The sequence below is a fragment of the Eretmochelys imbricata genome, chromosome 7 (genome assembly GCF_965152235.1).
Source record: "Eretmochelys imbricata isolate rEreImb1 chromosome 7, rEreImb1.hap1, whole genome shotgun sequence".
Lineage (NCBI taxonomy): Eukaryota > Metazoa > Chordata > Testudines > Cheloniidae > Eretmochelys > Eretmochelys imbricata.
Window position 1 is genome coordinate 110,021,597 of NC_135578.1, and position 72,089 is coordinate 110,093,685.

Below are 72,089 nucleotides of genomic sequence, written 5' to 3' on the forward strand. Positions count from 1 at the left end.
GTTTTTTTCTGCAGATGTCATGCAGGCTTCTCATCTAAATCTATAGCTGCTTGGCTCTACTGTAGAAAGGTTTAACTATTAGCAGACACTGTGCTAAGCTAATTGATGGCTATAAGTGTAGTCAGTAGTGGAGCCCATGTATGTACATCAAGTTGGGTGCTGAATGAATTACTACCAGCTGATAACAATGAGACAGCTGTCTGTCCTGAGCTTCCCAGCAATGGGTAAAAGGATATGGCCTCCCACTGTTAAACCAACTCTAAACTGGAGGAGCTTTCAAAAATAAAAAATAGCTTTTGCAGCTGTACAAGGCAAATTCTTGGCTTGAATAAGAGTCACTAATAACAGGCCATAGTGAAAGGACTGATTATAATGAAGCTCTTTCCCTCCACTCTTTCTGGCTTTGAATGTCAATAAACCAAACCAAGACACGGTCTTGTTGAAATTCAAGTGAATTGCTTAGCAAAGCATGGCTAGTTGTTGGCAGGATTTGGATGGGGGCTACTACTGATGGGTTTTCTACACTTAAAAGGTTTGCGACTGTACCCAGCCTAACTAAAGCGGCAAAACACTCCTAGCATGAATGCAGTTATACTCGAATAAACATGCTTATGCCAGTATCACTCATTCCAGTTCAGGAACTAACATAAACTATACTGGTATAAGGTACCTTTATACTGATAAATATAACTATGTCTACTCTGAGGCTTTTACTGGCATAACGATGTCAGTAAAAAATCATACTCCTAATCAACCTAGTTAGTTGGTTTTGTAGTGTAGACAAGACCGTAGGGCCAAACCTTCTAAATGGCCTCCAAAGTTGCTTGGAACACTTCAACAAAGTCCACTTCTCATTAGCATGACTTTAGTTAAGAGTTAAGTTATTTTTCCCCAGAATTCCAGGATAATAGTTCATTAGCCTTAAACGTTTCACAATCCTTTTCCTTTCTGTGGGATGCATGCTGAATTTGATGAATACCTGTGATTTCAGCTGGAAGCTGTTTTCATACGTATGTTGTAAATAGGTGACTTCTGGGGTGACTTTCTATCCATCTATCACATGTGCTCATATGTTCTGTCAGGTCTGGGCAAGATAATCTTTTTTTTTTGCCTTGGTCTACTGTATTGCACTGTGAGTATATTTACCACCAGTAATGGTGATTATTACAGGTAAGTGCTTCTGTGTGTAGCTCAGAGGAGGCACTGTTATTACCTATTAGATATAAGCTCTGTGTCGCTAATGGCTTTCTGCCATGCTCCACTCATGCAGAGACTGGCCATGGATCTCCTATGGGGGATTTCCTTGCTTGAGAGGGGATAAGGCCAACACAGCCAACTCCTATACCACCCTCCCTGAGGCCCCAGTACAGGAAGGGTGAGTTGGAATGCAGCTGAGGAGTGGCTGAAGTCTGATGCACTGTGGCAATCCTCAGTTTGCAGGTGGTCTCTTGGGAACCGTGTGCAGAGTGCAAGGCAGAAGGCAGAAGATCAGGCCTCCTTTGCAGCCAGTATAAACTGGACACAGCAGAGAACCTGGCCTTTTTTATGGACATGGAGATTCCTCAAAAACCTTATATAATTAAATACAGATCAAGGATTAATGGCAATCCTAAATGTTTTTTTTTTTTTCTCTTTCCCCAGTGCCTTTTTTAATTCTACACTTAAAATAAAACATCAGGCTGCAAAGAGCTAAATTTCTGGTGATAAATACTGATGTTCTCACACTATTTTATATAATCCATACTCAATATGGATTATATATGGGAGTTTGTGTGACTTCAGCAGATGCAGAGTGGGGCCCCTAACATTTAGGTAGAGAACTCAGAGACACTTTGAGGAGGTCAGTTCACAAGAGTGCTTCAGCTTCCTATTACAAGGCAGGTAAAACAATTACTGTGCAAATAAAATTAATGTGTATCCAACCCTTTCATTAAATAAAAAGTTACAAATACAGATAGATAGATAGATGTTAAGGGCAGACTTGCTGGCCCTGGCCAATTCTTGTTTACTTTCCATATTTGCTTTGTATAATATTGTATCAGCACAAATAGATAAAACTTCATTTCAGAAGCTAAATGAGGTTCTTCATTATAACAGCTTGGTTCTAAAACATACCAATGTGTTAAGTTTCTGGCTGCCATACCTTTTTATATGGTTAAAATGTGCTGAATGCCTTATGCCATATTATATAGCTTTTAGTCTTGAGATTTCCTGTCTATAGGAATATTTCAATGGCATCTACAGTAGTACTTAAGTGAGAGTGTAAAGAAATAAAGGTTTCAGAGTAGCAGCCGTGTTAGTCTGTATTCACAAAAAGAAAAGGAGTACTTGTGGCACCTTAGAGACTAACCAATTTATTTGAGCATAAGCTTTCGTGAGCTACAGCAGTGAGCTGTAGCTCACGAAAGCTTACGCTCAAATAAATTGGTTAGTCTCTAAGGTGCCACAAGACTCCTTTTCTTTTTAAAGAAATAAAGTGTATGGATTTCAGATGCTTCTGAGCTTAAGCGCTGCCCATTTGATAATGAGATTCAATTTTGTGCATTTGGGGGGTTTAAAACATGTTTAAATGACCAAGAGCTCTCCATGCCTCTAGACACATTTAAAATCTCTATCATAAAGAGTCTTTCTACATACTGATACTGTACATTGGGGGTGGGGGCCTGAACCAAAACCCAGATTCAGACACTCTGAATTGGATCTGCAGATCTGGATCAGTATCAGAATTTTGCAGCTGAGGTTCATGTACTATGTACAGGGTTGCCAACTTTTTCAGTATTTGGGTGATTATTGTGATTTTGCAGCATTAAAATGGGCCTCTCATGAGAAGTTTCTGACAGCTCAAGATTTGAGCTGTAACTGATGCTGTTACTTCCGACTGCAGCCACCAGAGGTTGCTGCTGAGAGACTGAACTGCAGGCTTTGGGCTGCACTTCCAGCTGCCACCAGCAGAACTGCTGTAGAGTTTGCTGTGTCCTGCAGAGTGAATCTTTGCTTCCCTGTTTGAGGTGCACATGATGAACATGTGAACACAGCAATCCTCTGGGCAAATGGAGAAGCAAGGGGGCAGCAGAAACAGCTGTCACTTATTTCCTTCTGTCCAGCATTAAACAGGGGTGTGAGGAAATCAAAGTTGGGTGGAAAAGGGATTCCAGGAGTGTGTGCCCCCAGAACCAATCTTCAGGAGTCAAACCCATCCCTGCTAGAAGAATCAGGGATGAGGGAAAGAAGTATTTTTGGGGAAGGGAAAGGCAGTTGGCAGGGTTATCCAGGGGATGAGGGCAACAGAACTGGGCAGCAGCAGTGAGTTGAATTTTACACAAAACTTGTGTGCCTCTTCCATCTTTCCCAGGCCCTTGGTTTACTAAACACTTTACCAGGTGCAGTATTGTCTCATATTACGAATATTTCTAATGTAATTTTTAACAGCCCATATTAAGTGCAGAGGGCAACTTCTCTCATTCCTCAGTTTTTTTGTCTGCTTGCTCCCAGCCCAGAGGGACTCAGGAATAAGGCAGTATATGCTAATTAAGTTCTGTCTCTCACATTTAAAGAGACAAGCACATTCTTGTGCTTATATATTTGTTGAAAGTTCAAGATGATAGGGTCAACATTCAAAATTATTTTTTATACTCAAAAACAAATAGGTAAAATTCTATACAAAACTATTTTAAACCACTCATAAAGAGTTTATCTTAAAATTGACTAACCAAGTCTAGTTCAGATTTGAAGCTGAAACTCCATCTTTAACCCTGCCATGCTGTACATAGATGTAGCTTCTCATAAGGCTCCATTTCAGCCCCCAGCGCACCAGGACTAAGGGAGTGAAAATATGGATTAAAATCACCTTTTTCCCTCCCCTTCCCAGGTGCTGTGCTGATCTCAGCTCAGCCAGACCTGGACATCTGGTTCTTTTTTATTTATACAAAGTTATAGCAAAAATATATGAGTTTGCGCTCTATTTTTGACTGAAGTAATGTACATGAAGATTTCTAACATTTACACAGATTTTGCTTTTTGCTGTTGTTAGGGCAACCTAGTACCTTGTAAAAAAATGTAACTACACATGTTCCATAAAACATGAACAAAATAACATTTTGATACTTACATCTTTCTGGCACAATTAAACTCTGAAACAGCCATCTCTGGTTCTTCACTCCTGCAAATGGATCAAATTACATTTTACTGGGTAATGAAGTGCTGTATAATACCCTGCCCTTTCTGTTCTCAGTCTTGTCTTTTGCAAAGTATCAGATTTATGTATTTGCTATTCAGTCAAAGGTACCTGTATTTGACATGTACGATATGCTATCCCCCTTTGGAGGCTGCACAGGTTAAATAAAATTAAATTGTCTTTTTCCATTCCTGGTGGCCCATTTTCATTACCAAAACAACAATAATAAATAAATAAATAACATGCAATTTATTTAAAAAAACAGAAAAATATAATTTTTTACATATTTTATAAATGTATAAGCAACTTGAAAATCTACAGAAGAGAGTTGTTTCAGTTGCAGTTATGCACAAAAATGAACAAAATGTCGATACAGTTGTGATGTTTTCTTGACTTTCGCTTCACTCTAGTATTCTATTAGTCAGTGCACTGAAAGTAGACACATCACATTTTGATGTGGTTAGACTCGTTTCAAGGTGTGAAATTGGAACGAGCCAACAACAAAGGGAAATATTTCTTTTAATATTGTGTTTTCATGCCACTTGAAACAATATTACTCTTTGGCTAATGGCCAAAACAAAACCTAGTGAGAAATATTTTATGGTGCATGACTATAATAATAATAATTAATAAATAATCCTGGACTAACAATGGATTAAACTAATAGGACATCATTTATATTAGATCACGAGGAGGAATATCAAAAATAGAGGCAATACAGTATTTTTGAAACAACAACCAGCAGTGAAATGTTTATTTCTAATATAAACCAGACAGTCCAAAATAATTTGTGGTTTATTTAATTCTTACTGTTCATTTTGTGTTCTTTTGAGTAAGCTAAAGTAAGACACCCACATAACAACACCAGCTGTTTTCAGTTTTGATTTTGGATCTCTAGTGAGCTGAAAACTGTAGACTGCATATTTGGGGGGCGAGGGGGAGAATAATCTTTGTAACCAGAAACAAAGTTTTTATGAGGAGGTGAATGGGGGGGGGAGGGAACAACCCCCGAAATATATTATAATAAATTACTTTTTTGCCATTATCTCATTATATTTGTACAAACATCAATTGCTTGTGAGCCCTGAAAAAGAATGTCTCGTTGCCTTTAATATGCTCTGCAATGTGCACCCATACAAAATCATTACTGTTACAAAACCAGCTGCGTGTAATAGAAAGCAAATGATTTACAATGTTACTATAAGAAACTACTTTATTTCACATTATCATAAAAAGAACAGAACTGAAAATTTGCATGACAAACACAAGAATCCAGGAAATTCCAAATCTAATTCATTTTGGGGTTTTAATAGGTATTAACTTAAGAAGGTGAATTGTTAAGTACTAAAGAATATTTCCAGAGAGTTTAGCGGCAATATTGGAAATCCTATTTGGTGAAATGCTTACTAGTCCAGTAGACGAAGGAAATGTCTAAGCCTTAAATAGTTTGGAATCACTGACGAATCTCCAGAGGAGTATTTATTTTTAATTCACATGGACATATCCTAGGTCATCCATAGGCCAGATCCTGCAGTCCAGCTGAAGTCAGTGGGAGATTTGCCTGCATAAAGGCTGCTGGATTAGACCCTATGTGAAATGTAAGAGTCTATAATCAACTTGCACAGCTAACATATTAAACTATTGGGGAGGGAGGGGAAGAGACATAACCACTTTTAAACATATAATCTATGACTAGTCATGCTAAATAGGAGTATTCCTCGTGAATTATCTAATTGAATATAATGGAACTACTCATGTAAGTAAGGATACAGGATCAGGTTTCAGACAAGTTTTCCAAAACCTGAAACACAACTTTAACTCATGTTTTTGGTGGCTCCGGGAATGAAAATTGTTTTCTATAACAACTGAATGAGATAATGACTAGCTGTTAAAAAAATGTGGCAAGCATGATATGTAAAGCAAAATATATTTGAACAAGTGAGGCTGAATAAGACCCAGACAGAACTCAAAAGAATGTGAAATGAAAGTCACTTTTACAGCTTTACTTTTGTTTATCAAAAGGCAGCAATAAATGTGTCTTATTAAAAAACAGTAAAAGAAAAGCACCGCCACCACCGATTATTGTAAGTGCAGTTACAGCGAATCTGGAATAAAGACCCTCATTTCCTAGTATTTTATGTTTCCCCAACCCCACAAACTAGCTTTCAGTGGAGTTTTAGATCCTAATCAATGCTAAAGGCTGCAGGTGGTGTTGGGAAAGTGGCATTTATGGAGCTCTGTTTCTTTCTTGATGGTGAATGAAGATGGAGGTTGTGTGAAAACATAGCTCTTGCTGGCTAGTCCAAAGAGCCAAACCACAATCCACCTAGAGGAAGGCCAGGCACTTGCCTATTCCGGCCAGAATAAAAGTGTTGCCTTAGCATTCTCCAGGTGAGAGGGCTTAAAGAGCCAAATTCACCCCTGGTGTAGCTCCACTGAGGTCAATGGTGTTCTGTCCAGGCCTGAATTTCTGTGAGGGAAATGGTAGTTCCTGGAACGAAACCACAGGTAATTTTTCAAACCTCTTTGCACTCATCAAGAAATGGAGAGAAGGGGGTAGATATGATAAGGGAGAACTCACATGCAGAGGCTGGAGTTTAGGGTGGGAGCCACCACATAAAAAGTTATTCTTGGTCTACTTGTTAGAACGTTTTATTGCACAGAATTTACATACATGCTTATTAAGTGGTTGAAAAAAAGGCCTGACAGATATTAAATGGCATGCCATTCTCTTTATGCTGCTGCCATACAGATGTGACTTGACCATAAGCAGACTTAGATTCAGGATATAACTGGAGCATAGCTTTTGAAAACCTCTCAGAACTTTTCCATGCAGCTTCATGAACACTTCATGAACATGAACATTGGAAACTGAATGTATGTATTTTATGAGTTTTGGGGATTTTTATCTATGCAACCATAATGATGCTTTAATGTAGAATTTTTGCATTTATTTTTAACTAATGACATCTTTCAAAACATTTTAATTATACTGAAAAAGAAAGAACAGGTTTCCAATACCCAATATTACATTTCTTAAATATAAAGCAAAGATATAATTACCGGACTTCAAATTCTGGCACACCAGCCACAGCTGTATACAGGTTGGCAAGTCCATTACTGGAATACTGTGACCAGTCCTCGTGTCCAGACTCAGGAAGGGATGTAGAAAAAAACTGGAAAGGGATAAAAAAGAGCTACAACACTAATTTCTGCTCTAGAAATCCTGTCTGACAGTGAGAGATTTAAGTGTTCAATATATTGGTTGTTACAAGGAGGAGGGAGCTCAAAAGGTTGTTACGAGGAGGAGGGAGAAAAATTATTCTCCTTAATCTCTGAGGATAGGAAAAGAAGCAATGGACTTAAACTGCAGCAAAGGCGGTTTAGGCTGGACATTAGGAAAAACTTTCTAACTGTCAGGGTGGTTAAGCACTGGAATAAATTGACTAGGGAGGTTGTGGAATCTCCACCAATGGAGATTTTTAAGAGCAAGTTAGACAAACACCTGTTAGGGATGGTCTAGATAATACTTAGTCCTGCCATGAGTGCAGGAGACTGGACTAGTTGACCTCTTGAGGTCCCTTTCAGTTCTATAATTCTATTTAGTATATCAAATAAAAGTTAATAAGTGACTTGATCATGATCTATTAGATCTACATGATGAGATTTCTGATAGTAGGGGGCTCTTTAATCCAGCATACAAAGGCATCAAAACATCCAATGGCAGGAATCTGAAGCTCAACAAATTCAGATTGCAGAATAAGTGCAAATTTTAAACAGTGAGGTTTATCGCTGGAAAGTTTACCAAAGGATGTGGTGGATTCTCCATCACTAGAAGTCTTTAAATTCTTTCTAAAAGATATGCTCTAGTTTAACCAAGAAGTCATAGGCTTGATACGCAAAAAGAAAAGGAGTACTAGTGGCACCTTAGAGACTAACCAATTTATTTGAGCATAAGCTTTCGTGAGCTACAGCTCACTTCATCGGATGCAAAGCTTATGCTCAAATAAATTGGTTAGTCTCTAAGGTGCCACTAGTACTCCTTTTCTTTTTGCGAATACAGACTAAAATGGCTGCTACTCTGAGGCTTGATACGGGAATTATTGGGTGAAATTCTTCAGCCTGTTTTATTCAGGAGGTCAGACTAGATGATGTAATGTGCCCTTCTGGCCTTAAAATATACAAACTGCCACTTTATTTTTAACTTTTACAAGGATCAATCTTTAAAGATCCTGAAGAAATATATTATACTCAGAATAAGCAATTTGCAGTAAATTGGTCTATGCTCTCACTATGCCTAAAGGAATCATATTTTCAAAGTCAAAACCTGGGACACTTTTCTAGCAATATTTTTAGGTCATAAAATAGTCATACAAAAGGTAAAAGTATAGTTTTTTTACAAAAAGTGCTGGTATCATTACTGCCAGTTTCTGACTCAACACTGATATGTGCATATTTCTTGGAGTGGAGAGTTTTTTCAGTAATTTAGTGTCACTTTAATTATGACATGCAACTGGGCTATTTAGTATCTTCTCATATATATAAATGCAACATTGCCAACCTAATTTAAGACTCACCGTGAAATAATAATCATCAGACTTCATAACTATATCATAAACTTAAGTAATGATCAGACCTCAGTGTAATTAAGTGGAAAGAACTAATAATAACCCATAACTAAATATTCATTTCTATCTCTCGTTCTTTGACAAGACAGTGTCAATCGTAGTTTTACAAGTTAACTTCTCCTGAGTAACTCATTCTTTCAGAAAGTCCATGCTATCTTTGATTATCCGCTCCATTATCATCCTTCAGATTAACTAGATCAGTCCTACCAATCTTGTGTAGAAATTATTTCAGAGAATCTCACCAACCTTGGTTGTCCACTAATGATGTCAGGCCAGATTTGCACAGGTGTTTAGGTGCCTAAAGATGCAGATAAGCACCTAGTGGGATTTATAAAAGCACCTAAGTGAGTTAGGAATCTAACTCCCGTTGACTTTCAATTGGAGTGAGGTTAGGCAGCAAACCTTCTTAGTCACTTTTGAAAATCCCATTAGACACCTGTGAAGGGACTTGCCCTCACTCTGGTGGAGAAGAGACTAGTCAGCTCTTCTGGGCCTGTTCAGCTCTAACAAGGCACACTTGCAGAACTTGTTCCTGCCTGGAGGGTTGGGAGGGAGCTTAAAAAGGGGAAACCTGGGACAGGAGTAGGGCTGCTCCACTGCAGAGCCTCCTTACAGCAGAGACAGGCCAGCCTAGAGGGAGACAGTAGCAGGCCTCACTGCTCCAGAAGTTGTATGGCCTAGCTGCATCACAGTATGCCTCAAGAGGGGAGCTGGAGGTAGACCCCATTAAAAGACAAAAAACCAGCTGGTAGACTAAGCCCAAAGGGCAGAATCCAGGAAGACTGCCTGATATCCAGGCCACCTTTGCCTTTCTTTGTTTTCATACAGTGTCCCCTCTCTCATAAAGGAAAGAGAGGGGAGAGGACCTTTCTTTGGTCTGTTTGTTTTATTCATAGAACCCCTTATGTGCTACGAACTGGGCTGGGGGGAGGACACTGTAAGGGACTGGAAGTGGGGGTTGGAGGGGACTTGAGGGAGCCTCTTCCCCCCACAGGAGCGATCTTGATCTTTAAGTGCCTAAATACCTTTGTAAATCAATCCTGTCATCACTGTACATCTCAACAGACATATCTTTATCTTTAGATTGAGCTGCATCAAGGAAATGAAGGAGAACTGAAAGAAGACAAAATATTGATGGTAACTTAAAATCACTTCTGAGATCTGGGTAATTTATTTTTTTTAATTAATTATGACTCACAAAAGATATATTTAGACAACTTCTTCACATTAGAACAATAAACTGCATTGAAAAAGATATGGCTAGTATCCCAGTGTGCTTTGCATACCAGTTTTGAATTACAGCTAGGAAGTTATATCCATTCATTGGCATTCCATAAAGTCAGGAATGTTGCTGTATGATGAGCCATCTATGTTGTTACATGGGCAGTTATTTTTGCTCCTTCTTTAGTGAGGCTATTTCTAGAGGAAAATTTTCTTAAGGATTAGAGTTTCCTCCATTTACCTTGCATCACTGGTACTCTTCAGCATATTTGTTTTGAACTTTTTCTGGCAGGCTTGGGTTTCAAAACATATCCTGATGTAGACAACTTTTATTTACATTTGTTCATTGCATTTTCACAATTAGATAGCCATATATCTTTGTATATGTAAATGGTAATCACAGGAACAGTAGTACATCAAATAAACAGTAAATAATACAAATATACATTGGAAATTCAAAGATCCTGACTACAGTAGGAACATTTACCATGGTTACAACACTAATGTAGCTCCACAGTCTTAGTGTAGATGAGCTGACACCTGCCACTAGTATTTTAACCACCTTGTCATATATCCCAAGTTTAATAATGTGTGGTTAAAACAGCAGTTCAGAAGGTGGCCTGTGTGCACCAGCACTTCACAAGTGGAGCTGAGCCAGTATTAGGAATGATGGGAAACTTTTAGAAAATTTCCCTAACATTGACAGGAGCTAGGAGAGGAGGGAGCAGCATTAGGGGCAAATTAATACAGATAAAAATGTTATCCCAAATGAGAGATCAATAAAAATAATCTACAACAACTAACTGTTTTTGATTTTTATTTATTATAAGAGTTCCCCAAAGAATAAGTTGCTTAAACAGACCACATCGTTTTGTTTTCATAAGCAGGTAATTCTGCCAAACACAGTTCTAATGCTACACTGTGCCAATTTGGTAGAATACAATCGGTGAATTTCCAGTATAGAAGAATGGTCTTTAAAGGTGTAAATAATAATCAAAGACCTAATTCTGCTCTCAGTTACAAGAGGGATAAATCTGACTTCAGTGGAGGCATCATAGAGTTGTGATGATGTAAATGACAGCAGAATTTGGCCCTAGTATAGTAACTGATTTATCTAAGGCCCTAAATATAATTTCAGAATATAATCCCCAGATAATTCCAGTAATACACCTAAAGCTAATTTATATCCAGACTATGAGACTATATCCAGTACTGACTTACAGGATGCCTGTAACTCTAGCCAGTGCCAAAACAAATGTACAGAATTCCCACGGCCCTCTCAATTCTTCCAACATTTAGTGCAGGAAAGAAGATACACAGCAGATTGTTTGGAATGAGTGACATGTATCTGTTATATGACTTGGTATTAGATAATTCTTATCTGTGGTCAAAAAGGAATAGAATTTACAGTCAGCTGGCATTCCCTATTTGCATGCACAAGTTCTGTAGCCATTCTTCTCTCAGTAACTTGTTCTTAACTAAATTGTCTTTACTGAGAGAAGAATTTTAGGAGCAGCTTGAGGTTTTTAAGAATAAGCAGTGCTCCAAAGGGAAGAGGGTGCTAGTAATGTTGGAGAATGGTAGATTGGAGTGCACAAGCTTAACCTGCATAAATATTAACCTGGGTTACACGTCCTTCTATTATCACATATTTATATTAAGAACTTGCTATAGCCAAATTTAAAATTGCTTAGAGCAGTGGTTCTCAGCCAGAGGTCCAGGGCTGCCTGTGGGGCTGCAAGTAGGTTTCAGGGAGTCTGCCAAGAATGGCTGGCATTAGACTCGCTGGGGCCCAGGGCAGAAAGCTGAAGCCCCACTGCGTGGGACTGCAGCCTGGGGCCTTGAGCCCACCACCCGTGGCTGAAGGTAAAGCCTGAGCAACTTAGCTTTGCGGTACCTCCTGTGGCATGGGGCCCCGGGCAATTGCCCTCCTTATCTACCCCCTAATGCCGGCCCTGGCTTTTATATGCAGAAAAACCATTGTGGTACAGCTGAACTTTGGAGTTGTTGTTTTTTTTTTTTGGGGGGGGGGGAGACTCAGAAAGGAAAAGGTTGAGAAATCTTAGGACAGGGCTGATTTAAAATCTACACTGATCCTTTCACTCAGTTAATGAAATCTTCTTTCAAAATACCAATTTAATTTTATTTCCCCCCACCTGGGCTTTAAAGCAGATCTGCAACATATGATGAATAGTTGGAATATTCCTTACCATCTAGAGCAGGTAGAAAGAGGAGGAATATTGAGTCGAACAGCGACATAATGTCATCTTCCATATATCACGATATTTTTGTTGGTATAACTGGAGGGGTAGGATTCTCTTTTGTCCAACCCTGTTACTAGGTGTTGGGACCCTGCAGTCGATTCAGGTGAAGTACTGCTGAGTAATTAGAGGATATGTAACACAGTGACCCACTGGTGATTCACTACTCTGTAACAGCAACTCACTGATGCTCACTCACTACACCTAACACACTGTAGTCATAATATAAACCCAAAAGGTGCCATGTAATATATAATTGGAAAATAAATCACTCACTGATCATAAATATTCTTGCATGTTGTATGTATGGGATATGTACAAAAAGTTATGGATATGTGCTACAATTATGTACTTAAAATGTGTTTAGCAAGCAATGCACAAGCACAGTTTGCTTGTCTGACTAGCTTGGTTGTCAGGCAGAGACAACGAATATATTTACATAAAAGGTAAACAAAGCTATCAAGCTAACCAAGGCAACAACTCAACTATCGCCAGCGAGGGAGGAACCAGCATGAAGTCTTCACCAGACTGCATGGCATCTCTTTGTAACAGAAGAAAAGGAACTTTATCTAAAAATACATTTCAAAGGTTTACTGGTCTATAAAGACAGGGGATCTGAACCCCAAAGAAGAAGCAATATTATTGTATTATAAAAGTGTATCAGCTAAGGTCTTTTGTGAAAGCTAATGACATACTGGTGATTAATATCACAGTAAAATATATGTATTCATACTATGACGAACTATGAATACTCACTGATATGCTTTAAAATCTGGCCAAACAGAGAAACAGGTTTTCTTCCAGACAGGATGGAAGGCAGCTATCAACCTGTCTCCAGTGCAGTTAAGCAAGGTGTGACCAAAACAATGGAAGCCTTAGTTACATACAAATCATTAGGGGGATGGGAAATCCACAGGCAGGGAAGACCAGCATGAGGTCAACCTGTGTCTGGTGAGAAAACAGTGAGTTTGAGATGATATAAAGAAAGAGCCATCGTGGCATCCATCACTGGACAGTCACAAGGGGCCAGAGCTCTTGCAAGCTGAGAAAGATAGGTCCTTAAACACAGAGGGTTGAATTCTCTGGGAACTGAAAAACTTGCTTAGGAAAACGAAAGAAACCACATCTTGTACTTCTGTCAAAGGTCCTTATTACTTCTTTGAGTGTTCCAGGAGAGGGCTGCACACTTCAGGGCCAACAGTTTTGGGGAAGTTCGGGACTGGGAGTGTGTTGGGGTCACTCTGCAAGTAGTAACCAAGGCTGGTGGAGTCAAGGGTGCAGCTGTTGTGTTGCAGGCAGGCTGCTGGGGTCAGAGTGTTGAATCAGAGCTGCTTAGCACACAGACCCTCACGGAGCTACATGTTTGTCTGCCAGTTGTTGGTATTCAGGCTGCGAGATCCAGCAGCAGAGCATTAAAGACCCCAGGTTTCAGGGCAGGTGGTGACACAATCTCTCACTGGTCTGGATTGAACTGCAAAACGTCACAACAGATGTGCCTCATTAAACTGCTCTCTGAAGAGAAGGGAAGTGGGAGACAGAGTCAGCGAAGGCCTAATGGGAAGAATATTAGAAACTGCTAAAGCCTGGGAAACAAGCCTAGGAAGAGACCAAAATTTATGTATATTATTTTTATAATTGCTCTCTTGGTTAAGAAACCCAATAATAGTGACTTTTTGACTGTTTTATTTAAAGGTGAGTAGTTTACAGTGAGCTACCAGTTTAACACATATCAAGACAATGGAGGTATAGTAGTTTCAGATATTTGCAAATACTAACGCCCTCTGATCTTTATTTGCACATCATATCTCGCAGTGTGCAATACAAAACTTATAAAAGAATGTCGTCTAATAGAGTGGGGAGCTGAGATTCAGGATTCTTAGGATCTATTCCTGACTAACATCAACTCTGTGACCCTGAACATGCAACAATTCTCTCTCTTCCTCAGTTTACCCATCTGTAAAATGGGTATAATAACACCTAGGGCACTCAGTGTTGTGAAGCTGAAAATTTAATGCTTGTGAAGCACTTTGAGAACTCTGCAAGAACTATGAGCTATGCAAGTTCAAAGTAGTATTACCAAGAACTTTGCAAGACATAATACAGTATTTGGGATTATTTCTGACAAGGAGAATAATTTTGTTTTGGAGACTCATTTCATTTAAAAAAATGATTTCACTGGAGAGAAACAGAAGTATTTTGTGAGATTGTCCTTAATGGAGTTGATAATTTCAGGATAATTTGTGACATAATGGTCTTTGAGATCTCTGGAAACTTATTACCAGCTTATAAAAGAATGAGACATAAACCCCAGGAAAAATGTCTCCAGAGACACCTCAGATTCAGAAAATGATAAAAGTCTCTGATTTTTCCATGGTTCACTGAGTAATATGAGGACCATATTCTTCCAATAGCTTTATTCCTTTTTAAAAACAATTTTCAGGTTTGACCAAACACAAAAGCATGTCATATGTAGAGATGGATAATATTTTGGTCATCCTTACAAAATCTCTGTACCACCCACTCCAACCCAGTAAATCTGTTTGAAGGTCATAAACATTTGAAACTTTTTTAACATAAAAGGAAATGCAGAAATGCAGTGCTTGACCCAAGAGATCAGTATTTAAATAAACCTGTGGAATTCCAAGAGTTGTGGCAGAATTCTGTCATTTTCAGTAATTTTAAATACTCTCTCTGCTCTCACCCAGTGAGCCAACAATACATCTAATTCCACATCAGAGTTGATACTTTGGCTGCCCCTGTAAAAGAAAACACTCTCCTTTTACACTTGGCTGCTTTGAGACCATTCCATTCTTCTGTTTCATTTCCGATTGCATACAGAACAGTACTTACTGAAAAGGATCAACACATTTGTCTGTACTTGCAGAGGTAAATGAATAAATTGCAGCAAATAATTTATTTGATGAATGAATTTCTCTATGCTTTCGGTTTGCAAATTGAAGAGTTTGCTATTTCTGCATTATTTGGAATTATTTGCTAGATAACTTTGGGGAATAATTTTTGCTCAGCAGATCACTGGTACCTATTTGTTTTAAACTTTGGATAATTGGGTGGTCCTGGTTAGTTCTGAGGGGACACTTAGGTCACATGGTATAATTTTGTTCCTGATTGGATGACCAGCTCTCTTAGTATCTGCTGCAAATACTCAAATTGCAAATTCTGTTTCCATTGTGAATACTTGTGGAAGATATAATCAAGGTGTTCCACAAGATCCCAAAGAATCTCCCTTCCCCCCATCCCCCAAATCAGCCTTTTTGCAAAACAACATTGCCATAGTCCTCCCACCTTAACCTATCTTCTCCCCTATACTTTACCTACCATCATCAACATCCTTGCTGACTCCCCTTGACCATTCATCCCTTCATGTTCCTTATATCCTCCCACCCCCACTCCAGTGTTTGCCATATATATCTAAGGGATGATCATTGGGGATGCTGAAGGGGATATGGGAGAGACAAAAGAAGGAGCATGTGTGTGGAAGAGCTGTTCATCTTGAACAGCCAATGTGCAGCCTTAATTCTGACCACAGATATAATACACTTTAGCAAATAGATATGCAGATTTAATATTTGTAATTTCCACACAAAAATACCAAATTTATCACATTAACATGGATTATCCATTTACCTTTTTCTCACCATTACAAAAAAAATTATCTCGTAGTCTTACACCAAAAGAAAACTACATACATGGTAATTTATGAAGGACACACCAACCCTATTTAATCATCAATAAATGTACACAAACAACCAGTCCACAATCAGACTTCAAGAGTACCAGTAGTTGTACAGTATGAGCGTGGAGACATGTGGGCTGTGTACCAGAAGCAGCTGTGGTTGCAAAGGGGAACTGATGACTAGTGTGCATGAGGTGTAGAATGACATAATTGTTTATTTCTTTACTTTTTATGGTTTGTGTTGGTGGGATATATAGTCTAACAACCATAAAGTGTCTGCCTGTGTATGTAGAAATATAGCTAGTATCTGTAGCTATGACTACGCACAGGCAAACACACACAAAAGTTTCCCGGGGGGGGGAGGGTAACATCATTCAAACTATATACAGTAGAACCTCAGAGTTAAGAACACCTCAGGAATGGCGGTTGTTCATAACTCTGAAATGTTTGTAACTCTGAACAAAACGTTATGGTTATTCTTTCAAAAGTTTATAAGTGAACATTGACTTAATACAGCTTTGAAACTTTACTATGTGGAAGAAAAATATTGGTTTTAACCATCTTAATTTAAACAAAACAAACACAGAAACACTTTCCTTACCTTTCTTTATTTTATAAACATTCTCTTTATTTTTTAGATTACATTTAACCCAGTACTGTACTGTATTTGTTTTTTATTTCTTTATTCTGTTTCTGCTGCTGCCTGATTGCGTACTTCTGGTTCCAAATGAGATGTGTGATTGACTGGTCAGTTCGTAACTCTGGTGTTCAACTGTATCCCCAAACACTTTAAAATTACTTTTGCTCTTTAGGTGTTGTCAAAGTGGGGTGACTTGAAAAAAAATGAGTTTCTTGAAACAGACTTCACAAAATCTTGAATCTCAAGACTGGGAATTTTTAAAACTTCTTTTAGAGTAGCAGATATGAGTGACAGGCTTCGACTAGTTGTACATCTAGATTTGTTCCCCAAGTGTGGACACTAATCTTTAATGCAGAAGTGATGAAATATTTGGTAGTTTCAAACAGCTGGGACAATCTGAATGATCTATATGTCAAGAAAGTGATATTTTAAATGTCTTATTTAAATGTGCAACAATATCGCCTTTCAGTTGCAAGAGTTTTTTCATAGAATCATAGAAAGGCCAGGTAGGACTGGAAGGGACCTTGAGAAGCCACCAAGTCTCGCTCTCTGCACCAAGACACGACCAACTAAACCTACACTATTCCTGGAAAGTGTTTGTCCAATCTGTTCTTAAAAACCTCCAATGACAAGAATTCTACAACCTCCCTTGGAAGCCTCTTCTAGAGCTTACCTACACTTGTAAGTGAAAATGTTTTTTTCCTAATATCTAACCTAAACTTCCCTAGTTGCAGATTAAGCCCATTATTTCTTGTCCTGGCTTCAGCAGGCCTGGAGAACAATTGATCGTTCTTCTCTTTCATAAAAGCCCTTCATATATCAGAAGACTTTTATCAGGTCCCCCCCCCCGTTTTCTTTTCTCAAACACTGCTGTAAAATTAATCACAGCCTGGGGGAGTCTCTCCTCCACAAAACTGTGCATTCCCACCCAAGATAGTAGCAGGGATCTCTTCCTGCCCTGCTTTAAAAAAGCAGGAATTCAAGGTCTCCCCTCTTCCCTTCTCCAACCCCGCCATGGGCCCTTCTGCCTCTAAAAACATTAGGAATTCCTTCTTTCCTTCCCCCACCCCAAAATTAGGGGGGCTTTCGTCTCTCCTCCTAATGCAAGGGTTCCCCCCTCCCACAGAAGAGGGTCCCCTCTATTCTCCCTCTGCCCCCGCTGGTAGGGTGAATCCCCCTGCCCAGAAATAGGGGACCCTGCCTCCCTACTACTGTTCGGGAGTCCCCCAGGATTAGGGGGTCCCCTCTTTCCCCACTGTAGGGCGGGAGTGGGACCGGCTCCCTGAAGCTAGCCCAGGAGGCAGGGTGGGGTTGGCAGAGGCCTGCCAAGGCCCGGGGGCCGGCAGGGAGGGGACTGAACCCTGCCCCCTGTCCTCTGACCGCCGAGGAGGCAGCCGCCGCAGCGGCAAGGCGGAAGCTGCGGCGGCAGCAGGCCGAGCGCGGCGCAGCCTGTGCGGGCGGGCAGCTGGGCGGCGTCAGTGCGGGGCGCGAGCGCGCCGCCAGCCGCCGGGCACGCTCGTCCGTCAGCCGCCGGGGAGCCCAGGCTGGGATCGCCGCGCTCCAGGAGCCGCCCCCCGTCCCCCCTCCGCCGCGGGAGGGCTGGGGACTGAGGCGCCGAGGCTGTAAGGGGCCAGCGGGAGGCCGGCGAGAGCGGGGGCAGAGCCTCACAGGCCGGGGGCGGGAGGGGCGGAGTGAGCGGCCCCCAGGGCGCCCCAGAGCCGGGGAGGGAGAGGGCCCTAGGGCTTCCCAGAGCTGAGGGGGGGACCCCAGGCTTCCCACGTCGGGGGGTGGGGGGAACGGCGTGGGGGACCCCAGGGCTTCCCACATCTGAGGCGGGGGGGGGGACCCCAGGGCTTCCCAGTACCAAGTGGGGCATGGTGGTGGAGCGCTGCTGAAGGGGACCCCAAACTCCAGACGCAGGGATGATCTATGCGGGAGGGTAGGTTGGGGCTCCTGCGAGGATATGGTTTCCGGGGGGACCAGGGTGTATTTATCACTAGGGGGAGTTTGTGGGTGAGAGGAGCTGCAGGCTAGAGTTGGTTACAGCCCTTGAAACCCCCAGTCCTTCACCCTCTGCCCCCTTCCCTTTGCAAAGGAGGGACCTGCCATGCCCCATTAGGCTGCCCTGCAGGGAATGGGAAATTGTTAAAAGTTCAGGATTATCATGAAAGGATATGGGAGTTGGTTTTGTTGTTGTTGTTTTTTATGGTGTGAGGGGAGAAGCTGAGTAAAGAAGAGTGGATTGATTAATTGCTGTGGAAGAAAAACATAATAGAGAATTTTGTTTCAAAAATTAGTAATAGAGCTAAAGGTGTTACTTCTTTGGAGGGAAAATCTAAGCAATGGTTAGTCTCTCTCCTTCAAAAAAACAAAACTACCAAAGAAGTATTTAGAGAAAAAAACACTGAGGCTTTCATAGCTATCCCCATTTTAAGTGCACTTACGCAGTAATTAGGAGATTTACAGACTTTATTTTGTTGCTACTACTACTGAACCCTTCAAGGATGATGTTGGCAGAGCAAGCCCAGAAGTGGTTCCCAACCCACGTGCAGGTTACAGTTCTTCAAGCCAAAGATCTGAAGCCAAAAGGCAAAAATGGCACCAACGATACCTACACTATTATACAACTGGGCAAGGAAAAATACTCCACCTCGGTAGCTGAGAAGACCCTAGAACCAGTCTGGAAAGAAGAGGCCTCATTTGAGCTCCCTGGATTATTGATGCAGGGGAATCCAGAGAAATACATCCTCTACCTGATTGTCATGCACAGGTCGCTGGTGGGGCTGGATAAGTTTTTGGGACAGGTGGCAATAAATCTAAATGATATATTTGAGGACAAGCAACGAAGAAAAACAGAGTAAGTCATGTTTTGTATTATAGTTGTTGTGTTTTTTGAGGTATGTACTTGCAGATCAGAAGCCTTATAGCTAAAGTAAAATTAACAGGTATCTAAGATTATATTTTGTTACCCGATGTATCATAAGCCTCTGTCCTACAATGAGCTCTTCAAGGGCGTATCCTCATTGAAGTCAGTAGGACTTCTTGTGACCACATGGGCCCACCTTGACAGAGTGGGACCATAGATAATAAAATGGTCTACAATTTTTAAATATATTAATTTTTAACATCTTCTTACTTTTTATTTTTAATTTTTTTTCATACTACTCAGTTGTACAACCATTTTCAACTTGTGGCATGCAGTTTGGACTATATTTCTGACTGAGGAAGTCCTTAAATTCAAGCATATGTCTAGCATCAACCTGTCTAATCTAGTGTTCAGTCTTCATATTCTGCAAAACTAAGCGACTCTAAATTTTCCACATTTATTATTTAGTGTTGAATGAACTTTGACTAAATTAAGGTTTACCACAGCTGTACTGTACTTTTCTGATTCTGATTAGAATTTTAGGCATTGATCCTGCAAACTGTTCTGCACTGCAGGCCCATGCAGAGAAACTTGTATGGTAGGGTTTGGGCCTTAGCGACAAACTGGAGTTGGTCTATTCATGTTAGTCCAGTTCCTAGAAGTATCTTCTATTGCAGTAGCCTTCAGCAGCACCCAAATAAAACTCTAATTAACCAACAAATTCTGCAACTAGAACTCAAAGGAAATAATGTGAAAGTTAGGTTTATAAATATCATTTTGCACAGTAAATGCACTATGTATTTAAAGACTGAGTATCCTAAGGCCTGGTAAACAACCCCCTTTTTGTACCAATCTAACTTTTTTTATTAAGGTGTAGGTGTTTTTTTTTTTTTTTAACCGAAGTAGTTAAATTGGTACAACCCTTAGTGTGGACCCAATTATATTGGTACAGTGTGGCTTATTTTTCTGAATATATGGGAATAAGTTGTACTGGTGTAAGTACCTTTGTACTGGTATGACTATATCCATGCTAGAGGTCATATAACTTTAACTGTACCAGTCTCAAATCAATATAGTTAAATTAGTTCAAAAACTGACAAGCCATAAATTAGGTGTGTAAATTGGACTTGCTGTTTGTGTTTTAACCATCTAAAGTTCCAGTTTTGCAATTAACTCTACATGTGTGTAGATGTCTGCTCAGACTGTCAGTTGCAGAATCATAGCATAGGTTAGTTTTTTAAATTTATTCTCTTTTTAAAGGCAGGCCAAAAGAATTGCAACTGTTCCGCTGAAATAGATGCTAATGCTTATAACCTTAATGGTGTGCTAATTTCTATTTCAGTTTGATTCAAACACGTTTCACTGTTTCTTCAAAATTAGTTCTTAAGTGTTATTAAGTGTTCTATAATTGGAAGTGATGATTAAACCCTGTGCTGCAAACACTTAATCACATGCGTACCTTTAAGGATGTGATTAGTCCCATTGAAAACAAAAAGATGAAATGAAAGACAAAGTAAAACAAGACAACAGAAAATATAAAAACTTGATTTAAGTAAATCAAAGTGGAAATACATGTTCATAAAGTGGAAAAGGTAAAATGAGATGCATATAAAGCAATCCGGAATTATTGTGAAAAATCCCTCCTTCCATTTGGGGCAGTGCAACTTTTTTGCACAGTACTTTCACGTCTCTTTTATAATCTAACTGAAAGTAACGGTTGAACTGTAGTATTGCAAAATTATTCCCGGAAAATGTAATTGACTTGATTTCCAGGATTGTATGCGCTGAAATAATAAGATCCTTGTGATAACTGAATGAACATTCAAGATACTTCTTTTTTTGTGTATTTATGGGTAGCACAAGTTTACATATGTTCTGTATCTTTATAGCTTTTATTTTCAAGTTTGAGAAGAAGCCCCTCTCCTGCATAATGTAAAATGTGAGAGATTGGTGCGCTGTTGCAGAGCCCTTTTGAAGCCAGTGGGGCTCCACAAAGCTGCAGCTGTGCCCTACAAACTACACTTTTCAAGATTGGGGCCAAAGGGTAAATTTTCAAAAGCAACCATGAACTATTTTCAAAAGTGACTTAGGGTCAGATTTTTAAAGATATTTATGTGGCTAAAGATGCAGACACGCACCTGCTGAGATTGTCAAAAGTACGTAGTAGGCACGTTTCTTCATTTTTAGGTGCCTACATAGCTTGAACCATCTGGCCCTAATTTGGCTTAGGCTACTAATACATTCAGGTGGTTTTGCAAATTTTACTGTCTCTACATAAGTATCTGAATGCATACATGTCAGCATTATTTCCGATTACTGTTAACTGGAGATCTAGGCATATTTGTTGAGAGGAGAACAAACCTTCAGGTATACGTACACCAAGGCAGGCTCTCTAACAAAGTGAAATAATCTTAAGCATTCTTTTAAATTCTGGCTTTTTTATTATTATTAAAGATTTTTTTGGGGGTGTAACATCCTATTAACCTCACATTGGCAGTTAGAATAAATACAGTGTTCTCCGACATGAGCATTAACTGGTTGAGTCAGTGAAGGTTGAGGATGCTTAACACATCTCAGGGTCAGGCCTGTTGTTCTTGACCACAAATAAGTCTGATGCCTCAATGCTATTTTGATTGTTTCAAAAGCACTAATTTAGTTTATTTAACTCTGATTCTGCTTTCAGGTATGTTGAACAGGCTTGTGGTATTATTACATCGAGAGTGATTTTCTTATGTTAGTGTAGTGTGTTTGGGGATAAATGAGATCCAGTTATTTGATTGTGTCTTTACTGGTAATATTTCTACCTTTTAATATATTTAATAGCTTCCTCTTTCCAACGCAGCTGTGCATATGGCATTGTAAGAGACAGACTCAAGAGTCACTAGAGTATTACAAAAAAGATATTTAATATTCTGCACAATGCTGAACCTTGTCAGCAGTTCCTCAGTGCTTTATAGAAATAGGTATGAGAAGTGAAGGCTACCAGCTGATTTTGCATTCCTAGGAACACTGCAGGGTGTATGACATACAGTTTTGTTTGTTAGTATATTTACAAGTTCATTGCAGCTTCAAGAACACATGACAGGAAAAAATAGACTTTTTCATTTAGATTTTTTATTTGCTACTTGTTGTACCTTAGAGAAAATGTGATTTAAAAATATATATATATATATATTTTGAACAATGAAGTTTTCAAACAGAGGCATGGTGAGAGGACTTACACATCTTGTATTCTAATGTTTGTTTTTTCTGGCAAAAGATTTAAGAAAATAAAACACAATGTTTATTATAACTTGATGGTAAAAAAAATCTTTACATGCCATTATGCAATATCTTTACTCTTTCTTTTACCAATTGATTTTTCACATTCATAAAAATGAAAGTTGTTGGAATGGCTAAATCCAGTTGTGACTCAGGCAGTCACTTTCCAAACTTCTCCTTGATATTTCAGGCAATGAACATGTAACACCCCAGTTCCAATTCTTTCTTTGTCTTGGTGAGAAAGTGCCAGTTATGCTGTGGTGGTCTTGTAGTTTGCTTTTCTGTCCATTTGGAACTACTCTGGGTCATCAGACTCATTTCATGTGATAAATTTGAATGCAAATTTCTAGAGATGAAAAACTAGAGTATTGATCCACTCTGGTAGCCAGGCTGAATATGCTGTGTTTTTAGTGTTCCAAAATCTTGGGAAATAGTCAGATTTGTTTAAAGGATATCTCTAGAATAGCCCTTTAAAGGTCTCTTTAAGATTTCTGTGTTATATCCTCATAAAAGAAGCTGTTTTAGCAAGTATGGTAATTATGCCTGGAGCCCTGCAAATCCATGGATATCTGCTTCATATCCGTGGACCATTGTTGCGGATAGTGGATCGGATGCAGGTACAACCACACAGGGGTCTGTCTAGTCACCAGCGGCACACAACCGCACAGGGCTCTAGTCACCAGCGGCACCTGGCCCCTGGCTTCCAGCTCAGGTAGTTCAGGGGGTGGCGCAGCGTGCTCGGGACCAGCAGGCTGGGGCTGGGCAGCAGGTTGGAGTCAGGAGTGTCCAGCACCCACTTGCCATGCCGCTTCCTGTCCAGCAGCTCAGGTCGCTTGGGCAGTACCAGCCTCCACACTATGGTCTGGCCCAGCAGCACTGGCTACACTCCCAGGCCTGGCCCGCCTTCTCCTGGGCAGCAGGGCCTGCCCCCGGCCATGGGGATTGGCGCTGGCAGGACCCCGGGACCGCACCCTCCACCCCACTGGAATGCAACATGCTTTGCTGCTGCCGTGTACCGTTGCCTGTGGGAACAGCACACGATGTGATGCCCCTTCCTCCCAGCCCCCACTCCACATTGTCCCTTATCCTCAAGACCTTGCACCCATGCTGCCCCTTACCCCCAGTCCCCACCCTCGCGCTGCCTCTTGCCTGCAAGACCTTGCTCCCTTTCCCCCACCCCTTGTCGCTAGCCCTTGTGAGACGGCTTGCGGATGTGGGTGCGGATACAGGTAAAAGATGGCTAGTGGAGCATGGGTTGATCCTGGCAGATGCGGATTGGATGTAGATCCACATTTTTGTATCTGCGCAAGGCTCTAATTATGCCTATATTTCCATTATATAAACCAAGTTTTTCATTGCAGCTTTTTTGTCTGTTACTGCAAAGTAAATACATCCCTGTTGCCACTGCATTCTGTATTTAATATCTGGGTGTGTATGCTTCTGTGTGTGTGTGTGTGTGTGTGTGTGTGTTAAAGCATATGTACATACATCTACTTATCTATTGGTCATTTCTGCCCACAGTCTTCTGGCCTCCTGACAAGCATAACATGATAAAATAAAAGACTATAAATTCCTGAACCAGCATGAAAACAATAATCTCCAATAACTGACTCTTTAAAAATGTTGTAGCAAATTATTTAATTGTAGTTGTTTACATTTCTGTGTTTAACTCTTATTGTCATGTGCTATACCTTAAGTTCATAGAGCTATATGGTTTTCCATTAACTTTTACTTCTGGTGTCACTCATCTCATTTGCATCCTCTTCATTCTTGTTGTCTTCTAACCATTTATTATCAATTCCTTTACCACTTTTCCTGGTGAAATGATCTGCTTTGAGATGCAACACTTGTCTGAAGTATTACAACTTGAGCTTTTCTTCGTTATACTTTTTCTTACATGTTGAAATTTGTTGCAGAGGATTTTTTTAATCTCCATTTTGTGACCTAACCTTGAAAAATTATTTGTAGGTACTATTGACAAAAGTGAAAAGTATGTAGTTTTTCTCTTGGCTATTTATTTAATACACAAAAAGGAGCCAGCCTAGGCTCCAGAGACCTTTGCCATCATGTAAGATAGTCGCCAGCATGTTCTGCTCATCCCAACCTCCTTTACCTCCGAAAATAACCAAAACTTAAATAATTCCAATCAATACATCCCCTCATCACAAACACCTGTCCTTTATTGTGTTCATGTATCCTCAAAAGCCTGTTTAAATGATTTTGCTGAATGTCTTATTGACAGATTCAGGCTATTTTAAACCAATGATTCTCCAAAAGTTATGGCTAGTTATGGTTACTGTCTTGCTGGCATTGCCCTCTCTTTTTCATTGAGGGGGCTGCACCTTGAGCATCTCTGACTGTTGCTGTGGAAGCATGCCATGGGAGGGAGGAATCTCTTGAATTAGGTGTCTTCTGGGTGGAGTGCACAATGTTGTTTTGGAAATGGACTACGAGTGCAGATCACAGTGCACTGGTGTCACCAACTTAATATACTATGATGGCAAGGAGCCCAGAGCTTTTTGTGGATTGGTGCTTTTTCTATATTTTTATAAAATGAGTCAATGGCAAGTAATAAGTAAAGCGTTCTGTGCTAGACTCGGTGTTCAAGTTGATTTTAGTTGTAACACGTTATAGTATATCAATATTTAGGTTACAAAGGCATAGTTGGTAGTAACAAGGTCCACCTCTGAAAGAAACAGTCATAATATTCTGATCAGATAAAGAGGAAAGCTCCTTTCCCAGATTGCTGTGTGATCGTTTCACAGTAACTGAAGATCCAGTAATACTCCCTGAATGAAAACTTCAGTAACAAGTGGGAGCATGCACTCTGAATGAGGGAGGCAGATATAATTCCGGCCATATCTGTGGGTTGTCTAACCTTTAACTCATTACTTGTCACACACTCATCTGGACTGAACTTCATTCAGGCTTCAATTTCAGTCACACATTAGAGGTTTGTCTACACACAAATTGAATCTGAAATAACTAACTATTTAAATTCACACCTTTAATTACTTTGGTTCCAAAATAAGAGTGTCCATGCATAGTCTTTGCTGAAATAAGTAACGGTGTGAATTAAAGCCAATTTAGTTACTTTGATTCCAGTTCGTATATAGACAAGCCCATAGTAAGATATCCTAGTACACCTACTTCCATTTATTTTGTGGTGACATGATATTGCTGTTGTATACTTTTTTTTTTAAACTCTGTATCACATCTTAAGTTAGTTTCCAGAAAATAATGTTTATATTTTCCTGGTTTATATCTTTTTCAATGATATCTTAGATTTTATTTTAATAAATAATGAATCAATTTCCCCCATCATTTCCCTCCCTAACCAGTACAGTCTTTGTTCTGTTTCCTTCCTTAATTTTACCATTTATCAACTTTTGATTTGATGCAACCTATATTGTTGATACAGTGTCTGATCATCTTACCAGGAAAACAGCCTTCTACATTTTTTCTAATTAAATTTAGTGATAGTGAAAAATGTTGAATTTATACCTGTGGACACTGAAGTCCTCTTTCTACAGATCAGATAGTTATGGATTATCACACTAGTCAAGTTGTGTGAGGAAATGTTCAGGGTACTTAAACCCTAATCTTGAAGGGACTAATCTAAATGGAAAAATTAGTTATTCCCAATGCCGAGTCAGTCCTTGGAATACTTGAAATCCTGGCTGATCATTTCCCCATGAGCACCGAAGATTTCAAATTTGGTTTTCTTGCAAGAAAATGTGGTTATCCCAGTTTTCAGGCTATGGTATCATTCTCTCAAGTAACTTAAAATGAAATACTGTTGCAGCTGTGATTATCTAAGACATTCTTTGTGTTCTGCTTGTTCTCTCTTGGAGTATTATTGTAGGGAATGTTATTTTTACTTCCTTGATTTTTGCATGTCTGATTCACTGGGTGTTATGTTTTAGTTTCGCATTCACTTTAATATAAATTAAAATGTCCCTTCCAGTGCCTGTCTAAGATGAAGTTAGAATTGAGACAGTAAACATTTATTTCAAATATAAGCAAAAATTCTAATACCTGATGGATAATGCCCATGTGCTTTATCCTCATGCACAAGATTTGGAAACACTTTGATTTGTAAATGGTTCCCTTATAAGCAAGGGACTGATGGGACTGGAAACACTTGGGGTATTCACTCGTATCTGCATTCAGTCCAAAAATGGGTTTTGCTTTGGGACGGGTGTGTATGTGCGTGTGCATGGGTTTGCTTTCATTACGTTCACTCAAGAAAACCCACTTTCTACCACTCCAGTATTACAAGACGGTGAGGATTACCACTAGGAGCAATTTATTTTGAAAGGCAGATGGTCTAGTGCTTAAAAGATTTGTTGAACTTGCATGTGCTCTCTCATTTGTTTTGGATTTTGATGGTATTTATAAGTAATTTTAGAGGCAACTGCTGGTGTAGGGCACTCTCCTTTTTTCCTCTTTGGTAAGTGGTCTAGCTCAGTGGTTCTAGCTCAGTGGTTCTCAAAGCTGGTCCGTCCGCTTGTTCAGGCGCACGCCAAGGGATGTGCTGGCCGCCCTTCCCGCAGCCCCCATTGGCCTGGAGCGGTGAACCGCGGCCAGTGGGAGCTGCGATTGGCCGAACCTGCGGATGTGGCAGGTAAACAAACTGGCCCGGCCCGCCAGGGGCTTTCCCTGAACAAGTGGCGGACAGGCTTTGAGAACTGCTAGTCTAGCTGAGCCCTTTCTTCTTTTTCTTTTCTTTTTAATCACTAGGCCACTGTGTGGAATCAAAGCACTGAAACCATAGGAATAGTGGTCACGCTATGTGCGTGCTCGGTACTTTCAAAAATCAACCAACTAATTTAGAAATCTAAATCCTGATTTAGGTAACTGACCTTAGATTCCTATTTTTAAAATCTTTGCCTAAATTTAAAATTAACTGAAAACAGTAGATACTTCATTGGCAGAGAGGGAAAAGAGGAAGAACTTTGGGAAGTAGTGGACTCAATGGGGAAATCACTTCATTGCTTCGCATGTTTGGCAGTGGCAAGAAACAGAGGTGGGGGACAGCTTTCATTCTGAGCCACAGGTTGAATATGCTCGTCAGCAGGGTCTCAAGTTGCAGTGGGGGACGTTTAAGTTGGATATTAGGAAACACTATTTCCCTAGGAGGGTGGGGAAGCACTGGAATGGGTTACCTAGGGATGTGGTGGAATCTCCATCCTTAGAGGTTTTTAAGACCCAGCTTGACAGAGCCCTGGCTGGGATGATTTAGTTGGAGTTGGTCCTGCTTTGAGCAGGAGGTTGGACTAGATGACCTCCTGAGGTCTCTTCCAACCACAGTCTTCTATGATTCTATGGCCTAATCCATCTCCCACTGAAGTGAATAGAAAGTCTCCCATTGTCTTCACAGGGAGTTGTATGAGACTATATGTAACAGACTTTATGGTTTGTAACAGAATGTACATAGATTTTTGCCGCACCCATATTATTATTCAGATAATGAGCAGAATGTTTTAAGCAATTCTCCTTTAACAGGAGACAGGATTAAATGTTGGAATTGGAAAGTTCTGTGGCAATTGGTAGAAGAGAGAGAGAGAAGACAGAGGAATCACAGTGACCGTAATACGACCTACCGCCATGACTGGAAGAGAAACTAAGTATTGGACACAAAAGATTTATTGGAAGCAGGGTGTAAAGTGTGTAAGTTTAACAGTATCAAATATGAAAAAAGTAAGTTGGAGAAACCAACAGAATCAGAAGAAAATGAGGAGAGAGAAAATAACAGCTTCCGAAATCCAGGAAAACAGAAGTGGGCTTAAAGCTCTCTTGCTACACTGAGTGAACGTTTTGAATTGCTGTCTCATTTGACTTTTTGTATATGTGAAAATTTGGCCTTAATTAGTATGTACTAGTTACCTCCTTACCCTCCCAGTGTACTACTGCCAAGGTAAAGGATCTGTGCTCCTGGTATTGTGGTGTTTATATATGTAGCATCGAGAGGGTCATTAAGAAGATTGCCAGAATAGTGGATGTTGGTTCCTTATTAATTACAGGATTCTTAAGTAATTTCTTTAGTGGTTAGTAAATAGCCATGCTTGTTCAGACTGGATTGTTGGTTGTCTTGGGCTGCTAGGTAATAAGATTTTTTCCTAGTTTGTCTTGAACCTTTCTGTCTCCTAGTCTTTATGTTTTGAGAAGGCTGCTGGAGTGTAGTAGAGCAGTACAAATAATAAATACCACCTACAAAATCAAGATAACCAAAAGCTTGTGTGGGAGGAGCAAAAGCCCATGATAAGGACTCTCAGAAATGTATGAGAAAAGGAAACAAAAATTGTTTTGATGGGAGGCACACTCAGAGAGGGAAGGAGGAGTAAGGAAAAAATAAGATGATATAAGCAAAGGCATCGTCTTCAGAATCTTTGAAGGTGAGGGCAAGAATTTTGAATCTGAAGCAGAAGGCAGTAGGACTTCCCTTGAAGTTGAGCCTTGGTATGAAGTCTGTTTATATAAGACTGTAAGAATAGAAGTAATACTTGGTTATTAAATAAAAGTCCCTGTTCATGCATATTACTGGCCATTTTCCTAGTTTGTGCAGGCTTTCTAAGCTCATGGCATCCTGTCAACTGCAACATTTATTGTGGTTAAAAGTACTGTAAGCAAAACCAAAATAGCAAGTTTTATAACCTTTTATAATACACTACAATATAAAAATTGGCAACAGTATAATGGAATTTAATAATTCAGGCCCAATATGCTGCTATCTGAAAACGTAATTTTATTTTCCAAATCCTTTTCCTATTATGTACATTGTTTCTCTGTTTGCTGCACACAACCTTGTACTTTAAAAACAGATTCTAATAAGAGATATTCACTTTCTTTCAGAATTGATTGTTCACAATGAACTCTTCACAAGATTTGTTATTACTAAGGTTTATTCTTATCAGTATTAAAAAAAATTACATATTTGACTCAGAATAAAAATTCAGAAATTGAGTCTTTTTCTCTCATGGAAATTTCATTATAACTAAAATGTAAGATACAGTCTCCAAAGTCACCAAAATAACCTTGTATTCACCATAAAAATCAAATGTGTGTTTTTGTACCAAGAAGAAGAAAGGTCTGAGCCTATTGTCCTCATGCTAGCAAAACTCCACTGAAATCATTGAGAATTTTGCGTGAGTAAATAGTTCAGGATCAGGCTCCATTGGCCTAGTCTTGTACCAGTGGATCAATGCGACCCTTGCTGTTGACTTCAGTGGGTGCAGGATCAAGTACCGTATGTCCTTTTATTATTTTCCAAGGGACTTTTTGTTTTGTTTGTTTCATTTTCGCAACTGAACTAGTTTTTTAGTATGCAGATCTTTAAAGTCTTTGAATGCAAGTTGCGCATACTCTGAAGGCAACATGCAAGTTGTAAACATTCTATAATGAAACTCCTTCAGGCTTTTATGAATGTCAAAATAGTTTGCTGTATGTGTGCCAACAACAGGTGATACCGATAGTGACACACATCAGTTAACTTTCAGAGTGGTAGCCATGTTAGTCGGTATCAGCAAAAAATCCAAAGAGTACTTGTGGCATCTTAGAGACTAACGAATTTATTTGGGCATAAGCTTTTCTGGGCTAAAACACACTTCTTCGGATGCATGCATTAGTTAACTTGTGATAATGATTTCAGTAGTTGGCTTACGTTAAACAGTAAAAGATCCACACGCAGATATACTAACATTTCTGTTTTTAAACCTTAAATGTGTGTTTTGACATTTGTTACAAAACAAGATAATAAACATCAGATGTCAGTCTAAAATTACAGTAATGTTCTGATCCCTAAATGAAAACATATGCAAATTCAGGAATATCCTTGCAAGAATATTGTCAAAGATACAATATTCCTGTCTGAGATTTATTGGGGGGGGGGGGGGGGAATGCTTAATCACTGCTGAGGTTGTACTTCTTAAATTTGGAAAAACTGACTTAGTTTGTATAATTTTTTGTTTCCTGGTCTTTCTTGCCAGAATTTACTTCTCCCCTTCCAGAGTGCTCCAACAACAACCAGACCCACAATCCCATGTGAAATTTTGGCCTGTCCAGTAAATGGTGTAGAAGAGGGAGCTTTCACTGCCTCAGCTTTTGCTTGTCTGAGAAGCTGGATCTGCTTTAATTAATAATGTACAATTTAAGTCCAGTGATACACCATATACAACCCTTATGTTCTATGTGTGTGGATTTTTTTTTGTTTCTTTGTTCATGTTTTTGTTTAAATACAGACAGTAGAACATATGGAGTCTGAGCAAGCTTTCTTTTAAAGGTGACCTTTCAAAGGGCTTTGGGGAGTTGTTTTTTTCACTTCTTCTTTTACTACTTTATGATGTACAAAGGACTGGTATATGTGTGTGTATGTGTTTTCTGTTTACATTAGAACTTTAGGTTTTGTCTACCTTGTTTTTCCGTTAAAGAGTCGGACTAACTAGTTAGGTTTGTGGCATTACTGATACCAAAGAGGGTGCAGTTGGCTTAACTGAAAAGAGAAATATTTTTCTTCACTGTTTACACTTCTTTGTTTGCTTTTTGTTTAACATATATGCAAATTAAATGCCTAACAATTAGAAGGAAGAGTATCCTTATTAGAAATGTAATTCTCCTACCCCTTTTGTGAAGGGATGAAAAAATTCTCAATCCTCTTATCTGGGCCTTCAAATGTATACTTAGTAAAAATAAGGAAGACAAGACTTGATACTGGCAATGTATAAAACTTTTTGGACCTTCTTTATACATCATGAAGAAGCAAAAAAAAAAAAAAGACAATGTCCCTTCTTCTCCCTTTTTATTTTTTCGTTGACAGGTCACCTTTTGAAGGACATTCTCAACTCAGAATTCATATTTCTGGATCTGAAACCTTTTTATTTACTTAAGCCATCACTTGTTTAAAGGGTATTGAACTAGTTTTCTCTTCTCTTTCAGCCTATTTACTTTGAGTATTTGATAGTACTGTGTGCATAATCATTTTCTTATCTGTGTTGATAGTAAGTGTCACTTCCTACTCTCCTGTTTTAACTTCGTAACATTATGCTAATCTACTGTTGTGGGAATACATATGCATGTGTTTTTTCCAGACAGTGCAGGAGCTGTGGAGCTGTTGACACTTCACAGTTTAGCTGGATGTTGCTGTGGACTAACTCAGGGCTTGTCTACAGTGGCTGCAACTTTCTTGCTATGGGGTGTGGAAAAAACACCTCCCCAGTGCACCAGCGCTGGGAGTCACGCCCCTCATGGAGGTGTTTTTTTTCTTTTTTTTTTTTTAAAGCCGCAACTACACAAGCCACATTAAAGCGCTGCCGTGGCCATGCTCTCACATTGCCAGTGTAGATAAGCCCTCATTTTATATATATATATAAAATTGGTTTGTTAGGGAAATTGTTTTGGTCTTTCAGGAACCAACGTGTAACATCACCTCCTAGACACCTGCCAGAGCCAAGTAAATGAGCAGCTGGGTGGGTATCTGGGTGTCTGCTTCCTTGTACCCTTCATTGATCCATGGAGACAGCCTATTTCCCTCATTCATTCCTGTCTCTCTTCTCTGATGCTAGAGAATGAAGATTTCCCACACTCCCTTGATACCTTTCACATAGCTGTATGAGCAGTGGAAGCTGGAGGAAACCTCAAACCCCCTTAGGGCAAGGAGAAATGGAAGAAGAGATGTAGGAATATTTTCAGTCTGTGCCTGTTCCCCCTCTTGCAGGATTGGGGACTCTGTCCCCCCAAATTCTGCTCAGTACATGGGAAGTAGTTGTGGAAGAAACATGGGAGGAGATAATGACCTTCACTGAGTCCTGTGTACAGGTGGAGTAGATATAGAAAGTAGAGGGATTCTTCGCTCCACAGATGCCTCCAGGGGACTACGGCGCAAAACAGAGTAGGAATAGAGCATGCTTGGGGTCAGGTGGGCCCTTAATCCTTTTGACCAGGGAGCATCACTGGGCTGGTTTTAGGGGAAACGGGAAATGTTGGGGACCTCACTTTGTCTCCTCCATGAAGGGGTGGGGAGTCCATATGGTTCCAAAACCAGACAGGAGGGGGTAGATGTTAGTGCTACGGTGACCAGCAAAGAGGAGGAGCAAGCCCTTCATTGTGGGGGCATACCTAAGTGGGACCTGTTTACTCTATTTGTGTTCTTGCAACTACCGTTAAAGGCAGTTGGAGATGAACTTGCATAACTGATGGGATGTTTGGCCCTGAATTACGAGAGGTCCCAAAAGCAGTGTGTGAGCACTTCTCTGCTAGAGCCACCCACATAAACCTCAGCAGGGGAGCAAACAAATATTTACTGGCATATAAACTTAAGCAAAACCAAAACAAAAATGAGTTTTGGGTAGAACACTTGGCACACAATATACATTTATGTAGTACATTATTTACAAATAAAGGCTATTTTTGAAAAGTTCGCAATGTCCTTTAAATTGCAAAATAAAAATTATTTGGTTGTTTAACGCTAGATGCCAAGTTCAGCCTTGTTAAGCATATGAAACTCTACTGACGTCGGTGGGGTTTAGTACACTTGCACCAAGTCTGACTTTTCACTCGTCTCACATTCCAAGGCCAAAGTAATTTTTTAAAGCTTCCTTTTCAAGAATTTATATTGGAAAAATATAAATTTGGTCAATTTATTACATAGAAAATCTTAACCAAGAATTGCTTGAATAAAAATTTTCATAGTACTGGTGTTCAGTTTACAATATCAAGATTATTTTAACTTGTAAATAGCATGCAGCTTTATGACCTGTCTTCATAATGAAACATATCTCAACTTTCTCTCTCTTTCGCTTCCTTTCTCTTTTAAGATGGTTTAGCCTAGAGTCCAAACAAGGGAAAAGAACTAAAGACAGAGGAGAAATAAAGGTCAATATTCAGTTTATGAGGAATAATATGACAGCAAGCATGTTTGATCTGTCAATGAAGGACAAAACAAAATCCCCCTTTGCTAAACTGAAAGACAAAATGAAGGGTCGAAAGAATGATGGGACACTTTCGGATACATCCTCTGCAATCATTCTGAGTACTCACATACCTGATATGAACATTGACATCTCCAGTAATGAAATACAAATAAAATCAAAACCTAAAAAACCTTTCCTTTTGGGACCTCAGCGATTATCTTCAGCTCATTCAATGTCTGATTTAACTGGATCACATGTCTCTTCAGAAAAAATGAAATCCAGCACAATTGGCCATACCAACCTTTTCAGAAGTCAGTTAGAATCTTTTAGTTCTGTCGATGAAAGTGGTAAGTAAAACATGTTTTTCTTCATCTTAGTCATTATGATTGTAGTCTCATTGCTATCAGTGTGAAAACATTTAAGTATCTGTTGAGTTTAGTGCATGCTTTAAATTCCAGACAAAGAAGTTTAGAATTATTTCTCTGTATGGTAGGTTAATTCATAGAAGTCTTGCCTTTTTGTTTAGATCAGTAAATGATGCGTATTTCCTGTTTAAATGTTGTTGCCAAGAAACAGGGAATAACTAGCTTCTGTGACTTGTTTCATTGCCCATTTTTTCCTAAGTTTAAAGTATACAGTAATAACATGACATTTTATGTAGCAATCCAATACAAAAAATAGTTTAACTAGTTAGAAATGTTTAAGAAAAAAATGAATCTGATCATATTTTTTAGAATGTCTAGAAACTATCACCAGAGTAACTCTAATGTAGATGAAGAATTGAAAATGTTTTCAGTTGTGCAAAATTTCTTGCAGAACAATATGTTTGTCATTTTCTAAAACTTCAAACTAGTCACAGCCACCTCATGTGTACAACCTAATTTTCATATCAGTGGTTCTCAAACTTTAGCAACCTGAGGACTCCCACTGTGATTTAAAAATTTTTGCAGACCTCCAAGTCGGCTTCTAATTTTCCCCGGGGGTGCTCAAGCCCTGCTTAGCTCCAGACCCCGCCCCCACTCCACCCCTTCCTCCAAGGCCCTGCCCCACCTCTTCCCTACCTTTGTCCTTCCTCTTCTTCACCTCTTCCCTCCCTTGAGCATGCCCCGTCCCCACTCTTCCTCCCTCCCAGCGCCTCCTGGATGCTGCTGATCAGCGGGCCAGTGGCCCCAGACATGAGTGACAGATCGCCCTGGAGTACGCTCACGGACCGCAGTTTGAGAACCACTGAGATAGAAAACAAGTGCTTATTGCAGAGCATATGGATTCCTTAAAAATTCCTTAACCACATACTGGGGACCACAACCGCTTTGCTTTTTTAAAAAATTCAGTAAAAATTGTCTTTTGAAATTAGAACCAATTGCAAAACTTCTAAACCTGAATTTAATAACATGAGCTCTCCACCGGTCATAAAGTGTGAGGTAATGTCTCACTGCTTATATACTAACAACAAAATTGTTTGCAGGAGGTCTAAAATCTCCACATAGGAGGACATTAAGTGCTGATACTTCTAAAATGAACCAGCTTGACAACACAGCTGATGAAAGTGAATCATCTAAAGCACAAAATGACCCCTTTACAAATGTGAGTGCTTCATTACCCCAAAAGTTCGCTACGCTGCCAAGACAGAAAAATCCATTTGAAGAAAGCCCTGCATCATGGGACCAAAACATAAGTCTGTTTTCCAGGCCTGTTGAAATCAAAAAAGAAATTAAAAAAGAGAAAAAGGAGAAAGTTAGCCTTTTTGAAAGAGTGACTGGAAAAAAAGATAGCAAGAAGTTGGATAAACTTAGCAACGGGGGATCAGACAGTTCCACTGACTTGAAATCCCCTAGTGCATTTGATGCAAGTCATAAGGAGAGTTTTGATTATGATTCACGTAATCCATTTACAACCAACTTCAAGCCCACAAGCATGTTGCCTACATCTAGGTAAGTTTTACTTTATTTGGACCTGATATCTTGAGCATGTTATATAAATGAAAATGTGTTTAAGTATATAATAAAGCATACAGATTATATACGTTTATACAACGGCTCATCCGTTTGTAAGTAAAAAGGATGAATTTCTCATATAGTTTGATCATTTTCTTTCCAGTGGTATACTTCTAAGGATCTTTTTGAAGTTACATTGTGTATTGCAAACATGAGCTGTGAGTGCTGTTGGGTTTTGAGTTTCTGAAGACATTATACATCTTCAGCATGGCTTTGTCTTTGAAGTCTTGGCTTTAGATGGAGGCTTGTTTACTACTGAATCTAAAAAGTGATCACTTTTTAGAAGTCACTAATTATTACAACACCTCTGTGTCTAAGATAAGATAGTTATTTCCTTTGCTAAGTAGAAGTATTGTGATATTTTAGATACAGAGTGCAAGTATTGATAAATTTTAATCTTATAATGGCATTTGCTACCTGGATCTAGAATAACGCCTAATTTCCCCTAGTTTATCGTCACATTACACGTCGCATTTATAATGCAAATTTCATTCCATTAATTCCGTAGAGCCAGAAGTATAAAAGTTAGTTGTCTTTACTATATGATGAATATTGTAAGAAAATATCCATCATGTAATAGATTTAAATGAAAAATTTTACTTTTTACACATTCCAATATTATAGTCATATCAAAAACTTTGTGTATTCTCCCTGTGTTGACATATATTATGTGCAAATAATATTTTCCTTTGAATTAGAAACTTTTACTTATGAAACATATATATGTAATAACTTCACAATTTAACTTTATTTTTACAAATTTTAATTGGAATGTAAGTAAAATAGAATGTTTAATGTACATGTGGTATTAGTGATATGGTACAAAATGTCTAAATGTATACGTTTATAGATACAGCATAAGTTAGGCTGAAAAAGTCCGCTTTAATATATGCATGTTCAATATTCGGATAAAATGTACATACTGAGAATTTGGATTTTGAGCTGCTTTTTGCTTAATTTCTATTTTCCTCATTCTCCACATTTTAATCTCTTTGTGGAAGGGACCTTGTTTCCTTACTCATCAAGTACCTAGCATATTTCTGATACTACGTAATAACAGTTTTTAGTCTGAAGTCTTCCTCCAGTTCTCCCCACCTTAGTACACTCAGAAATATCTGGGTAAATTTCCCAACTAGAGGTTTAAAAGGCAAGGTAATGTAAATTACAGACAAATGCTCTTGTCTTGCTTAAATTACAAAGAAACCATATACCTGGCCTCATGCAGCATGTGTCTGAAGATTATCTGATAGAACCTCAAGGCTGAAATATAAATTCTTTGTCATTTACGAAGTTTAAATGGAGAATGTATGAAGAACATAAAACTATTGTGAAGGTACTTTGGTAGGATAGGGTCTATTTTTCAGGCATCAGGATGGCTGACAATTAAGCTTTTAATGTTGAAGGAAGTGTATCTCCTTTTTGAATCTGGGACTTAGGGTTTGAGGTGGTGGCTTTAGTTTTGGTATTGACCATAGCTGACTAGAGATTGGGATGATGCAAGTTTTTTGTCTGGGTCAAGTGAATCTGAAAGACAGGCAATTTTTTTTTTTGTCTGACTTATTATCTAAGCTACCTGGAGCACGCATACTCGAAGGTAATTAGGTGGCTAACTTCCACACACACATACATACATGAACTCTTGGTGGGCCTACCATGCCTCTTGAAGTTAATGCGAGTCTTTCTATTGACTTCAGTGAGTTTTATATCAGACTCCAAGTTAATCCTAATTAATTTAGTTTGGCGTTTTTTGATTAAACAGTAATAATTTGAGGAATAGCATTTCCTGGTAATATAGATAATTATTGGCTAGATGAATTCCTGGAAGGAGGCTTTTGTTCATCACCTAGCCAATCCACTAATTGCCCACCTTATTGATTATCCTTACTATTATAAAACAATACATTATGAAAATAAAAAGTAATTGTGTTTGCCACTTCAGAAGTGGAGAGAGATGTGAGTAGTTTGCTTACAGGACCTATTTGTTCCTAACAGTTAGATGGATGCAGTAGGGAAAGCAGGATTTCATTTTCATTGGTCTGGTTAGCTTAATAAGGGTTAACCTGCTGTTAGAGAATTACAATAAAATCAGCAAGAGTAAGAGATGTTGGAAATATGGAGATATAGGAACTCATAATTTCTGATAATCTCCACTCTGGCAAGAGCTCGTTCTCTACCCTTGAGCAAGTCATTTAACCTTTCTGCTTCAGTTTCCTTATTTGTAAAATGAGGATGATGCTTCTGTACCCCTTAAAAATTTTGTGAGGATGATATTACAGTTGATTAAAGGCTTTGAAGATGTAACGTATTGTGTAAATGGCAAGGATTATTTTCTTCCTCTTTTATTGTCTGGTGTAAATGAGTATTAGACACTTCTGTGCTAACTTCTTGATGTTTGAAATAAGTTATGGGCTTACAGTAAAAGAAAACGCACTTTTTGTAAATGTTTATAAATCCATTAGTTCCAAGGCATTTACACCATGCAGCCAATGAGCAGTCACTAAGCATACAATATATGCTAGTATTCCTAGTCATCCTTTAACAGTAATAGGATTTGTCTTCATAATTCCTAATCCACTGCTTTGAAACTTTTGCCCTATATATTATATTGCATTCATTATTGTAATTGCTCCCATTAATTGATAGAGCTCTCAGGAGGTTAATCTGTGGATACCAGCCATGTTGTCTTTATACCGAACACACCTAAATAAATAGATATTTGTCTTCGAAAAATAAAAATCCTTCATAAAATGACCAAACCTTTGTGCATCTTTTCTCTAAAATTGTTTGTTTAAAAAAATAAAACTGATGTGAAAATTTCTCAATTTACACCATTTGACAGGTGCTAAAAGAAAAGCATCTTTAATTCTAATGTGTTGTTAGGACCTCTTTAGAGAGATTGTACAAGTTATTAACAAGGTCCTCTGAGACAGAAGACGGGTAATTAACAAGACCTACAGAAGGAGTTTAGGTAATTAATGAGCTTCTGGGTACTGGACAGGGGGTAACAAATAGTCCAATAGTTAAAGCTGACAGGTTGTTACTAGTATGATCAAATGGCAGATTTAGGAAAGTGATGTATGTGATAGATGTATGTGAACTTTCGAAGAATGATTTAAAAATAACCCTTTAGATTATATTTCTATGACAGAGTAGTCGTCATAACGGCAATTCTACACTTAAACAGTGTAGGAGCTAGTTAAGATTGAAATTTCATTATAGAATATCAAATGGATGTAGCACCCCAAAAGGGAAATGACATACTAAGTGCCATGTATCTATAATCATTGTCTGTTTTTGAAAAAAGTCAGTTGAACAACTGACTAAACTTTCTGTGAACTAGATGTTCCAGAAGCTGAGCAGACTTAGATTGAGTTAAATGCCTTTATAGTAAATAAGAAGAGCTTTCTCTCCTCACATATCTGAGTTCTGATGAAACCACTCAGAAAAAATAAGAGAAAATTTGGTTACTTTCTTGATTTCTGGTTTCTTATAAAATACTTCTTATGTTGTGTATTTTAAGGAAAGAGGAAGGGAAATGGAGAAGTGGAGAAGGAGGGATTCTTCAAATATGCATTTAGATATACACCTCTACCTCGATATAATGTGACCTGATATAACATGAATTCAGATATAATTCAGTAAAGCAGCGCTCGGGGGGGGGGGGGGGGCCTGCGGCTGTGCACTCCGGTGGATCAAAGGAAGTTCGATGTAACCCGGTTTCACCTATAACATGGTACGTTTTTTTTGGCTCCCGAGGACAGCGTTATATCGGGGTAGAGGTGTACCAACCTGTTGGCCATCCACACAGTTTTGGAAGAAAAATACTATCAATTTGGTCAAAGAATGTTAATGTGGAAAGGTCACAATAGCGTACGGGGGGTGGAAATTTACCCATCCTTTGTGTTGATTCCAAAAGAGAATTTATAGTGCTTAAAATATAGGCGTTATTCCCATACTAACTTTGTCACCTCTTATGTGTATTACATTAATACTGTAATATTAACATCTTTACATACAATTGTGTTTGTAAGAAATATTTACAAAATTCTTATAGAAATAGATTTCAATTTGAATATATAGCATAACAACAAATACAAATAAAACCTGCATTCCTTCTATCCTGTAATCTATAGAGACAACTTACTGTGTTTTTAAATGTTCTTTTGCTACTTCAAACACACCTAAAAGTTGCATTTAAAAAAAAATAAGGCTTTTATTTACTCTGTTTTGCTTATCTTTCTTGTTTTGAGAACCGTTCCTAGATTTGACAGTTTGTCTCTTCAGTGAATCTCAATGGTTGTGCATCTCGTCATGCTTAACAGTCAGCCCTGGCTGTTGCTGGGTGTCTGCTGTTAGTAATGATGATGATAACTTCCTCTTTACAAATACTTCAACTAATTGTGAAAGTCTGAAATAACACAGATTTTTGCATTGCTCCTGTCTTCCTGACCTCTCATCACTGTATTCTCACCAAACAGCTCTTGCCGTCTCTTCATTTTCAGATGCTATTTCACAGAACATAACGTTTGAGAGTCAGATGGCACAAAAATTGCAGGAATTTTGAGAGCATCAAAGTGACCAGAACATACCAACTGAGAACAAAGAGCAGCACACAGTATATTTTCAGGCTTTAAAATTTCATTAAAGTTTAGTATGTGTCACTGTTACTTCTCAATTTCGCCCTTAAGCATGATGCACTGGGGCTCTCTTTCTGCAATAAGCTCCATGTGAGTGGACCCCTGCTCTTGCACAGAGCCCATTACAGGAACGGTGCAACGGAGTGCAATGTTGTAACTTTTAAAAGGAATAAGCAATGCATCTCTCTTCTTAGCTACTTTCCTTCATACACTTTGTTTTGGAGATCCTGCTTCCAGAAAACCCATTATTGTGCCTGCTGCAGTAATGAAGTCTCTCAACGTATTTGTGTTTTGTCAATCATTCATAAAGCATAGGTGTGTAGGCTACACTGTTTTGAATTTTTATTTCTTTTTCCTGACTTTGTAAAATTTCTTCTCTGTAAGCAGCTGCATACGTTGTTACTGTATTAACTTTAACTTGGATGGCATTTTGTTTATTTTCTTCACTTTCCTCTGCTGGTATTCACGAGATTATAGCTAAATTGCCACATTTCTAATTAAATTAGATTACTGGTTTGATCGCCTAACCTACTGAGAATATTATGAAAATGATAGAATGAGTATTCTATCAGTGTATTGTATTTAATATGAACTGTGAATTCAGTACGCAAGGCACCAGTCCGACCTTTTTCTGAAGCACAGAACAAGTACAGTGCTTGCAGGAGCAGTACAGAATTTCCACCCTGCCAGTGTGCTTAATCTCTGATGTGGAAGGATCATCTCTTGTAATGAGAAAGTAGTTACATCTTCATGTCTCTGTCTTGACATTTGAGCTAAACCTGCCAGCTGTGATTTTGGTTTTGTGACGTGCACACAAATGAACTCTGAACAGGGCTGAAACCACCAACCCCCAGGCCATTACAAAGCAACTTTTCCATGATTGAGTCACTACCTACGCTGGACTGGAACAGTGATAGACTCTTACGGGATATTCTATTAACAGTTTGAATTGGTTTTGACTTGAGTAAACGAATCAGATATCTCTGATTAGAATACCTATTTTATAAATACTGATGGTGCTTAAAGTTCATGTTACTAAATAATTACAAGATTTTTACAAGCGTTTACAGTCTTGTAAATGCATATTAAGGCATATAAAATCCTTTGAAATTCAGTTCCTGCGCATATATAGTAGACTCCACTCAAAGCAGACTGCATTGGCTATTCAAGTCTTTAAAAAATTGTAATTGCTTTAGATTATTTTCTCAAATTTCATTTATTCAAGTGAAGTTGTTTTTTCTTTTTTAATTTAAACCAATGCATAAAGAATCTAAAACTGATAAACTTCCCTTTTTTTCTCACTGATGTAAAAATAAATTAATAATAGAACTAGTTCTGAAGTCTTTAGAAATAGTTCTTGACCTTGAGACTTTAAATACCTAATTTCAATCTGGAGTGAATTTTTCGAGCTGAGTTATAGATCCCTGAATTTGTGCCTTATAGTTCAAGTGCTTACACAACCTAAACTAGAATGACCTGAATGATCCATAGTACATCTCTTGAGGATGAAACATCATTAATCATTCAGGTAGAGCACCATCTGTTCAAAACTAGATTTCTTAGCTTGGTATAAAAATGCCTAATAAAAAGAAAAATATTTAAATGCTTAGAAATATTCCTTTTTTATTTAAGGTTATTGTCATTAGCCAATTTTGTTTATAGAAACTGCAATAAAATTCAGTCTGGCATAAAGTGCAAAATCACTGCAGCTTTATATTTGAGGTTCAAATAGTCTTTTAATCCCTGTGCAATTATTGCACTTGCAAGTTTAATAGTAATCTGGAAATAGTGGTGCTTACATCTAGTGGTTGTATTCAAAGTGCTAGTTCACTTATTTCAAGGTACTTATATTTGAAACTGCCTCTAAGGGCTTGTCTACCCTTAAAAGCTACAGCGGTGCATCTTCACCACTGTAGTGCTTCAGTATAGATGCCACCTATGCCAAAGGCAGAGGGGTTCTCCCATTGGCGTAGGTAATCCACCTTCCCAAGAGGTGATAGCTAGGTCAGCAGAAGAATTTTTTCTTCAACCTAGCATTGTATACCGCAAAGGTTAGGATGGCTTAACTACATCGCTCAGGGATGTGACATAGCTGGCTTAACCTAACTTTTTAGTGTAGACCAGGCCTGAGAGAGTTTAAACCATCATCCCAGCAGGGCCCCTGTGCATGGCCTACCACACTTGTTCTTCTCTCAGCACTTTCAGAAAGCCCCATTATGCGTCTCGGAATCTGCCTTCAACCCACTGTAGAACTGATTCTCCACTGCCATGTCGCTTCTGCTGCAATTTATACGTGTGCAAAGTGGGGGTAAAACTACCATTCTCGTTTGGCATTTTACACCAACTTTTTATTTTCTTTGCACACATGTAAATGGCTACAGAAGGTACACAGCAGTGGAGAATTATGTCCTTTATCTTTTGTTTATAAATATAACAAAGCGGCCTCCAGTAAGGTGTTCTAAAGTTATTATATTTCATGATTGCACTTTTTCAAAAGAAAAAAATGTAATTTCAAATCACATAAATTGTACTTTTAAAAGACGTATTGTTGCAGTTTACATTAATATTAATCCCAGATTAAAAAGGATTTGGTTGGAGTTTTCTAAATTACTAAGAAAAGTTTTTGACCTATATTTCACTTCCACCTCAGTCTGTTTTTCTCTCTGCCTCTATTGAGCAGGCACTGTTTTCTTTTATATATGAATAGGCAGGCTGCTTGTTGTGATAGACACTCAGTGTAACAATCTGATCCATTGTACTAAGCAACCGTCAGCTACGTCCAATATCTGAGAACAATTGCGGTTTATTGGTTAGAGTAACAAAGGGTCTAGGTTCCGTTATCCGATCTGTGGAGAATATTATTATGTGACCCAGGACAAGTCACAACCACTTTTCCACAGTTCACCAATCTTTAAAATTAATCTAACCCCTCGTTGAGAGGGTGACGTGGTCTAAGTTTTGCAAAGTTCTTTGGGTACTCTGCATAAAAATTTCTGCGTAAATGTAAAGTTTCATTATTAACGTTATTGGTATAGTTCTAAGGCCTTGTCTACACTTACAGCGCTGAAACGTCCTTCGCTCAGGGGTGTAAAAAACCACCCCCCTGAGTGATGCAAGTTTCAGCTCTGTACAGTGGCAGAGCTCTCTCCTAGCGCTGGAGGCGAGACTACACAGCCATGTTAAAGCGCTGCCGCCTAGCGCTGAACGTCGCCTCTGTAGACATACCCTAAATCAGTTATAAAGTAAGTGCTCTTCAGATATGAGGAAAAGGTTCCTGCCTTGAAGGGTTTACAGTCTAAGGCCCCAATTCTGCAATGAGCTCTCTGGGTACAAGGCTCCTTGAATCCACAGAGAGCCTCACACTGACTTTAATGGAGCTCCATAAGAATGCAGAAGTCTGCTCGTGCATAATTTATTGTAGAATCAGGGTCTGTATACACAACATGTAGATGGAGGATGAGATGCAACAAAAAGTGTCTTCCATCCAAGATTTGTTATTAACTCCTTAACTCGCAAATTCATAGAAATGTTAACAAAATAGAAGGATGGCAACAACCAATTCCTGGTATTATTTTTGCAACCTTGTGGGTCACATAAACTCCAGAAAGCCCTGAATGATTGCTTTGTGGCAGAACAATTTATATAGCAGTGAATCCCAAAACATTGTTCACCAGAATCTCATTGGGAAGTAGATGGCAATAATGTGCCCAATCCATCCTTCCAGAGCTGCCATATTGCACTGTAATTTCCCCTAGGAAGTGGTGTCTTCATTACTAGCTTGCTATGGCTAGTAATATTTGAAGGAAAGTTTGTGTCTGAATTTCATTAACTATATCATCTGCATTTATTCCTTTTTTCCCCCTAGAGTATGTTGGTGGTAGGATTATATTCATATATATTTTTATGAAAATAAATTTACAATTAATTTTAAGTTCATGAAACTTACTTTAAAAGAAAGAAAGAAACCTGAAAGGTGCATCACTTCTGAGTAAAGAAACATTCCACAGTCTAAAGATTTTGGATAGGAGTGATCTACTTCACCTTAAAAATACCCGTGTTAAGTAAAGTAAAAAAAGAATTGGTGTAACTTGCAAATTACCTATAAAATGGGCATTGTGTAACATATGATGAAAGCACTCACTGAACTGTGTTGATATTATATTAACCAAGAAGATTTTAATACTTTGAATAGTAAAGACTAATGTAAATACATACTTTATACTGAAAAGTTATACACAGTAGTGATTGTATAACTAATCTGAATAGTGAAAGATGATATCTAAAAAGCTCTTGCTCCTTAGGGGAAATATGATTTACATACAGTATGTTAGAAATGTTTGCCGCATACTCATCACAGTGTCAAAGTAAACTGCTCCAGCTGTAATATTTTTAAATTTGTTGTTGAGCAGTTTTTTATAAACATTGCTTTAATCTCTAGATATTTAGAAACCAAGTATTTAAACAGCCAATATGTCTAATGTTTTATTTGTTTACCATCATAAATCTTCAAGAACATAAGTCTCAATCATAAAACTGATCAGAGCAACTTAGAAAGGACTATTCAAGTAATGTACAACCACCAAACTACCTAACTCTTTCCAGGTGGCTGTATTGGAAGGAAAATTAGATATTTTATATCACTGTGATTAAATAAATGTATTTAACTGGTGGAAAAATCATACACACATGATAAATTAAGTATAAAATAATATATTTTTATGGTCGTGATGCAAACCAAGACAACCCATAAAATCATAACTATGGTAAGTCTGTCTATCTTAGCTTATGTCATTTTTTTTCTAGTCACTTTTTTTCATTGTGACAGGAGTTAAGGGGAGTTTCAGCTGTGACTTCAAATAAGTTAAAGTTGAAGTCAAAGTAATAAAAGCCAGGAAATTTCAAACAGGTTTTACTATTTAATAAAATTTAGATTCTAAAAAATAGTTCCAGGAAAATAAAGGGTCTGATTTAACCTGATAAAAATAACAGATATAAATAATATAACCCTTAGGAAGCTAGCTGATTCCCAGGTGAGTGACATGGGGGAATTGGCTATAATGACTATGCTAGGTAGAATTTTCTGTGCTTAGGAGGGAGCTTAGGTTTCTGGCATTTGGATGTTGGACAGGTCTCTTGATTGGAATATGTTTCTTCCTACACCATTTCACGGCAGCTGATTTTGCATCTATACTCTTCTCATTGGCCTGTTCTGCTGATTTGATTTACTTCCCTTTTGCTAAGTCATGACCCCTCTTCTGGAGAGTAGAACTGATAAAGGGATGTTTGCATTGAGAGACCAGGTATGGAACATTCATGGAAGCCAGCATGGCACCTGGGTGTAGAGTCTGACAATGTGGCTAGCAGTGGCAAATTGGGAAGAGAGCATGCTGTGGGCAGTGTGTGCGGTTGTTGGGGGTGGTTCTGGCAATCTGGAGTCATGGGAGGGGTGTGAAATGCCTTGATTCCTTTAGGGTGATGGACGAAATAGGAACTAGAAGAGCTTCCTTAATGTTGTGTGGATTAAGTGTCTACTTCTCACCATTGTGCTTAAATACTGTACATGTGGCATGTAGGACTTGTCTGAAACTCCTTCTACATCAAAAGTTTGCACAGCTCAGGGCAGTGACAACCATCATTTCAAACATCTCAATATTTTGTTGCTTTGATGATAAAAGCAAAGCCCTTTATTCTGTTTTAACAATCTTTTGTACTTTTCCCCTTTTATTAATTGTGATCTCTCCCCCGTAGGAAAAAACACACTTCATCATTTTTTCTCATTTGAGTGTCATCAGAATGCTTTGCATTATACATTCATAGAGAAAAATCTGGTCCCTGCCTCAAAGTTCTTACGTTTTAAGATCCTAATCCTGCAGACACTTATGTATGTGTCTAAGGTTACGTTTACCCTGCGCACCTTAGAGCGGCACAGCTGTGTTACTACAGCCGTGCTGCTGTAGGGTACACATTTAAGCTGCTCTTTGTCAGTGGGAGAGAGCCCTCCTGTCAGCAAAATAAAACCACCCCCAATGAGGGGCGGTAGCTTTGTCGGCGGGAGAGCTTCTCTTGCCAACAAAGCACTGTCTACACCGGCGCTTTTCGTCAATAAAACTTTTGTCGGTCGGGGGGATGGGTTTTTTTTTTTTCACACTCCGACCGAAAAAAGTTTTACCAACGACAGTGCAGTGTAGGCATAGCCTAACTTTACTCTCATAGATAATCCCATTAAAATTAACTGGAATAACACCATTCTGACACACAAATACTAAAGCCTTGTATACGGTTAAAAGCTTTTCCACTTTAACTATGCTGACATACTTAAAGTGGCAAAAAAACCCAACAAATCCTAGTGTAGATGCCATTATACCAGTATAAAAATATTTATGATAGTATAGTTTATTCTGGTTAATGAACCACAAATAGCATTACTGGTATAAAGTGCCTTATTCTAGTATAACTGTGTCTACAGTAGAGCTTTTACTGGGATAACTAAGCTAATTAAAAAAAAATCATCCCTTACTAACATAGTTCTGCCAGAAAAACTTGTTAAGTGTAGACTAGATCTTAAGTTGGTGGTATAATGTTTGTGGCAGATTGGTGGGTGGATTATCATTGAAAACACTTCAGAGGAGTAGTGTATTACACGGGAGGGATTTGAAAGAAGACGTGGAGGTTATTTTACTACACAGGATGGGAGTTAAAGGAGCTACATGGATCATGGTGCTAAAAAAGAGCAGAAGGAATAAATAAGCAGTGTTTAGTAGCAGCAGAAGTCAGCTGATCTACCAATTATCTCTTTCATTTTCTTAAGCGTCTTTGGGCCCAATGTCATCTTAATGAAGCTTATTTTAATATCTGTCTTAGTCATTTTGGATTATAATGGCAATTTTAAACTACACTTTACATACTATTCCTACTAAAATTAATAGATCATTTACATTAGGATCATGCATGCGCTGACTGAGCAATGGTACCCTGTCTTCTGGAACGGTTGTTTGTGGAGCTGCAAAATCCTGTTAAAATTGATTTTTACTTTGCATGTGAGCATGCCTTTCTAATAGCCAATACATACAAAATCCATTTTGTGAAATAGTAACCAGGCATACACATCACACAGTTTTGATGGTGATGACCTGTGAGCCCGAAAGAACCAATTTGACTTTTGGTTCCCAGGAGGAGTTGACAGAGCTGTTTAGTAAACTGAGCAAATTTAGTTTTGAAGTAAATGAGAAACAATAAATATAAAATACCACAATGCCAATTTTTACTGTCATTTTTGACAGTGGAACCACACTTTAAAAACAAACAGAAAAAAATGCTTCCAAGCTGTGAACATATTTTTGTCATGTTTCCACAGAAAAACTTCACTGCCAGTATATCAAACCCTGGGAAAAATAAGGATAGGACCGTAACTATTTTGGCTATGTTGTGTACTGCTACCATTAGAAGAACAGCAAAACTGATATACTTTGTTTTATCAGTCAGATATACATATTCTATAGAAACGTTGCATTGGTTACATCAGTGACTGCAGTTAAAAAATCAGAATGGCCTTGTGTAGTTAAGAAAATGTTGCTGAAGAGATGGAAAGGCTTATGATCAATACTGTATTTATATATAGTGTAAAGGAGTATGTCATTTTGTTTCTTTTTACATAATTATAGTCAAATAAAATAATAAATTTAAGTTAAGGGTGTGGCATTATGAAACAAAAGAAACAAAAAGAACCCAGTAACTTCAAATACACAACACATGCAGAGAAACCTATATTTGCAATTTTAAAGGTATTCTAGGGTTCTCAGTTAGTGAGTTATGAGTACAGCTGAGAGAGTCTGGAACTGCTCAGGCTCACCTCTGGTTGGAGGAGCTGGCAGGAAACCATGCTAGGCTCAATGAGACCATGGAGCTCCCAAGTTAGTTAGTAGACCTTCTCATTTAAAAATAAAAATTAAAAAATTACAAGGTTTCAGAGCACCTGTTTCTTCCTGCTTCATTGGGAAGGAGAATATTTCCCACTTATGTCTTAAAACTTGAATAGTGTGTGCTTCATTTGTAATCTTGCTGTCATATTTGTGTGCAATTGCAGTTAACTACGTACCAAATATAACACTTGCTAATTTTGTAGATGGAATTAAGATGCCCACTGTGTCATAATAAGTGTGCATGTTTTTCAGTTTTAAAAAAGTCAGTACTCCCAATGGTTTACATTTCTAATTTCAAAATACAGATTTATTGTGTAGTGACTGTTACTCTTCCATAATAGCAGATAAAGAAGAGCAGGTATCTCAGAACTTACTTCACAGGAGCGTTTAAGTGGTTCAATGATATAAAAGATCTTGCTTCCTTAACCTTTCAGAAACTCAGTTGAGCAGTCATTGTATTATTCTGTATCTTGTCTAACATGAGGAAACCGTTCCAAAAGAAAGGTATCCCAAATTAACGCCACACTTCATTAAATAAAGACATTCTTGGTTTTCACCAAGCTAATTCGATCCAGTTCACTTAACTCATTTTTTTTGTTCTCAGAACAGATCACAAAAGACAGCCATGAATGAGTAGTTCATCATGTGTTTGACACATCAGTGTGAGACTAAAAGGCAGACCTTGTGAGAGGGTTCCTGCCTTTAGATGTGTGGACAATACCTGATGAAAGAGGCCCCTCATTCAAAACTGTTCTCTAGTGAACAGGACAGAACGCCTCAGATCACTGTACAAACTGGTATAATAGAAATCAACCAGAACTTGATTCCTCAGACACTTTTCCCTCACAACTGTGACTGTTCATGTAATCCAGCCTTTATGTAATATTCTAAATATTGCAATTGGTTCACTGTGCTTCAGTAGAAACCAAAGACCAAACTTTCCTAGAGCTCATTTGGCCTTTAATTGCTGTATAATTGCAAAATACTTGCTATATAAATAGGCTTGGGAGAATTCAATGTTTAATTTTTTTATAATTTGGAAGTATATTACTTTTTAAACTTTTTTTTTCATTTTTTTTATCAATTTAAATTTTCACCATTGCAGGAAATTATGCGGGGGGGCAATAGACAACAATTATTTAATGACAGTAGATGTTGAGATTCAAAAAGTTAAAGCTTTATAACCGTTAAAACACAAGTCATCAACATCAAATGTTAAAATATACAAAGTAGATCTTAAATCAAACTCTAATATGTTTTCAAGCAGCATTTTTTCTTACTTTGTCTGTCTGTGAATTTCTGTCATTATTTCTGTCATTACTTCTTCCACTGTGTGTGTGTGTGTAGTGAAATTGACATTTACCAACAAAAATTTAATCCTTCCAAGCCTCTATATAAAATATGCCCATTCCACCCTTCCATATCAACTACATATATGATCAAAGGTTTATAGGCTTAGCAAAGGAAGGAATGGACAGCAACAAAATAGTCATTACTTATTTTAGGTTAATTTTTTTATATTAAAACTACAAATGGTGTACAGTGTTTTCATAGCTTTAAAATTGTTCTTTCAGATGCTTGTAATAACCTTTCAGTAGCCTGAAATTGAAATGTTTCATTACCAAATTTAATTTTCCTTTTTCATGCACCAGCTTGTTTAATGTATTCATGAGTACTAGGCTACTGAGATTTTTTTTTCTTCTTCCTTTTAAAACTTAAAGGTGAATTCATTACTCATGAGCCAAGAAGGCTTTGGATTGATCAGAATGGTTTGATACAGGTTACATGCAAGCAAGCATTGAGAAGGGCCCTTTGGCAAAAGCTCTGCCAGCAAGCTTCAGCCTCAGCACTTTCAGTACATGTGTGCTCCTGGGCTATATATAATCTTTACAGTCTTACCAAATAGTAGATTTTGTGATATATAATACAGGGACTAAAAATAATGCTGTCGAATAATTTATTATTATAATCCAGAATCTGAACCCATTTTCCAGAGAGTAAATGTTATTTCAGTAATCATTTGTAACAACTATAAAAGGATACAAAAGCATTGGTTTTGAAAATGAAAATATATTCAGAAAATAACCATATATACATACATGCCTGCCACTTTGACAATGGCAACGTTAGTATTATCCATATCAGCAGTCTGTTGTCCCAGTTAATTTGGGAAAATTTTAAAATAGCTGTGTTTTTATATGTGAATAATTTAATAGGTTTGAGTGGTTATTTATTGATCTTATTATGCTTCTTTTAAAGCATGTTGCTATTTATATTTGTACCTTGTCCTTTAGTCTGACCATATAAAAACAGATAAATGAAGTACATATTGTCCAGTGTCAAATACTTATTTAATTTTTATTAATACACTGTAACCAAAGCATTCTAAATGTGTGTGCGCACTACTGGATCACCAAAAATACTTGTTTATGACTGCTGCAGGGAGTAGGGGAGTCCGAGGTACGTGCTAAATGAAAGCAATGGGCTACAAGAAGTTCTGTGGGAAGTTTACTAATGGGGATTTTGGAAAATTGAGCAAGAGGGGTGAGGAGCTAAATGTGTTAAAAGAATTGGATCAGAATAAAACTAGCAGCAGTAGTGTTGAGCAAGGAAGAAAAGCTAGACAAGTAGTATAAAACTGGAAGGAGAAAAAAATTGTTTCATATTAGATCTGGTAGGGGTAAGCATTGTTAATGTGAGATGGTTTTTCAACCTATAAAATGAGCTAGTGATTTGAACTGGGTTTCTGAAAAGCAGATCTCCAGTAAAAAGACACCAGAAAAATTGGCATTAATTGGTACCTTTGTAATGACAATTTCAGTCTAGATGTGTATGACGAAGTGGACATGGAAATTGTATTAGCATCTCATCTCTGGAGATGATCTTTCTCAGGTCAAGTTGAAGCATAATGACACTGTGATATGTGCAAACTGTGACTTTCATTATCTGAAGTTTACCTGGTCTCATCTGTAGAGAACCTGAATTTCCAGGGCTGTGGGTTGAACAGTTGATTCACTTACCAAAAAAACAAAATAAAACAAAAATCTTTAAAAGGCTTTTTTTCTATTTTTCAATGAAAAATTATAGCAATTTCATGTATGTTTAGAGTAGAAAACATGATTTCAAAAAATGAAAATGTGAGTTTTAACTTGATCTAAAAACATAAAGTTCTGAAAAATGCATTTTGCATACTACTGCAGAGCAAATTGTTGAATTAGCATTTGCAACCATCTCCCCAAAGCCTTAATTTCTGTGTTTAATCGTCATTATAATTATAATATCATGATTTTAACTCTAATATATTTACAGGCTTTAGAAATGTTGCTTACATATTGTTTTATGAAAATTATCTTTGATTTTGTGTCTTTCTTAAATGTGTTTGAAGTCAAGAAATTATGTGACTGTTTCTACATTTCATATAAGCTATTTTAGTAATGTTGACATTCAGTACAAAGTTATTTTCAAAATGGTGTTTTTGTTGATGAGTACATACCTGTAATATTTTGTTTTTTGTTATTCCCGTAGTTTTACTATGAATCCTGCAAGCATTGAAGACCTCAGGAAAACAAGGGTGAGTGACAACGTAATGGAGAACTATCAGTTCTCCACCTACTTGGTGCCTGAAATAATAAAAACCATGTTTGGTTATTTATTCTAACTTCTAATATGAACATTTTAAAAACTTTCCTGCTTGTTTTATCCAGCAGTTCTTAACAAAAGTCTCTCTTTCCTGGTCGGAGACTGGGTTAATTCAAAGGAACTGAAAAGAGACTTTGCAGAGTATTTGGAATAACCGCTGAAGTTATAGTGTAGAATAGATCTTCCCAAGGGAAGTAGTGAGACACTTTTTGCTTCAGCCATTTTGAAATAAGTTTGGACAAAGCACTAGAATGTGTTGCCTGGCAAACAATCCTGCATTGGCAGGGGATGAACTAGATCAGCGGTTCTCAAACTGTGGGTTGGAACCCCAAAGTGGGTCGCAACCCCGTTTTAATGGGGTCTCCAGCCCTGGCTTAGACTTGCTGAGGCCTGGGGCAGAAGCCGAAGCCTGAGCCCCACCGCCTGGGATCAAAGCCAAAGCCCGAGAGCTTCAGCCCTGAAAGGCAGGGCTAACGTTACAGGACCCCTCCCTGGGGCTGAAGCCCTTGGGCTTTAGCTTTGCTTACCCCCCCCCAGCCCCCGCCGCCGCTTGGGTGGGCTCAGGTTTCAGTCCCCCCGTAATTTTTGTTGTGAGAAGGGCATCATGATGCAATGAAGTTTGAGAACCCCTGGTCTAGATGATTTTAACAGGTGTTTCCCATCTGTGAAGTCTATGATTCTTTATGAAGGACAGTTTTTAGTAGGCTAATCAAAATGCAAGTCATCTGCAGGTTTAGGAAAATGAGTAAATTATGTTATGGTTAGAAGTACAAATAACAAATGAACAACCTAATGAGGAACAGCAATAAGGCCTTGTAATAAAGAGACTTGAAGTTATTCTTTGGAATAGTTGTTTGGCCCTAGAAATAGCAAAAATATAGTGTGTACTAAGAAATAAAGAAAAAAATTCTACACATTTACTATGTAATTTCTTTGTACAAAAGAAAATATAATCTTGCTACAATTTCTTTTATGAGCAGATCAGATCTTTAAAAGTGGGTTTGTTTTCCCTCTTAAAAAAAAAAGTTGCATAGACAAATAGATAGGACTTTATACTGTTTGTATTTCACTATATTATGTAAATGACTTGCAATAACTTTTGATGTTTCATAATAAATGCCCAAGTTTTCATAATGTAAGAAACTGGTGGGAGATGTCGGAATGTATGAAGACTGCCTTTGATCAGATAGTAAGCTGAATTCTACCAAGCAGTTACTTAATCTCTGACAAAAAGCAACATCAAAAAATTGATTTAACTTAGCAGCTATTGTCTGTAAAGTAACCTTAATTACAGTTTCCATGTGCTTGTAAATGTACTACCTCAAATCATGTAATTTATTGTTGGTAAAAGCATTGTTAGAATTCTTTTAAGAAATATGATGTGAATTATTTTATTTAAAGGTGATAAAAGAAATCCTTGATGTTGTGATGTTTCTTTGGAATACCAGCTATGCTAAATGTCAGTTGCAGGATTCTGAGGTGGTGTTCATTTAATGTAAGATATAATTAAGAGGAGAAGACACTATCTTTATATCCCTTAGTTTTTGAAGGAAACTATTTGAAAAATTTGAATGTTCATGATTATTGTTAAGATATTTGAAGTCATTTATATTAGATTCTGCAATAATAGCCCTCCACCAAGTAACTTTTTTCTTCTTCCCTTGGATGTAGTGTTTAGCAATTAAGTTTGTATATCTTCTACTCTGGTGCCAACACCTGTCTCTGAAAGCAATGTTTAAACAGGAGCAGTAGCCAATTGAAAGGGCAGCATGAGCTCTTTAAGGCCTAATTAAGAACTGAAAGGGAGATGAAGCATGTAGGACAAAAGATGTGAAAGCAGCTGAGATGATATTCCCAGAGCAAAATTCCTCATTAGAACAATAGGATCAGAGAATGTCAAGCCTTTATCTTATCTCTGTAGCTCTCCTTCAGTTGCTGTGGATGTCAGTTTGTACCCCAATAAAGTTGGTTACTAGGACAACCCTTCTTTAAATATTTTGCTATTTAAAATCTTTTGCTAAAATTTAAATTTTATAAGATAATTGTGTCCTAGTAAAACTTTGGTAGCAATTTTTTTTGAAAAGTAAAAATTAGATTATTCCTTAATCTTTTAACATGCTGTGTTGCCTAAATGTTCAAATGGAAAATTACAACCAAAATATGAGTTATCCCCATAGTGTTGGCATTGTCCTTTCCTTAAGTATTAAAGACATACTGATATATAGTTGAATCTTTATTTTTCTTTAGCTGGAATTTTCTTATATATCTGCTTGATGTTTTGGTGAAAAAAGAATGTAAGAAAACCTCTTAAAACATACATATTATGTATGGGAAACAATATTTAATAGTTAAAAACATCATTGCATACTGGATCTAAATGTTTTCCAATTTATAAAATTGAGCAAGCCCTTTATTTTTAGACATGGAAGTGTTAATATTTTTTTCTGATATATATGAAGTATTAGTACTGTAAACAGAAAAATTTCCTTCCTCAGGGTGGAAGAAAATGTGCAGAATACGTGAATGACTAAGAATTGGAAATGCTTTCTATTCTGTACATATTATTGGAAGTTTCACCAACTTAGGTATTTTTATGAAGGGAAAGAAATTATCTGCTATGATGATTTTTTAGTAAATTGACAATAGCAAATTAACTGTTAGTAAATGCTGATGTTTAGCTGAAATTAAATCTCACAGAATCAGTCAGAAATCCTAAAATGTTAAATAGTGCCAAGAGTTACTAATAGAAAACAATTGATGGAGAGAGGTTGGTTAACTTGTAGCATTCCAACTGATTTGCAATACACCATCACTTTTAATTAGCCCTACTTGAAAACTTTGGCCACCTGCATATTTTAATGATGAGATGGGTGCCAAAGTGTAAATATTGAGCTGTGCTGAAATGAAAAGGAGTGAAGCAGGCTACTTCTGTATGTATCTACTGCTCAGAGTGGTTGCTGATTGTGCCTGATTTATCATTTTTAATGAGAAGATTCAAATGTAAACAAAAAATATCTCCTAAGCAAGAATTATTTCACCTTATATTCAAGTCAATGGTTCAGGATTGAGAGGTTAGATGATTTTACTTAGTCAAATGTTTTATATCTTTAAATGTCCCAGTCTCTGAACTAGATAAAGTTAATTATTATACACGTCTAACAGTGCTATTATTTTCATAAACCCACTCTTGCTAATTATCGTTTTCTTAATTGTATGTTATCTCTCCCCAGTAGAAAATAAGGCACTCAGGGTTATAGTTTCCTGGATTGTACATTGCTTTTATTACGGGAATTAAACGTACCCATCTCTGTTAATACTTCTACACGTAGTGAATCATCAGAAAGCACTGCTGGAAATGTTGCTGTTTCTCTTGCTACTTAATTTAGAATTCAGTGCAGCACATGCTTTTTTCAGCTTCTGTTAGTTCTCCTTTCTAGGTAAGTGCTCTTGTGCAATTAGTGCTCTCGTGCAGCTTTTTAACTTCATCCAAAATATAAAATAAGGAGTTCTAATATACAATAAGCAGAGAGTGAGGCCAGGACTTGGAGAGCCACTGAAGGCCAAGAATGGAAAATTAGAGACAGATGGGTCCTGATGTCATTAAAAAGCTAGATAGAGTCTTTGTTGTAGTCATCTCAAAAGATGAACAATAAAAGAAAGAGGACTCAAAATAGTGGTGGTAAGGTTTGAATAGTCCAGGGCTGTCTTGCTTCTTCCCCTCCTTGGTGGGTCAGTCATTTTAGGGGCATTATATTACCATGGAGAGAAGCTTATTTCTGGATGTGAGGTGTACCCTGCTTGAAAGCAATATCATAAGTGACTTTCTGTTTCATAACCTCTCAACTAATTCACAATATTGGATTGTCTCCCATATGCCTACTAAAATTTTGTGATGTTTTTTCATTTATAGGATGGAAATCCTTTTGATGCCACTGCAGGGTACCGTAATCTTACATATGAAGAGGTCTTGCAGGAGCTGGTGAAACATAAAGAGCAACTTAGGAAGAAAGACACCCATATCCGTGAACTTGAGGACTACATTGACAATCTTCTTGTACGAGTAATGGAGGAAACACCTAGTATTCTCAGAGTGCCATATGAACCTTCTCGAAGAGCTGGCAAATTTTCCAAAAGCTAAGGCAATAACGCTTCATGGTTCTTTTTATTGAATGTGTTAATGGAAGGACATTTTGCACTACACATTTTGATTTCTTAATTTTGTTCTGTTGTCCACTCCTTTCCCATTCTGAGAGATTCAGGGTTTTGTCCTCCAAATGCTGGCAGGGACCGTCAAAACTAGTAGTCTGCTATGTTTATTAAAGAACTTTGAAAAAACAAATAGGAGATATAGTAGATGAATTTCTCACATTCTTTTTTGGAAATTACAGTTAGCTATATTTTACTTGCAGTACTGTAAATAATACACCTTGAAAATGTCCATTCAGTTGTTTTACATGATAACTTACTCCTAGCCCTGTTGCGGTTTGATACCATATGTCTACTTTTACTACTTATTGATACACTATTATGCAGAGTCACTCTTTTTGGTATTACAGCATTCCATCACGGGTGTCATGCTAAAGTCTGTATGGTACGTTTTGCCGGATGTGAATATGGATTGTTGCAATGTGATATTTCAATATAGTTAATTCTCAGCATTTATTAGAGAGAAGCAGTGGAAACAAAGAGGAAATGCCATATCCTGTACAGTACACTTTAAGAATGTTTTAAAATGTCATGTCAGTTCAACAATGGCATGTATTTCAATCAGTTATTTTCACATGTAAATTCTGGATTTTGTGAACAATGAACATTGAACTTTGAAATCAGTAAGTTAAAAGCTAATTACGATATGGGTTTTTGGTGTAAAGTTATTGCATGCCTTTTTATACATTAAAATAGTGTAAACAAAATGCTAACCAAGTCCGAAGTAGGACTGAAGAAAGTGGTGGATAAAGAGGTTAATACTTTTTTCACTCAAATCCTACAGCAGAAAAAAGAAGTTTAGGAAGAGAAATAAGAAGACTGACTTAGAGATATGATTCTGAAGAACTAAAGTGACCCAATCTCAAGTTGGGTTTTTCATGTGATGCATCTTTCCTTTGATTTCCAAGGCTGCTAGGAAAAGGGTGTATTGCTTAGGCATGCCTCATAAAGACCTGAAACTAAAAAGAGGAGATCTGTATTCCTTTTCAACCATTTTGAAGGTCTGCTTTTAATAAGGATGATGGAAGAGGTATTTAAATAAGCATGCATCTAATCATTTATATTTGCGTGTAACATGGTGTACAAAAGTATGTACTGTTTCGCACATCAGCCAAATACAGTAATCAACTTCTAATGGGAAACAATGATGTAAGGAAAAAAAACTTTACTGTACTAATATCCACTAAATTATTTTATTTTAATTGCCTTGTAAGTCTTAAAAGGGTTGTCTGTTACTGTGAAATTCTGAGGTGTATCAGAACCTATACAGGAGAATATAATAGCATTGGATTTAAGAAGTTAAAATTCTTGGTTTTGAAAGAAAATTTTATGTGCATGGTGGCAGGATTGTTTGTTTTTTGTTTTCTCCATTTGTTCTTGTAAACTGCTTATTTTTCTTGCACTGGCATGTGGTGGGCTTTTCTGAGGAGGAAAAAAGCCTAAACTTCCAATTTTTGTTGTTGTTTTAAAGAATAAGACTTTTTTTTTTCATGTTTAAGACTTCAAAAATGAATAAATCCACCTTGAATTGTTCTGATTCTGGACACTATGAGATAAACCATTGGAATCAGAGACCTCTTGACAATGTAACTATATTACAACAGCATTGCATTGTACTCCGAAGAAAATTATTTCTTTGTACAGTGTAAATAACTTTTCACTTCTTGACTTTATTTCTTGTTTTACTTTTCATTCTCCAAAATGACGTGGGACAGTACCTGGGATGGGAAAAAAGATTGATTGTGCCAGGTTCATAAAAAGTGTTAAGTATGAAAGTCCTGACCCTGTGTTGGGCTATATTAGCATGAACCATTATGCTTGGGCGGAGTGACTACAGTGAGACTCCTCCTGGTTGTAGTGTTCTGCGTTAGCAGATCATGTTTCAGGATTAAGGCCTGATTTACTAAGTAGTTGCTATTAAGACCACCCAAGGATTCATCAGGTATTGTACCTCATAAACCAATATGAATGTTCTTTTGTCTACTTAACTCTAAATGACTAAGTTTATTGTAATATATTCAAAGTGCCAAAGATAGCATATTAAGTTACAGTTCATTTATTGTTCAGTTAGTTTTTGCACTTGAAGGAGATTTTAATTTAGAAATTATACAAGATTGTATGTCAATTATTCAGTATTCCCACAAAGATTCTCAAACATTTTACAGTAGTTTGTCTAAAGCTAATGACTTCTATATATACTGGGGAAATGTGCCATTGAATTTGAAGCTGAACTCCACATTAATTTCAAAAATCACTAGCGCTATGTGATCCTACGTTTGTAAGGTTTCTTCTCTCATCACTGTCTTATACATATCAATAGGAATTTCACAAGCAAACCAGTAGGAAAATATTCCCCAATGAGTTTAAACTTCTCCAAGCCAACCTATAGTTATTGAAATGAAACATTACTGTATTTAGAACCTCTGAAATGACTTCTATTGGAATGTTAATGTGGAATATCAAAATGCATAATTGATTAAAAGTAGATCATTTGACATATTTGCATAGCAGAAATGATAAGCAGATTAAAGGTAGCAAAAAGATCAATTTTACTGCATTAGTGAAGAAATTTAGTGAAATTTTTAATGTGCTATCTAGTTCTTTATCTGATCTGTAACTGAATAAAAGCACCTTTTGTTTCTCCTAGTTTATCACAAAAAGGGAGAAAAAGACAAATGTAGCTTAGAAAAAGGTACAATTACTAAAGTATGGAGAATGAAGCATGTACAACTATAAAAATATTTGTACAGTGTTTGTGTAATTTAAGGTACAAGTTATTTTTGGTTTAATTTTGGAAAAATATTAAATGCACATGCTTTTCTTCTTTAAGTAGGTTTTTTAAAATGATTCACATTTTGTGGGGATTTTTACAGGCTATTTTTCAAGGACATCTTCACTGTAAAAGTATTTTATGGACCATGCAAAATTTTCAAATCAAAACACTTCATGCAGAATATTCCGTATGTGTATAAGACACAAGGAAATTTCTGTTGATTTTACTCTTAAGCATAACACTATAAAAGCATCTTCTAACAGCTTCTGAATCTGTAATACCTTACCACACACAATCCATCTTTCAGTACTCTAAAATCTAAAGATGAAAACAGTGGCAATCCACACACTTTTATTGATCTTTTCTCTGAAAAATTAACATGAAGCTTCATCAGTATATGTACTGTACTTTGAAATATTCCTTTGAAACAGCTCTGGTACTAGCAATGTGTTTAACTACTTTATTGAATGGATATCAAGGCAATATTTTAGAGTTGTAAATAACCAATGAACTTCTTGCCATTCCATAAGTCTGTTTAATATTTATGTATTACTTTTTGCTGCTGTATTTTATGTTGAGCTTGGTTTTGCCACCTACCAATGAGTGTAGCATTATCCATAGATTATACATAACTCCATCTAGTGCTGTTGTCTGTAAATCAAGAATTAGTTGTAATTTTCCAACTATAAAAATGATGCCTTGTATTTGAAAGGGTTCTACAAATGGGGACCCAAACAGAACTGAGCTCATTAGTAACCAGCTTGCATTATTTTGCTGTAAGGATGTCCTTTCTTTAACTAGGTGCATCTTAAAAGAAACAGAACTGCTGTCTTAATATTTTTACTACTGCACTGGAGTTTTATTTACACCTATAGCTTTAAAAAAAAAAGTTGTCCTACACCAAGTTTTTAAACTAAACTCATGCTTTGTTGCTGTTTGTGTATCCATAACTACGGTAGTTATGTTAGAGGTGTCAGTTGTGCATTTTAAAGTGGTTATAGCCTCTTGATCCACTTGCTCTCTTTTGAGGTAAATGGTGAAGGGTTATAGCACTGCTGTGTTCCTGATATTAGATTTAAGGGTTTATCAGTATTTTCATTCTAAACCCCTGTTTTCAGGGATTTATAACTTCTAAATCTAGATATAGTCGCTGGAAGTGTTTAATATGCAATAGGTGGCACTTTAATCTGTTTATGAAGGGTTGGGAGATTTATTTCTGAGAATAATATTGAGAAATATTATCTCAAAATATTGAGAAAGGCAAAGACAGCATTTATTTTATCTTTCATAATTTGTATGTTGAAAAATCCACTCTATTTGCTGTTAAGTGTATTACAAATGATACAGTCACTCTTATTCTTCTTAGAAGCTTCCAGCTGGCCTGTATTATGTTAGGTACAATAAAATGCTGAAGATCCAAGTTATATAGGAGGTCTGTAAAAGATGTGAGCATTACTTAAAACAAAAGGGTTGATTTGTCTCGTGCAATGAATGGTAGCTTGTGTACATTTTTAAAGTTAGAGATTCACAACTATATGCACCCGTGACAACTGTATACATACGATATTGCATGAAACATTTTTGTTATATTATATGCACAAGGTGTTGAACTCTCTTTAGTTGATTAAAATACGTAATTTTAATATTTGAATTCATTTTCATTCAGTATTGCATGTGTAACGCTAATAAAACACAGTGCACTACAGCAAATGTCTTGTAGTTTAATATGTGTCTAATATGTGTGCAAAATTATGCAAGATTTCAGCATTCTAATCAAATGTGTAGTTTCAGGACATAGTGACCATGCTTTTGAGAATTACAAAGAGTGTATTTTCTCAAGGACAGTTGTAAATGTATTTCATAGCTGCTTGGAAGCTTCCTCTTAGATACCCTCTTGAGAACATAATTGTTGTTCCATTGTGCTGTGTGTGTGTGTGTCTTTTAATATAGAGGAAACAGTCACCAAACCCCATCCCCTTCTCACTTCATACAGCAAAAACATCACATATAGTAATCGCAAAAAGAAAAGGAGTACTTGTGGCACCTTAGAGACTAACAAATTTGCTTGAGCATGAGCTTTCGTGAGCTACAGCGGCTGTAGCTCATGAAAGCTTATGCTCAAGCAAATTTGTTAGTCTCTAAGGTGCCACAAGTACTCCTTTTCTGTAGCTCATGAAAGCTTATGCTCAAACAAATTTGTTAGTCTCTAAGGTGCCACAAGTACTCCTTTTCTTTTTGCGAATACAGACTAACATGGCTGCTACTCTGAAACCTGACATATAGTAATGAGGGCTTTGATACTAATGTCTGGGGTGGCACTTACAATGCTGACAATCATCCATGGAAGATAATGATAGGAGATATATAATCCACATCACTTTCCCTCTCTAACAATTTCAAAACAGAATCCATTCAGAGAGAGATTACAACTAGGGCGCTCCAAAGAAGTCATATTTTCCACAATCCCATCAATAAGGATGATGTTTTCACCTGTTTTTATCAATATAAAGGACCTCATTCAGTGGCAGATGTAGCCTTCTGATTCAATGGGTACACCAGGCCTTAGCACAGGGCCTGCTTTACTCTGCACAGCCACCCTGGGGACGGTCCCAGTTACACAAGTCAGTGAGAGAGACCCCACCTGATATGTTCTGGGGAACACAGTTCTGCTCAGCATCGAGATCCGGCTGCTCAGAGTGGGGGAAGGCCCTGCCCTTAGCCAGCATCCTGGCCACGTGTACCTGCTTCCTGGACTTTTGGGGGCATCTCCCGATCCCCACCTCCCAAATTCCCTCTGGGAGATTTTACTCTTCGGTATCCAAAGCAGCATACGACTCTGATAACATCGCACAGTGGGATGAGATGGGTGGGAGCAGAGCCACCGTGACACAGGGCCTGGGCTTCATGATTTCTGCGGGTGCAATTGAACCCATGAATCCATACTAAAGCCACCCAGTCTAATTCTTGTTCTGCCCCTCTACTTCCTTGGGGCAACCTGAGGGTGGAGCCTAACCCAGGACAATAGTAATTTCACCTGATGTTGGGGAGGAGTTGAGAGCAACGCTCCTCAAGGTGGAGAATTTATTCTGATACATGCACAGCTGTTTGGATTTTGACTTTCTTGCAGTGGGTGAACTTGTCTCTTGAATAGGTCAGTCCCTACATGTTGCCTTCTGGAGCTTATGCCACCAGAAAGTTACTGATTTTTAGTTCTCAATACGGTCTTGAGAATGAGGTTCACAAGTGCTGCTGTGTTTTGAGGCATCTATGCCAAGTGTTGGTAATGGAAAATTTTAGTCAATTTACTGTAGATTTCCCCCCACTTTTCTGCAACTTTTCCTTGGCTCTAGCTTTCCCTTCGCCCTAGCTACTTGCCCTCCTCAGGAGCTTTGCAACTCTCCTCACTGAATAGGGGGCTAAAAGGTCTGTCCTTTCCAGCTGAAGAAAATAAAAATGGTCTTTTAAAGCACTGCACTGCAGATATGGGTTCAATCCCCAGCTATGCCACAGATGTTCTAGACCTTAATCTCTCTAAACCTGTAAAATGAAGATATGTCCCCACATCCCAGGACTGTTGTGAAGATAAAATCAGTGTTTGTTATGTGCTCAAAAACTGTGGTTATAGGGGCAATATAAATTCTTAGATATAGTTCTGGATAGATTCCATAGCTTTCAGATTCTCTATTAGATTTGGTTGTAATCTTTTTATTCTCCCCCCCCCCGCCCCCGCCCTCCAAAACCCTCAATGAAAGTTGAATTACAGATTTTAAAAAAAAACAACATAAATTGAGAGGGCTACTAAAATCCTTAGATATAATCTACAAGGGACAGGAAGGGGGCAGTACCTCTCCAACTATGTAAACCAAAATTGGTTGATTGCAGTGCTCATCAGAACAAAGCTCAAGATCTCATTTCTGTATTTTAATAACAGACCAAACTGTATACTATTTTTATTTAATTATTGTTGCTAGCTTGGTCCGCAGCTTATTTAGGACATGTTGCCCTTTTTTGTAATTTTGGGTTCTTCAGTAAAACTATAAATAATGACCAAAAAAGCCTATCATTGGCTCTGCACTAGTACATTAAATGTTGGAATTATTCTATAATGAGCATCATTTTATGAGAGGTAAGAGTAAGAATAACTATTAAGGAAATCTGCCTAGTCCTGGTGCCCATACAGTGCTGTCAGCTTAAAATGGTGCTGTTTCTCCAAGGCAGGCTCTTAAGGTGTTACCATGCAAAATAAAATGCAACTTGGGAAGTGGGGGACTTCAGGACATTGTGTCTGCAATAGCTAAATAAAGGTCAGCACACAGAATCAGCATGGGCTGGTTGGCATCTGGAATTTGCAATATTTATATAGTGGTTTTTTTGTACAGCATTTAGACATACTCTGAGTGCGTTTTATAAAACGATTGGCTTATACTCAGAAGCACAATCTGTGACTAAGTTCTGATGTGCTTTTAGTTTAAAAATAATCATTTTTAAAAGGTATTGATAGCACTCATGCTTATATCCCAAACATTTTAAAATGGAACCAATTAAGGGAAAGAGAACCATTTCCTGTGATTGTCTTCTCTTTTCACCATGCATCTTGTCTTTGAGCTAATAAAATATTGAATATAACAAAGCAAATTGATGAAGGGAGAAGAATTGTCTTTAGGCTATACATTGGGGCATCTGATCCAAATACCACTAATATCCCATTGAACCAATTGCTAGACATGTGCCAGATTCTTTCTTCAAGTGAACTGAATGTGGCATCCTTTATTAGCAGGATCAGCATCACACTGAAAATGGGAGAAATGAAATAATGCAGCAGGAGTAGCTAACACTGGGAAGTTTAGCAGATGGATTAGTTAGTAGGGTGTTACCTATAAGGCAGATGTCAGGCAAAAGTGAAGAGCTTCAACCAGCTGTCACTCCACCTGGACACTTTTATAATCTTTAGGGATTAAACTAACCAGTTTCACTGGGAAGTTAGAAAGTGCCTCAAGAGATCTGGTGTTGGATTCATCACGTGGCAGACCAGATTGCCTCTATTGTTGCCCCATATAGGTGTCTGTCACAAGGTGTCAATGACTCTATAACAAGGAAAATGCGGAAATGTGTCACGTCACCTCCTTCTGTAAATGATTCATGCTTAGGTGATGAGGGCTTCCTTCTCAGATATCTGCTGCTTACATTAAGAATTCCTTGAAAATTGACTCCCCTGGATCCCTTTAGAGGGTCCATCAAAGTGACTAGTTTTAAAATTAATGAATTTTAAGTCATTTGTAAAAGACTCGTACAATGGCATAAGGAAGATGTCGTCTCATTGCACCAGTTATGTCGATATACTGATTCCAGAACACAGTCAGAAACCACATAATAACCTATTTTAATAACAGCTGTTGACTGTTCAGTTATCAGTATGTTCTATTGTCCCTTTATTATAAAGTTTGTAATTATAAAGGATTGTGCATCTAACTAACTTGCAAATAGTGAACAATTATATGGCTTAAATATATTGATATTTTATAATCATAATTTACTTAATAAATATGTTAATGAACATGAACCTGATCTTCCCAAGTAGGGTTTTTTATATATTTGTTTTAGACCTGAATTATGGACTCAATGACTCCATTTGTCTAGGCTGTGAGTAATCACAATCATTCTGAAATAGTTTCATACATGATTCCATTCTAGATTTAGAAATTTCATTTAATCTTTTTTAATAGCGTTCACATTCCCTTATAAAAATATGCTACAATATTCTACAGTAATGGTCTAAAACACCACAACTTACAATACATCAATAATTATTGTAGTGTTGGGCAGTATTGTAGAATTATTTGGGCTTTTTTAAATAAGAGTTTGCAGCAATATACATATGCTTTATATATAGAAAGAATAACATTAGAAAGAATAAATTGGTATCTGGGCAAATTCTGGTATAACTTTTATTTTGCATGTATAAATTAAAAATGATCTTTTTAAAAATAAACTTACACCTATATGTTTCTGTTAATCTTTGTGTTAAACTAATGTAGCTAAAGTTCTGTGTAGAGTCTCAAGGACTAGTTCATCAAATAGACTTGCCTCAAATTCACTGTCCTGTTTTTTGAATGTAGAGAAATAGAAAGAATCTGATTACAGCAGATGCTAAATGTTGCTCTTAAAGGATCAAGGAAAAAGGTGGGTGACACACTTTATGAGATATGGTCTAATCTTGTTTCTTGTTAGGACATACTGAGCGTGAAGAAAAGGGGCTAACGTGTTTCCAGGATTGTGCACTTACAATTAATTGTAGGACTACTGCCTGTCTGTCTTTTGTTAGATTTATATAAGCCTTCTAAAACATGAACTTATTTTTTTAAAGAATGGATTATGATTGGCTAAACCAGTCACATGACAGTTGCAGTTTGGGACTCCTTTTCAGGTGACCTCATCATAACTCAACATAAAATCCACTGGAATAATGTGCACTTTAAATTGAGATGCCAAATGAAGGAACCCAGCAACAAGAGTGAGGAAGAAGAGAAATAAGTCTAATAAAAATAAAAAACTGATGTTGTTTGATCTGAATGGTAAATATTGCTGAGTATTTTCACTGGTATTTTCATTTTAACCTTAAAGAATAATCACTTTAGTATAGAAACGCAGAGACATAACTGTCCTAGTGCATAAGATTTGTTGGGTTCCATAGAAAGTGGGCTTCAAATCAAGTTCTATTGTATTTAACCATTGTTTCAGTTTAATTGATTTCAAAGAGTTAAATAGCACTGACGGAGCTAAGCCATGTTAAAATTGTGTTTGCAAATTGTGTTTTAGTTACTCCGTAGTGCCCGTCTCTGTAGTATTTCTGGACAATGTTTAAAAACTCCTTCCAACACATACCATTCCCATGCATATTGGTGGGCTAAACCTGCTTAGGAAAAAGTTTAGTTGTAGTCATTTTTAAAGGCTATTCTTTTTTCAATTCCTGGTCTCTTTTGGATTGGGGCCTAAGTAACTGCACTGACTGGTAAAACTGGAAGTGGAACAGGAACAAGGTAATTGTTTGAAGGTCTTGACAGAGAAGGTGAGATTTGAGAGGCTAACTCAAATGAAGCAGCAGCAGCAGAGCTAATGAGAAACATAGTTCAACTAAAAGCTGAGTTGAGTCGTGAAAGTTTAAAATAATACGCCAGCGTACGTTGCAGGGAAAAGGAAGTGACTGAACAGGTGAATTGCTGAGTGCATATAGGTCAGCGTGGCCATGCTCTCCTTTGTCTTGCAGCTTAAAAAAGGGATCCATGTTCTTGCTACATCTGACTAATTGACAGTGACTTAGCTAAATGGCATTTAAAAACAAACTATTGCATCTTCCAATAAGATGAAGTATGCGATCAGTTTTTCTGAAAAATAATCTATCTAACTTTGAATAAGCCAATGACAGGGTAGACTTTGTCTTTTTTCCATCTTACTTAGGGCTAAGGCAGTGTCTGGTTTAAATTCATTAATTTCACCCTATTTGCTTGGAAAAGTAGGGACCACATCTTTCCTCTCTGAGTGCGTATCTGGTCAGTCCTAAACTATTATTTGTTACATCATTATTATACTTCTAATAAAAATTGTGTAGCCAGGCAAAGGTAGCTGATGTTGACCGGGGAGGATGCAGTGCTCTGCTGGAGAGAGAGAGATATAAGTATTCTATGGAGATGAAGAAGAGAAACAGTACTTAAACGAAGCATAACGTTGAGCAGAACTCGGCTCTGGAATCTACCTGACAGTGAGACCATTTCTATAGAAAAGTCCCAGAAATCCAGCCACAGCTCCCCTCACAAATAGTGTATCTCCCTGTCATCACTATGTAAGTCAGACATTTGAAGGTGTACAAAAAGTTGATCAAAAATGGGAGAAAACCCTCTTGGAAATATTATTCTTTGGAGGGAGGAAGTTGGAGGGTCAGAAGAGAGAAGGACATTTTAATTTTGGAAGGGAAGGGACACTTTTTGGATAGTCACTTTACAAAAGAAATTTTGTTCAGATGCTACTAGACAACGTATAAAATCAGTTCTGACAATGTTTCATATAAAATAGGAAAGGGAAAAACGTGGCTTGATGAGCTTCCCAATAACACAAATTAGATACTTCCAAAGCTGGATCTTGGAACAGCTATATTTGTAGAAAAAACATTCAAGTCACTAAAACAACAATTCTGACTTGGTACAGTAAGTTTCCCACTTGGAGAGTACACAAATTACTGTGATCTGTAATTGCCAAAAATAAATAATCCTAATTAAAACAGAAAAATGAAAGATTTAGTCAGAGACCAGGACATGGGCAATCATGCATATTGGTTGGAGCAGGATTTGGTAGCCAGAGATTGGAGCTGAAGGTCGGAGCTGAAGTCAGAGGCCAGCCAAAGACAAGTTAGGAATAGGAGTTGAGGGTCAGACTGGGGCTACCCGAAGTGAGGCGAGGGAGATGTGGGGCTGGAACAAGGCAGGAGTGGGACAGAAGCAAAGCTGGGAACAAGCAGGTACAAGAGCTATTACAGCCGAGGGTGAACACTTTGAGCAGGCAGTGAATTGCTGCTGCTGCTGCTGGGCTTAAGTGCAAGCCTGTTAGCTTCTTCATCCAATCAGGCAAGACTTTCCTTCAGGCAGGTTAGCTGATGAAGCCCAGATGTGTTCATTAGGCTGTCAGGAGACTGAGCAGGCACAGCTCCAGGACCTTATTACTGACAAACTTGGATTAAATAATGAATTACTTGCCCCTGAGATCTTTCAGGGAACAAATTGCATGTACATACCAGTATAAACTACATTAGGACATCCATAGTCTTAGTTGATTTCCTCCTTGATTCTGGACAAAGAAAACTGTGAGATTTAATCTGACAAATACCGGAACCTAATATTTAGTTCAAAAAACGAATGCAGATCAGGAATGATGCTGTTCTTCAGGTGAGATATTAAAATGGTAGATCCCTTTCTGTGCCGGAAATTGTTTCGCAAAATGATGATGATCTTGTAACTGTAACATAATTTGTGACCATAACATAGAATCATAGAATATCAGGGTTGGAAGGGACCTCTGGAGGTCATCTAGTCCAACCCCCTGCTCAAAGCAAGACCAATCCCCAACTAAATCATCCCAGCCACGGCTTTGTCAAGCCTGACCTTAAAAACTTCTAAGGAAGGAGATTCCACCACCTCCCTAGGTAACGCATTCCACGGCTTCACCACCCTCCTAGGGAAAAGTTTTTCCTAATATCCAACCTAAACCTCCCCCACTGCAACTTGAGACCATTACTCCTTGTTCTGTCATCTGCTACCATTGAGAACAGTCTAGATCCATCCTCTTTGGAACCCCCTTTCAGGTAGTTGAAAGCAGCTATCAAATCCCCCCTCATTCTTCTCTTCTACAGTCTAAACAATCCCATTTCCCTCAGCCTCTTCCCATAAGTCATGTGTTCCAGTCCCCTAATCATTTTTGTTGCCCTTGGCTGGACGTTTTCCAATTTTTCCACATCCTTCTTGTAGTGTGGGGCCCAAAACTGGACACAGTACTCCAGATGAGGCCTCACCAGTGTCCCAAAATGCAATTGGCCTTCTTGGCAACAATGGCACACTGTTGACTCATATCCAGCTTCTTGTCCACTGTAACCCCTAGGTCCTTTTCTGCAGAACTGCTGCCGAGCCATTCGGTCCCTAGTCTGTAGCGGTGCATGGGATTCTTCCGTCCTAAGTGCAGGACTCTGCACTTGTCCTTGTTGAACCTCATCAGATTTCTTTTGGCCCAATCCTCCAATTTGTCTAGGTCCCTCTGTATCCTATCCCTGCCCTCCAACATATCTACCACTCCTCCCAGTTTAGTATCATCCGCAAATTTGCTGAGAGTGCAATCCACACCATCCTCCAGATCATTAATGAAGATATTGAACAAAAGCGGCCCGAGGACCGACCCTTGGGGCACTCCACTTGATACCGGCTGCCAACTAGACATGGAGCCATTGATCACTACCCATTGAGCCCAACAATCTAGCCAGCTTTCTATCCATCTTATAATCCATTCATCCAGCCCATATTTCTTTAACTTGCTGGCAAGAATACTGTGGGAGATGGTGTCAAAAGCTTTGCTAAGTCAAGGAACAGCACGTCCACTGCTTTCCCCTCATCCACAGAGCCAGTTATCTCATCATAGAAGGCAATTAGATTAGTCAGGCATGACTTGCCCTTGGTGAATCCATGCTGACTGTTCCTGATCACTTTCCTCTCCTCTAAGTGCTTCAGGATTGATTCCTTGAGGACTTGCTTCATGATTTTTCCAGGGACTGAGGTGAGGCTGACTGGCCTGTAGTTCCCAGGATCATCCTGCTTCCCTTTTTAAAAGATGGGCACTACATTAGCCTTTTTCTAGTCATCCAGGACCTCCCTCGATCGCCATGAGTTTTCAAAGATAATGGCCAATGGCTCTACAATCACATCCACCAACTCCTTTAGCACTCTCGGGTACAGCGCATCTGGCCCCATGGACTTGTGCTCATCCAACTTTTCGAAATAGTCCCGAACCACTTCTTTCTCCACAGAGGGCTGGTCACCTCCTCCCCATGCTGTGCTGCCCAGCAGTAGTCTGGGAGCTGACCCTGTTCGTGAAGACAGAGGCAAAAAAAGCATTGAGTACATTAGCTTTTTTCACATCCTCTGTCACTAGGTTGCCTCCCTCGTTCAGTAAGGGGCCCACACTTTCCTTGACTTTCTTCTTGTTGCTAACATACCTGAAGAAACCCTTCTTGTTACTCTTAACATCTCTTGCTAACTGCAACTCCAGGTGTGATTTGGCCTTCCTGATTTCATTCCGAGCAATATTTTTATACTCTTCCCTGGTCAGTTGTCCAATCTTCCACTTCTTGTAAGCTTCTTTTCTGTGCTTAAGATCAGCAAGGATTTCACTGTTAAGCCAAGCTGGTCGCCTACCATATTTACTATTCTTTCTACACATCGGGATGGTTTGTTCCTGCAATCTCAATAAGGATTCTTTAAAATACAGCCAGCTCTCCTGGATTCCTTTCCCCCTCATGTTATTCTCCCAGGGGATCCTGCCCATCAGTTCCCTGAGGGAGACAAAGCCTGCTTTTCTGATGTCCAGGGTCTGTATTCTGCTGCTCTCCTTTCTTCCCTGTGTCAGGATCTTGAACTCTACCATCTCATGGTCACTGCCTCCCAGGTTCCCTTCCACTTTAGCTTCCCCTACTAATTCTTCCCGGTTTGTGAGCAGCAGGTCAAGAAGAGCTCTGCCCCTCGTTGGTTACTCCAGCACTTGCACCAGGAAATTGTCCCCTACCCTTTCCAAAAACTTCCTGGATTGTCTGTGCACCACTATATTGCTCTCCCAGCAGATATCAGGGTGAATGAAGTCTCCCATGGAAACCAGGGCCTGCAATCTAGTAACTTCCGTAGTACCAGAGCTCGGAGCAGTCAGACTGCTCTCTTACATACAATGCAACTCCCCCACCTTTTCTGCCCTGCTGGTCCCTCCTGAACAGCTTATATCCATCCATGACAGTACTCCAGTCATGTGAGTTATCCCATCAAGTCTCTGTTATTCCAATCACATCATAATTCCTTGACTGTGCCAGGACTTCCAGTTCTCCCTGCTTGTTTCCCAGGCTTCTTGCATTTGTGTATAGGCACTTGAGATAACTTGCTGTTTGTCCTGCTTTCTTAGTATGAGGCAGGAGCCCTCCCCTCGTGTGCTCTCCTGCTCGTGCTTCCTCCAGGTATCCCATGTCCCCACTTACCTCAGGGCTTTGGTCTCCTTCCCCCGGTGAACCTAGTTTAAAGCCCGCCTCACTACGTTAGCCAGCCTGCTTGCGAAGATGCTCTTCCCTCTCTTCGTTAGGTGGAGCCCATCTCTGCCTAGCACTCCTCCTTCTTGGAACACCATCCTATGGTCAAAGAATCCAAAGCCTTCTCTCCGACACCACCTGTGTAGCCATTCGTTGACTTCCACGATTTGATGGTCTCTACCCAGGCCTTTTCTTTCCTGGGGAGGATGGACGAGAACACCACTTGCGCCTTAAACTCCTTTATCCTTCTTCCCAGAGCCACGTAGTCTGCAGTGATCTGCTCAAGGTCATTCTTGGCAGTATCATTGGTGCCCATGTGGAGCAGCAGGAAGGGGTAGCGATCCACGGGCTTGATGAGTCTCGGCAGTCTCTCCGTCACATCATGAATCCTAGCTCCTAACATAATTTGCTTCCCTTAGTTAATACCACAACAGAGTAGTTGCCACTCTCACAGGTTCACAGCTGTAAAGGTGATGCTATTAATACATTAACACTGCCAAGTTCAAGTATTCAGAACTCCAGTTATGAAACCACATTTTTTATCTTAAATCTTTAAAAAGGACATAGCCTTATATGGAGAACAAAAACATACTAAGGAATAGAATTATAATTTTTCAGAAAGAATCCCAGGGTTTCATCACTCTTTTTGATTGCTGGAGCAGGACTAGTGCTTAGAAAGTTTACTTGTTCCAAAAATATTTGACAAAGCTTTGCTATTTAGCTCATGCAGATTGAGATTTCAGATCTTAAAATCACATCATTCTGATAATTATCTTGCTTTTCTATTCCACTTAGTGCAAATACAATATGTTTTTAGTAGTGAATATCTCTCAAACTGTTGGATATTTAATTAAACTATTGGGAAAACAAAACACCTAGCTTTTCAGAGGCATAAAGCGTACATATCTAGTCTTTGTGTTTCTCAAGATGATGCTTACACATAGTCCAGGAGTTTTGTCTACTGCTTTTTGGAGAAAACCTGCCCAATGCCTGCCAACATTATGTATATTTCTAGTCATTGCTCTTAGATGACCTTTCATGAGCAGCAAAACTCAGACTCCTTTAAATTTTCAGGAAGTCATACTATAGTTTATTTGACATTGGTCCTTCACCAAATATAAAGTTGTGGACCTCACATAATTCTGATCTTTCAAACCTAGGCCAGATCTTCATGTCCCTGCAACTTGTATAGTAATTTACACTAGGTCAAAGTGTGTGTAAAATGCTAATAAAGCAGAATAATAATCATTATATGCACTTAGAACTGATTTAAATGACTACATACGGTGTAGGTGTAGGGCAATATAGAAGCTGATCCCACATGTCTACAAAGCAGTAATTAATAAAGATTGAATATGACTCTACAGTCTCTATGAAGTAGACATGTTGACCTCTCCCATGGATCAATTTTAAAATGTTTGCCCATAGCCTAGGATTCTGAAAAGGTGTCA

At 38.2% G+C, this 72,089-nt stretch overlaps 1 protein-coding gene across 1 annotated transcript; it reads left to right on the forward strand.

Annotated features, from left to right (window-relative positions):
• The first annotated feature begins 18,527 nt into the window (after nucleotides 1-18,527).
• Nucleotides 18,528-60,510, forward strand: RAB11FIP2 (RAB11 family interacting protein 2). Its single transcript, XM_077823059.1, has 5 exons — nucleotides 18,528-19,475; nucleotides 33,557-33,999; nucleotides 35,118-35,583; nucleotides 51,728-51,773; nucleotides 55,752-60,510. Exons 1-5 carry the CDS (start codon nucleotides 19,123-19,125, stop codon nucleotides 55,977-55,979), a joined length of 1,536 nt encoding a protein of 511 aa, XP_077679185.1. The 5' UTR covers nucleotides 18,528-19,122; the 3' UTR covers nucleotides 55,980-60,510.
• Nucleotides 60,511-72,089: the final 11,579 nt, after the last annotated feature.

Excerpts from the sequence above, each read along its gene's own strand:
- RAB11FIP2 (XM_077823059.1), top strand. The coding sequence starts at position 19,123 with ATGATGTTGGCAGAGCAAGCCCAGAAGTGGTTCCCAACCCACGTGCAG. Across the intron at positions 35,584-51,727 it reads AGCATGTTGCCTACATCTAG|TTTTACTATGAATCCTGCAA; the intron begins GTAAGTTTTACT and ends TTATTCCCGTAG. Across the intron at positions 51,774-55,751 it reads AAGACCTCAGGAAAACAAGG|GATGGAAATCCTTTTGATGC; the intron begins GTGAGTGACAAC and ends TTTCATTTATAG.